The sequence below is a fragment of the Astatotilapia calliptera genome, chromosome 1, assembly GCF_964374335.1.
Source record: "Astatotilapia calliptera chromosome 1, fAstCal68.1, whole genome shotgun sequence".
Classification (NCBI taxonomy): Eukaryota; Metazoa; Chordata; class Actinopteri; order Cichliformes; family Cichlidae; genus Astatotilapia; species Astatotilapia calliptera.
In genome coordinates this window covers 19496495-19568583 of record NC_137422.1, presented here as the reverse complement: position 1 = coordinate 19568583, position 72089 = coordinate 19496495, and the positions used below count along the sequence as shown (strand labels likewise).

General features: G+C 39.6%; 3 protein-coding genes across 4 annotated transcripts; 1 reads left to right on the top strand and 2 right to left on the bottom strand.

The window, feature by feature from the left end:
* Window positions 1–13253: 13253 nt before the first annotated feature.
* On the top strand, window positions 13254–28736 carry gas2b (growth arrest-specific 2b). Its single transcript, XM_026166588.2, has 8 exons — window positions 13254–13377; window positions 17196–17465; window positions 19011–19120; window positions 19669–19810; window positions 21719–21782; window positions 22196–22760; window positions 22855–22962; window positions 27823–28736. The coding sequence occupies exons 2-8, from the start codon at window positions 17243–17245 to the stop codon at window positions 28042–28044; spliced, it is 1434 nt and encodes a 477-aa protein (XP_026022373.2). The 5' UTR covers window positions 13254–13377; window positions 17196–17242; the 3' UTR covers window positions 28045–28736.
* Window positions 28737–31437: 2701 nt separating this feature from the next.
* Window positions 31438–41463, bottom strand: tmem276b (transmembrane protein 276b). The gene is made up of 4 exons (XM_026166577.2): window positions 40813–41463; window positions 37862–37975; window positions 33127–33264; window positions 31438–32882 (listed from the first exon to the last, which is right to left on the bottom strand). The coding sequence occupies exons 1-4, from the start codon at window positions 41207–41209 to the stop codon at window positions 32632–32634; spliced, it is 900 nt and encodes a 299-aa protein (XP_026022362.1). The 5' UTR covers window positions 41210–41463; the 3' UTR covers window positions 31438–32631.
* A 2639-nt stretch (window positions 41464–44102) lies between these two features.
* slc39a13 (solute carrier family 39 member 13) lies at window positions 44103–63960 on the bottom strand. Of its 2 annotated transcripts, none has more exons than XM_026166556.2 (10): window positions 63697–63960; window positions 58550–58931; window positions 56144–56251; window positions 55800–55942; window positions 51775–51891; window positions 48696–48785; window positions 46572–46622; window positions 46302–46434; window positions 46097–46196; window positions 44103–45026 (listed from the first exon to the last, which is right to left on the bottom strand). In XM_026166556.2, exons 1-10 carry the CDS (start codon window positions 63736–63738, stop codon window positions 44948–44950), a joined length of 1245 nt encoding a protein of 414 aa, XP_026022341.1. In that variant the 5' UTR covers window positions 63739–63960; the 3' UTR covers window positions 44103–44947. The 2 variants fall into 2 exon arrangements, with proteins under 2 accessions (XP_026022341.1, XP_026022350.1); XM_026166565.2 differs by having other exon boundaries at window positions 58550–58915; window positions 63697–63922.
* Window positions 63961–72089: the final 8129 nt, after the last annotated feature.

The following is a 72089-nucleotide window of genomic DNA, read 5'->3' as shown; positions in this document are numbered from 1 at the left end:
CTGTCATGATGGACGTACCTGAGAATGCTTGTTTTCAGGCTCTGCTCTGCACCTACGCTCCACACTAAACAAACAATCTGATTTTAATGGTGTTTCCTTCACACCGCCCTGACCGCTGCTGCAGGAGCAGCATGCGCATAGTTGGTAAATCTGTCAATCCTCTGCTCCACAGAGGGGCAAGATTTCTGTTCATCCCTCGCTCTCTCTGTCCATCTGTCAGTCTTTCTCCCGTCTGCTCAAACAGTGAGTCGGCAGACTTGGCATTTAGGGTTTTAAACCACATACAGACTTTATTCTGTGCTCTGACACATTAAAAATAAGAAAGAAGTTTTTCGCTTCAGCCAGTCAGTGAAGTTCAAAAAACTCCCAGGAATCTGTCATGCAAAGTAGGGACACTTACCTACTGCACTTCTACTGGTCTCTTTAAGGGTCACCACAGTAGGTCGTCTGCCTCCATCTCACCCCATCTCTAACATCCTCCTCTGTCACGCCAAACCTCTACATATCCTCCTTCACTACATCCATAAATGTCGTCTGTTGTCTCCTTTGTCCAATATATCCACCGTCCTTCATTCAAGCTCATCCAAGCCATGTCAGAATTTTTTTCTTTGTATTATTGTAGGGTGTTGCCTTACAAAACAAAGCACCTTTAGGCACCTGTTGTTGTGATTTGATGGTATATAAATCAAAGTGAATTAAACTAACTTTGTCTCCAAACTGCTCAATCTGTGCTGTCCCTCTGATGTACTCGTCGGTTAAGCACTAAAGCTTCCAGCTCAGCTTCCCGTCATTTTGTCAGTGCCACCATCTCCAAACCATCCTCCATCATAGCAGGTCTCACTAGAATCTTGTAAATCTTCCCTTTCACTGTTGCTGTTATCCTTCTGTTACTGCTACTGTGTTCAAATTGAAGGTGTTTAACTTGAGTTTTTCCACTGAATCGCCTTGTGACCACTTTTGATAGTAAGGTAGTTGCACAGGTCACCTGGTGGAATGCATCCTGCCTCCAAAAAATCGGGGTCAAACTTAGACTGACTGGATTCACTCTCAGACAGACTGGCAACACGTTGCAATCAGTCGGACTCAGTGTGCACCGAACTTCAGTCACAATAATTTTGTTTGTTTTGCAGTCTCCAGAGATAATAATAATAATGGATTGGATTTATATAGCGCTTTTCAAGGCACCCAAAGCGCTTTACAATGCCACTATTAATTCACTCTCGCATTCACACACTGGTGGAGGCATGCTACGGTTGTAGCCACAGCTGCTCTGGGGCAGACTGACAGAAGCGAGGCTGCCATATCGCGCCATCGGCCCCTCTGGCCAACAGCAGGGTAAAGTGTCTTGCCCAAGGACACAACGACCAGGACAGAGAGCCCGGGGATCGAACCAGCGACCTTCCGGTTACAGATACGCTTCCTAACCCCCTGAGCCATGGTCGGGGATGTAGCATTGACCAAACAGTAAGTGAAATTCAAACTTAACAGCGCAGAAATAATACAAAAGTAGTTCCACTTGGGACTTTAACCCACGTCTCCTGGATCAAAATCCCTCACACCACAAATCGGAATGCAGGATTTAAATCATTGAGTAAACTTGTTAGATCACTGCTTGCACATAACCTCTGTTTGGGGCTAGCATCCACATCTACAAAAAAAGATCATATATTGTATCTGCTTCAGTGTAGCAAGTAATAAAGTAATATAGCAAGTAGTTCCTACTGCTGATAGAGACTGAAAGAGTTAAGTTGAAGAGTGATCACACTCTTCTGCAAGGGTGAACCTGGATGAATTCACAGAATTTAAGAGAAAGGCATGTTGAACTACTGAAATGGCTCATGGTCTTTTTTACAACAATAGAAGAAAATTCATTTTTTCAAGGCTAAGCTCCATAAGCCTCAAAGGCTGGAGTGATGTCCTACAGTGGGGCAAAAAAGTATTTAGTCAGCCACCGATTGTGCAAGTTCCCCCACTTAAAATGATGACAGAGGTCAGTAATTTGCACCAGAGGTACACTTCAACGGTGAGAGACAATGTGAAAAAAAAATCTATGAATTCACATGGTAGGATTTGTAAAGAATTTATTCGTAAATTAGGGTGGAAAATAAGTATTTGGTCACCTCAAACAAGGAAAATCTCTGGCTCTCACAGACCTGTAACGTCTTCTGTAAGAAGCTTTTCTGTCCCCCACTCGTTACCTGTATGAATGGCACCTGTTTGAACTCATCATCTGTATAAAAGACACCTGTCCACAGCCTCAAACAGTCAGACTCCAAACTCTGCCATGGCCAAGACCAAAGAGCTTTCGAAGGACACCAGGAAAAGTATTGTAGACCTGCACCAGACTGGGAAGAGTGAATCTACAATAGGCAAGCAGCTTGGTGTGAAAAAATCAACTGTGGGAGCAATCATCAGAAAATGGAAGACATACAAGACCACTGATAATCTCCCTCGATCTGGGGCTCCACGCAAGATCTCATCCCGTGGGGTCAAAATGATCATGAGAACGGTGAGCAAAGATCCCAGAACCACACGGGGGGACCTGGTGAATGACCTGCAGAGAGCTGGGACCAAAGTAACAAAGGTCACCATCAGTAACACACTACAACGGCAGGGAATCAAATCCCGCAGTGCCAGACGTGTTCCGCTGCTGAAGCCAGTGCATGTCCAGGCCCGTCTGAAGTTTGCCAGAGAGCACATGGATGATACAGCAGAGGATTGGGAGAATGTCATGTGGTCAGATGAAACCAAAGTAGAACTTTTTGGTATAAACTCAACTCGTCGTGTTTGGAGGAAGAAGAATACTGAGTTGCATCCCAAGAACACCATACCTACTGTGAAGCATGGGGGTGGAAACATCATGCTATGGGGCTGTTTTTCTGCCAAGGGGACAGGACGACTGATCCGTGTTAAGGACAGAATGAATGGGGCCATGTATCGTGAGATTTTGAGCCAAAACCTCCTTCCATCAGTGAGAACTTTGAAGATGAAACGAGGCTGGGTCTTCCAACATGACAATGATCCAAAACACACCGCCCGGGCAACAAAGGAGTGGCTCCGTAAGAAGCATTTGAAAGTCCTGGAGTGGCCTAGCCAGTCTCCAGACCTCAACCCCATAGAAAATCTGTGGCGGAGTTGAAAGTCCGTGTTGCTCGGCGACAGCCCCAAAACATCACTGCTCTCGAGAAGATCTGCATGGAGGAATGGGCCAAAATACCAGCTACTGTGTGTGCAAACCTGGTAAAGACCTATAGTAAACGTTTGACCTCTGTTATTGCCAACAAAGGTTATGTTACAAAGTATTGAGTTGTATTTTTGTTATTGACCAAATACTTATTTTCCACCCTGATTTACGAATAAATTCTTTACAAATCCTACCATGTGGATTCATGGATTTTTTTTTTTTCACATTCTGTCTCTCACAGTTGAAGTGTACCTCTGGTGCAAATTACTGACCTCTGTCATCATTTTAGGTGGGGGAACTTGCACAATCGGTGGCTGACTAAATACTTTTTTCCCCCACTGTATGTCAGTGACATACACGCCTCACTGATGCTGATATTAAATACGCTGGTGACAAAAGCATTGAATTATAATTTAAAGAAAAAACCCTGACACTGTGAAACTTTTTTTTTCTTATATCACAAAGAAACCATTTGTTAGAGCGGCTTTATGTTGGCTTTTGCAAAACCTGAATCATGTGGTGAAAAGCATCCTTGCATTTCTGTTCCTAGGTTGTATTGATTAGCGCGTCGCTACATGTATTATACCTGTATGTCCTTGCCTATTTTGATTTTTTTCCTTTCTGTTTCTTTTGTCCATGTTTCTAAAACTGAGATGAGTTGCTATGGAGACCAGGATACATGTGTAAAAGGGAAGAGGCAAAAAAGCGAAATGTAGTGTTCGGGAGACACTTGAAGGACCATTCAAACTGAAGCCGAAAGAGCAAGCGTACACTGTACGTCACTCACATTTCTTTTTCTTCTTTTTGACTCAATATGCTTCAAAAACACAAAGGCACAATTTCGTAAAGGTGCAAATGATAATGAACAAATCAGCATCTCTCCTCACGCACCTCTGAGTGTGAGTGACGGTCTGATCTTTCATGTGCTGACAGAGGTTAAGCGACTCGCCAGTGATAATACAGCCATTTCAGGCACTCCATCACTTGATAATTACATTACACCGGTACTCCATTGCTTCCACTCGCTTCCGGTAATCTTGTTAAGATCCCAGTGATTGGAATCGTGGTGACAGAGACAAATGACAGCGGGTTGGCCGCCAGTGGAGCCAAGCCCTCTCCATGTCTGACTGAAGGTTTTGAAGTGCATTAAGCCTTTGTCATGTAACTATGGAGCTGTAGAGGCACACAAGCACTGAAAAGCAAAGGCAGACTCTTTAAGTTCTCTATTAAAATAAGTCCATTTGCTAATTTGCACTTTTAGGAAGAACCATGTATCCGCATTTCTTAAATGCGGATACATGGGTTTCCTACACAATGGCTACAGACCATGTCATTAAAAGTAAACATGGCTTCCCCTTTTTTTCCTTTTCCCCCTACTAACAAGGGCTTGTGATTGAGTTGCTATGCTGCCCTCTGGTGTCCATTTGTTAACACTCCACTCAAACCACTGGTGTTTTAGGATCCTGTATGCTGGTTTGCTTCATATGGAGTACAGGCCTGTAAAAATGTACAGCTCTTTTTTTTTTTTAGGTTTCATTATTCCCCGCTGTAGACTCAGAGACAAAGTACAGTAATTTACCAGCCCTGCTTATAGACCAGCTTCACATTTAGATGCTCAGTGTGACAGGTAGCTTAATTAAAGTAAAGGTCTGCCCTGCAGCTATTGACCGCCTGGCCTGCCAGCCTGTGCTGAGTTAACCAGCATTCATCTGTCATCTGCAGCACTGGCTGACATATTTTTTATTAGTCCTTTAAATGAACGCCTCACAGCCTGATATCCACAGACAGGCTGTGACACTGAGACAGTATGAGGGTGATTGACATGATTTAAATCAGAGCAAATACCTGTGAGAGAGAAAAACAAGTGACAGACTTCAACATAAAACGTAACATTATGATGACACTAGATAAAAGGTGCATGGTCATTTAAAGGAGCTACATTTTCTTCTTAAAACATTTTATGACTTGACAGAGAGCAAATGAGGGGTTTAAAAATTAAACAAAGAAAAAAAAACAATAAGACAACAATAAAATTGATTTAAAGGCTACTTTAGTTTCAGGAGATTTTTAGGATTTATTTTTTTCAGGGGAATGTTAAGACCTCAAAACACAGCTATCCTTTAAATTATTCAAGGATGTAAATAACCACTATAAGGTGAATCCAACCATAGAAGACATCACAGAAATGCTTTCATTAGTTGAGAGTTTTACCACAACAAGTGTACTGACTCTCCTTTCTTTCAATTTAAATGGGCTATAAAAATATAAACAGGCAATGATTTGAATGGGAGGAAAACGGTGCATATGAAGTGAATAAAAAGCCAGTGTATTCTTCTCAAATCAGAACAGAAAAACACACACACACAGATGCATTGAGTTATATGAAGGAACCTCATTCCACCTTAAAATGAAATCTGCTTTAATCTGACAGAATGATAAAACACTTGTGAGTCTCTAATAAGTGTGGCCCCATCTGATGGACCCCAGGTCCTTTTGACCCAGGGGACCAATTTGAGTGGTACACAGCACATGGTGCCGGGCTGAATTGTCGACCCCCACCTCCACCACTAGCTCCACTAGCACCAAAATGGAGCAGGATTAGGGTTCAGTTGTCTTGGCAACCTAAGATGCCATCTGTCATGTGTGTGCTGATCCACGTCGTGTAGCTGAGACATTGTTTTAATTCAATCATTTTTTCATTGCCAGGCAGACTTGTGTCTGTGTGTATTTAACTAGGGCGGAGTTAAAAGACAGGGTCTGTGTGGAAATCTCAAATGTGAAGCTTTAAGAAAAGCAATCCAGCAAACGGCCAAGAAAACAAAGAAAGATGTAGAAGAACACGAGGCCAGTTTCGGTTAGGGGGTCTTAAGAGAGGAAACAAAAACATGCTGTGAGTAGCTATGTTGTCTGGCTTTGTTTAACAGTCCGGGCTGTGCTCCAGATGCTGATCAGGGGACTATTTATTAACTCTGTGGGTGCATCTGAGTCATTGTTAAATTGGCTTAACAGGTCTTTAAAATATCTCTACTATACAAGCCTCTGCAATTCACAGATTCACACAGCCTCTCTGAAAACAACTGTTGGCTGTTGTAAGAACTACAAAATGGTTTTATATCTAATCTCATATGGGTGTAGCATGAAGTGAGACTAATGCACACCGTACACACATTAAAATTCAATACAGCAAAGGTCAGCGAATGCTAACCAGTGCAAATGAGCAGGAGGGCAGCAGGGAGGTATACTTATCGAGGGAAGGGGGAGTGTCTGATAGACGTAGGAACATGAGGGGGTTGTCCCCCTTGGGGCAGACTGCAAATGAACCAGCAGCCACACCTGAGACACACACACACACACGCACGTACACACACACACACACGGACAGACACCAAACACACAAAGTGGTGTTAGCTTGTAGCTACCTCCGCCACCTACCTGACTGATTGACGCCCCGGAGCTACAACTATTAAAACAAAACATCATCATCTGAGGAAGTGTAATTAACATCCATGCTGTCTCGGCAGCGTTAATTAACATATTATAATGAGAAAAAAATGTGTTACCACTACAGAGTCCTTAGCAGAAACACTGCTGATGTTCATCTTCTTAACCCTGAAGGGGCACAGGTACAGAGCGGGAGGGAAAGAGAGAGAAAGAGAGCCAGGGACAACAACAAGAGACAACATCGTCACATTACAAAGGTATAGTAATCATCCACAACTATTTTCAGTTGCGGATGATAAAAGTTTATTCATCCCGTGAATCCTATGTATGCAATTCAAAAGCAGGAAAACACTCTCCCAAAAAATCACCCCAGTCGTATATGACAGAGAATGTGCATCTGCTTTTTTGAAATGTAATTAGTTGCTTTTTGTATTTTATAATTTATTTATTACATTTTATGTGGAGTGAATAAATAAAAGTATATTTACGGTGGCCCCTAGAGACAAAGCACGTCCAAACTCTGAACATGTACAAACTCCAAAGCATGTACAGCATGGAGTTTGTACATGCTTCGGAGTTTGTACATGTTTTGTTAGTCCAAGGATCACTGGACTAAATGACTACAGACCTGTGGCTCTGACATCTGTGGTCATGAAGTAATTTGAACACCTGGTCCTCTCCTACCTCAAGACCCTCACGGCCCCCCTCCGAGACCCCCTGCAGTTTGCATACAGAGCCAACAGGTCTGTAGACGATGCTATCAACATGGCTCTACACTTCATCCTGCAGCATCTGGACTCCCCAGGAACCTACGCCAGGATCCTGTTTGTGGACTTCAGCACTGCCTTCAACACCATCCTTCCAGACCATCTCCAAGGCAAGCTTTCCCAGATGAATGTGCCTGATCCCATATGCCGGTGGATCACTGACTTCCTGACAGACAGGAAGCAGCACGTGGGGCTGGGAAAGACTCCCGGACCATCAGCACCGGGTCCCCCCAGGGCTGTGTTCTTTCTCCTCTGCTCTTCTTCCTGTACACTAACTGCTGCATCTCAGCTAATCAAGTTTGCAGATGACACCACCGTTATTGGACTCATCGTGGACGGGGATGAGTCTGCATACAGGAGAGAGGTTGAACGTCTGGTGTCCTGGTGCAGCCACAACAACCTGGTGCTGAATGCCCAGAAGACAGCGGAGATTATTGTGGACTTCAGGAAGCACACAGCCCCACTCCCCCCCATCATCCTGACTGACACCCATATCACCACTTCAGACTCATTCCACTTCCTGCGTACCGCCATCACCCAGGACCTCAAGTGGGAGCCCACCATCACCTCCGTCATAAAGAAGGCCCAGCAGAGGATGTACTTCCTGAGGCAGCTGAATTCAACCTGCCAACACGAACGATGATGCAGTTCTACACTGCAATCATCGAGTCCATCCTCACCTCCTCCATCACCGTGTGGTATGCTGGAGCTACTATCAGGGACAAACAGAGACTGCAGCGTGTTGTGCGCTTTGCTGAGAAGGTGACTGGCTGCAGACTCCCATCTGTGCAGGACCTGTACAGGAGGCTCCGGTCCATTCGGACCAAAACCTCTCGCCATAAGAACAGTTTCTTCCCCTCTGCTGTTGGACTCATGAACAATAACCATATGACTATACTGTGTTCTCTGCATCTGTTCCATTTTTGCACTGATCATCAACTGCATTCATGTATATATCGATCTGCTTAGCACTTTTAATTTTAATTTTTATGTTTATTTAACTGTTGTATTACAGTGTGTTTTGTACTAAGTACCGCAGCAATTTCCCAATGTTGTAAACCTGCTCAACATTTGGCAATAGAACCCTTTCTGATTTCTGAATCTCCAAAACACATTTAAATTCCAAAACACATGAAACCTCCAAAACAAATACAAACTCCAAAACACAACGAAAGTGAAACAAGGTAATTGCAGTTTGTGTTTTGAAGTTTGTACGTGCCCAGCATTATGGACCATTCTGGGCATCCTCTGCATCCTCTGCACACGGCCATAAACAACCAGAGGAGCCTGTTCAGTGAGAGATTGCTTCTCCCAAAGTCAAGGACCACCAGACTTAAAAAGTCCTTTGTCCCACACGCCATTAAACTGTTTAACTCCTGGCTGGAGGGGAGAGGGAGGGGAAACGGGGACAAAGGAGGGGGGAACAAGTAAGCTGTAGTGCCTTTTCACTGTGGAATAGTTTTTGTTAATATCCAACGGTGTAATAGACTCACAATACTAGAAATGTGCGGTTCCCTTGTATTCTTATTCCTATTTATCCCTTTTGTATACTCTGTATTTATATATGTGTATATATGGTACACTTCTGTCGGTGCTGTGCTACTGGAAACCCACCCGAGGGATAAATAAAGTTTCATCTAATCTAATGTAATCTATAGGGCAGTACAGGGCTTTGTATCTACCACTCCACTGTGATATAACGAGCGGTCACAGTCACGTGGCTTTCCGTTGCCCTGGAGGTCCACCCATTTGTAGTTAGGGCAACAGAAGATGCCTGGGACAGTTCACCCATAACTTTAAACTTTTCCTGCTCATACATGCTTGGAACGATCTTGTCACACTGAAGTGGACACGCAACGAGATATCATAGCGTGGCTCATGCACGTTTATCACAGTTTAAACCCCTTGTTTTGCACAACGGAGTACGGCCTCCCGTCTGCAGCTAAACACCCCAGTAGCTTTTGTAATAGCTTTAGCCCGGTCGGATTGGGCAGCAAAGGGCTGCTTAAATGCCGCAAACTCCTCTGCTCCGCCACTTGGATCGCAAGCGCTGACCATAACTATCGCTTGACAGACCCACCACGCGCACCACACACATACTTTTTTTTTCTCTTTCAAATCTTCGGATCACGTGCGTGCCGAACCGTGGAGTGGGATCGGTTCGGATTTCGGATCAACCGTGATCCGTTGCACCACTAGTGACCACAGTGCACACGTCTAATGTTGCTCACAGTGGTTCAAGGGACCGCTCAGGGAGTTTGTGTGTTTGCTCAGACACATGAAAAATTAGAGGGAACATTGACCGTATGTATTTATATATAAACATATATAAATAAAACCACCGTTTTTTTACATTAGTAATTCCTTTTGTGCATAATTTTATATTGTTGTTGATAATAAATTAATTAAAGCAAGAAAACAACCTGAAGAGCCGGTTGAGGGCCGGTTAGGAGCTGAAAGAGCCGGCTCTTTTTAGTGAGCCGAGCCGAAAGAGCCGGTTCTCTAAAAAGAGCCCGAATTCCCATCACTACTCACCATGCTGATGGTATTTTATGGCTGTCAAATGCTATTGTATGGTTTTTGGTAAATTCAGCTAAAGAAATGGAAGGAAAGTATTTGTTTTTGCAACTGGCTTCTAGTAACAAAGTAAAATTGCTTCTTTGGTAATATTCTTGTTATGTGCACATATCACGAAAAAGTCTGGCTCCTTGGAAGAAAAATATAAAAAAAATGAAAGGTGGCTCAGACTTGTGCTGTACACATCTTTATTCATCTATTTCTGGGTTTTAATTTTTTAAAAAACCTAAGTCCTGTTGATATACAAACCATTCAAAAGTACAAAAGGTGGATATTGTGATACCATGATATCTGAATGAAAGCGTGAATTTATCAGCTAATGTTAGCTAACTTAGTTAGCAAGCTGCTTTCCTAACTAGGTGTAAGATACAATGCAAAAACACACATATAAGCTAAGTAGTGCTATTTAATGACTAATAAAACACTACAATTTCACTTACCAAATCCAAAGCGTAAAGTTCTTGAATTGTGAAATTTTCTTAGTGCAAAAGAAGATGCAAATATGTCTACAGTGTTGGGAAGGTTACTTTTAAAGTGTATTCCACTACAGATTACAGAATACAAAATGGCCCAAAATGTAGTTTGTAACGTATTCCATCACGTTACTCAATGTGACTAACGTATTCTGATTACTTTGGATTACTTGATATATTGTCATGCTTTTTACAACTACATGAATGTACTATTGCTGTGTGATTTATTACTATTAATGAAGGCTAGTCGCTACCAATCTAACATTGTTAGCTGGCGTTAGTTGAGGTTAGTTCATAGACTGCAGACTGTTAGACTTGATAGATAGCATTAACAACCTGCTAGCTGCAAATAATCATGTGCAGTTCTGAAAGCAATACCAACTAGATTTTTAAATCTTAATATAAAATGAGTAAGATTAGGGTGGACATTAGATAAGGCTGCACTTTTTGCAGCAATCTCTTATATAAAACTATTTCTGTATCAGTAATGTTTTTTTTTCTGTCTGCTTTCAGAAACTGCACATGATTATTTGTAGCTAGTAGGTTGTAATGTAGCCTTCATTAATAGTAATAAAACAAACAGCAATAGTTCATCGAAGATACTGTAGTGGCACACAACCCAGGTAGCTACCACAACTAAAACAAGGTAGTTGCAGTAGGCGAACTTTAGTTTTTAAAAAAGAACTTACTTCCAGATGTTTCTTTAGGTTGGAGGTGGAGTCTTTTGATGCTGAGAGCAGCTTGGTTGCTGGCAAACAGAGTTTACATTGCACATCAGATTTCACCCATCCCATTCTTCTTTAAATGTGAAGTGGTGTCAGAATTTCCAAGTAAGAAATGCATTCCTGCCCGTGCACTGCTGGCTCTGTTGTGCTGGCTCCGGGTCCATTGTGTAACTGACACCACCAATATTAACAGGATGCTTACATTAGCGCTTCTTATTCCGTGTTTTGTTTGGGTTTCTGGCAATGTGTGGAATTACCAAAATAGAGAAGGGATAGCCTAACATATGAAACAGGAAGAGACCACCCTGGAATCCATTTATTTCAACAAAGTAACTGTATTCTAATTATCACCTACTTAAGCGGTTACAATTACTCATATTTTGTATTTTAAATACGTAATGCCGTTACTCCCCAACACTGTATGTCTTTAACATACAGTTTTGTTTTGTTTTTTTTGTTTTTTTTTTCTGCTCATTCTGTTGGTTTTTGTCTTTTGCCCTTCTCCCCCGTCCCTCTTCTCAGCTGTTTCTCTTTCCCTCTTTCTTTCTCCCCTTCTTTCCCCCAGTCAAGTCTGTCCCGTATTCAGTAAGTGAAAATAAAATAAACAACAAAAGGTGAATCAAATGGACCATTACGGCAAGGCTGGGACGGTCAATTTGGTAAAGTAAATCCGTTGGGCATCTTTCTTTGCCTTTAGACAACAATTCTGATGGCAAAAGAGCCAAACGGGACAGGCAAAGAAAAAACAACAAAAAAAACCAAACAAACAAAAAAAAACAAAAAAACAAAGTAACTGTATTCTAATTATCACCTACGGTACTTAAGTGGTTACAGTTACTCATATTTTGTATTTTAAATACGTAATGCCGGTACATGTATTCCATTACTCCCCAACACTGTATGTCTTTAACAACAAACAGTTGATTGCTTGCAGAGTGATTGCATAGGCAAAAACTTTACCCTCATATCCCAGTCAGAGGTATTCTTTACGCCCCTTGGTATCACCTCCATGAAACTACTAAGATATTTTTATCTTATTAGTATCTAAGTATCATTGAGATTTTATGTTCCCTGGTTGCTCCATTGCTGCTAGTTGTGTTTGGATGCCTAATAAGAATAAATAATTTAATTAATTAATCTTTAATTAGTTAGCCAATGAACATACATGATCCTTTTCTGAAACACAGCATGACCAAAATTTACAAAATTACACATTTTTGTTGTGAATATGACCAAAAATGAGTGACTGAGTCCATAAAGTCAACAGGAAAGTATTTTCTGAGATGAGAAGACTTATCCATGGACTTATGGAAGCCTTTTTGCAAACACAGGGACATTAAAAACACTACAGATTCAAGTCACTTCCTCACATGGCTCAACATTTAACATACCTGGAAGATACATCCATATTTTATACTGTAGGGGTGCCTAAAACTAGGACAGCTAACCATTTAGCTAACTTGCATCAGACCAGTCATAAGCAAACGTAAGACTGTCCTCAAACTACAGAGCAGTCTGTAATCTCCACTCAAGACATTTTTTTAAATTCCTTAATTTCACTGATTGTTTTAAGCATCCATATCTGCAAGCACACATAATTAAAACTAATAGAGAAAACAAAACTCCAAACTCTGAGGCATTGAAAGAACCATCTAAATGTAGATGGCAACTTCATGATTCCTTACCCATAGTGTCATTTTTTAAAAAGTTTTTGTTATATTAAAACACTGCAAACAGTCATGCAAACTAGATTTTTTTTAAAGGATCTTTGTTTTAAACATTTTTAATATTCAGTAGCTATTCGACTGTAATTGTAAATGTGTTGCTATGGGAACCAAGTTTACTTTCTATTAACAGCAGGAGAAGGAGAAAAATGTAATTTAATTAAGATATCCTGTTTAAATATATTTATTTAAATATGGAGGGGGGAAAAAATCCCCGACAAAAACGAGGGAACAACAGATATGTATTTCCTTCTTTTCTCCCACGGTCTAACCTGTCTTCAGCGGTTGTAAGCTGACACCACAAACTTGCAGGCATTTAAAAGTGACGGCCCCCTTTACATACTTTAGTGTACTCACATGTGGTGGACCTGAGGGCGCTGAACATCTGGTCGTGAGTGATGTGTGTACCAGACGAAAAACACGTAAGAAGAAGACTGTGAATAAGAGACATCTGTGGAAGAATCCTACAGTTACTGTGAGCGTTTTGTAAGTATATTTTATATTTATGTGGAATTATTATTATTATTATTATTATTATTATTATTATTATCATTATTATTATCATAGCTGTGGTCATAACAATTTATTTCAAGAAATAGAAAATGGATCAAAATTTACTATTTCAGAGTTGCTTGTGTATTTTACAACAACTACCACTACATGTAGTTAACCATAACTAACCATAACTTACCTTTTTTCTGTCAGAAGAAAACGTGTCTTTAAATGTCAGCTTTGGAAACTTATTTTCACATAAGCACTCACAGAAGTTACTAAATGAAGAAACTGTTCTGAGGAGCTCATTGTTTGAACCAGTGGAAGATTGAAAAATGTATATCTTGGTACCAGAATTTGATTTGATAGGGTTTTACTGGAGCAAGAGCGTGTTTTATCGAAGGAGCATAAAGAGGTGCAGCAGGCGATAGACCTTCTCATCCTGTGTTGATATGGAGTTTATTTAGTCTAGAAGCAACGTAGGGTAGGTCGTGGAGTGAGAGCTGAAGCCTCTTCTTCATTCAGTAGTTTTACATTACCTCTTCTACTTTCCAACAAGTCAAATGAGACGGACTCAAAACTGATGGAGTAAGATGCTGCCAGCAGCGCTACTGCCGTCCAATATTTTATTGATAGTAATTTCAAATAGTTGCCACACAGAAAGCATCAGATTTTGTTGGAAACTGAAGAAATGATTTCTACTTGTTTTAACCCCAAAGTAAACACCAAAGCTGTGCCTGCCATGTAGGAAAGGAATGTAGTTGTTTACCAGATGCTGCCAGGCTTTGATTTCATTTAATAGCAGAGCTGAGCCGAGGGTTGCAAGAATCCCATTCATAAATAACATCTTGTCTTACTTAGACACATTTAAATGAATGCTTTGGCTCAGGTCCGTAATAATTCAGGTAGTCAGGTGTGTAACTTTGCTAGTTTTCCTCTAATAGCTCATTTAGAAGTGAAGATTTAGGCTTTTATTTTGAAAACACATTAAAGGGTGTGAGATAACAGTGAAGCACATCTCTCTTTGGAAGCATTAAAGTTTGGGCAAAGTAAACAAGGTGTAAATCAGAGCTGCATGCACGGACCTGTGTGTTTGTTTATTCGGCATTGATGTGTGTGTCTTACAGCCTTTACACGCAGCTCTGCAGGAATATAAAGGCTGCTAGTGTCTGAGAGCTGGGCCAGTGGTTGACCTCTGCCTTCCCTTCCCAGCAGAGCTCTCCTGTAGCAGAGGTGTGAATATTGCACCTGGATGTTTTCTTAGAGACAGAGGCTCCCGTCTGTCAATCTGTAATCCAGCATCAGACTAGGCAGCCTGTGCCCTCCACATATAGCTTGCCTCCGTCCCACATCTGCATGAAATGTTTAAAAATGATATTTTACACTGTGTCTAGTCAGAGTGGTATTTTTACAAGTTTCCCACATTCATCTCACACAACCCAAGGCCAGAATTCAGTGCAGCTTTGCCTGACATCTTTTGTGAACATGCTACAAAGAGGTTTGCTGCCAAGAGAAGTCAGCTTTACAGCAAACTACACCTGAACTTGTAGTGCTTATCTGCAACGAGGAGCTACATGTACTTTGATAGATAAAACACAGGTGGTATCAAAAAGCCAGCTGCGATCCTGCTGATCTGGGTCCCTAACATCTATCTTCAGGTGTGCATTTACTTCACTATTCTACTAAAGGTAATAAATATTGGGAGTGGGATTTCCCAGAAACAGGATTTTTATCAGTTATGTTAGAAGCACAGCTCAAAGGACGCCAATATCATTTTGTTTTTGTCTGGTGTGAAACAAGAGTAAAATATTATTATTATTTTTATTATTAAAAATCTGACACGTTGTCTAAGCAACACACCAATTTCCCTTGTTGGATGGCTACCACAGCATTTATGAGGGTCTCAGGATCACATACTGTATATAATAGATTGACATGGCCAATGTGACGTTACCTACCTACTAGTTGACTGGTTTTGAACTCTGCATTTTGAAGCTTCAATAGTACTGAAGCATAAATGTGTGAACAAGCGGATGGTTTGGTAAATTCTTAAAATGCCAGCAATCTTTGTCATCAAGCTCAAACCATTTAGGTGCAACACACAGAAATACATATTTGTCTAATATTGGCAGATAGCTGAATAATAAAATCCTAGCTTCAGTCATCATAAGCATGAGTACAAACTTCTTGAATGGGCTGCAACACACAGCAGGCATATTTGTAAGGTAACAATGGGAACCAATCTCTCATTTGGCTCCTGTGTGACTGGTTTTAGTGGAAGTGAAAACTAGCAGACAGCAATCAACTACAGCTCTAGGTAAAGTCTTGATGGTTGAGTCAGTCAAAATCACCCGCCCTACACTGGTTATGAAGAGCCACCGGGAGCAAAACAATTTTTTTGTCAGGCTTTTAATCCTGTAAAACTGTCTACCTTTAATATACAGGCCTACTGTTAGCCTCAGATGGCCACCACATGAGCAGCAGTTTTTGGTATTTCGGCGTTGGCTTAATTTTGTTGCTGCTGTGTCGTGACTTGTAGACTACGCTCAGAGAACGCACACATAAGCATCAATGAGGCTTGTTTCCTGGTGCAGCTGAGGTTGCTGTAGGAATGTGTAGTAAAAAAGATTAAACTTGTCTCTGCTTTTAATTAATGGCAATATATCAGGTTCTGCATTGGGTCAAAGAACTACAAGAAGCATATCCTTATTCCAACTGTAATATTTCCACCCTCTGTGAAGTGTTTTGCCATTTGACAAGCCTTAAAATTAATTGATTTTTTTGCCTATGCTGGACTGCTCAGATCTTATTTTACATCTCACCGGTAGCTTAGAAAAACACCCCCAACATCCAGAATGTTTTCTTGCCTTGTTACTTTATAGTAACACATTAAAGTCAGTCAACTGGCTCGAAGTAATCATATCTCTACTATATATCAGTCAGCACACCCACTGACCCACTGTACATGTTGTCATCTTAATTCTAGCTGATTAGAGAGAGCAAGCCTTTGCATGGTGCTGAGCTTTACGATCGTGACTGCTCTGGGAACAGGACAAATGAGCCATGCAGCAGCACCAGGAGACTGGCTCGGGGCTGTGGCTGTACATCTTATTAAACACAAGCTGCCTGCAGTCAGTTTAATCCCTTTGATTAATGATTGTGTGGATTGTTTGGTTGTGAAAACAGGGTTTGCACATGAAAACCAGTGCTGCAGCTTTGGGAGAAGGTTTCAACATGTTTTGTTGTTTTTGTACATTCACTTTAAAGGACTTACAAATATTACCCTTGAAAAACCATTATATTTTAAATTATGTATTTGGCTTTAGATGTATTATAATCTAATTAGATGTAGATGCACCTTTACAACATTTAGCATATAGGTATATGAGTTATTTTAACTGCTATTCATAGTTTGAATATGTCTGATCTATTTTAACTTTCTTCATGGGTAACAGATATAAAATTAAGGCCCACAGTTATAGGAGGGATAGTGTACATATAGGACAAAGGATGGTGAATATGACAGGAGGGAAAGAGAAAGAATAAGATTCATTGATGTAGTGAAGGAGGACATGCAGAGGGTTGGTGTGACAGAAGAGGAGTGAGATGGAACTCATCCGTAAAGGGAGCAGAGGAAGTCAGGAGGTCAGCTGTGTGAATGTCATACCCTAATTTGAGACAACACTACTCTGCACATTACTGATGAAGAGCAGGTGTGCTTGAAATTACTTACTATTGAGATGCAATAAATGAATAAAAATTGGAGGACCGGAGTCATGTGCGGTCTTAAATGGTCTTCTTTTTAAATCCAGTTTCTCTGGACTAGTGGGATTCATCAAAGATCATTTGGTGCTGAAACATGGACAGTGAAGTTGGAGCAACGAAAGCCACTCTTGGCAGTCCCATCACCCCGAGGCAGTTGACTGGATTGGGGATGAATGGCTGTCTCTCACTAAGGTACAGACACTCTGGACCAGGCCTGGCCTGTCCCCAGGAGTACCACCAGTGGCTCCCCTACCGCCATGACTCCAGCCTTCTGCCCATGAAAGAAGACCTGGCCTTCTGGCTCAACACCATGATGGGTGAGACAACTTTTTATTTTGTAATAAACTGTATTGAATAATACTGTTTTTCGCCAATGATGATCAGATCTTGCGGACCTTAGAGGCCTACTAGGTTTTTATCCATTAAACACCTAAGTTATATATTTAGGCCCAACGCTATTAAACAATTTCTAAACAATAACCAATACTTTTTATTCTGTATTTGATTGGAAGCCAAAACAAGTAGCTGAGGATTAGAGTAATATGCTCGTTTTCCCTGTTTCTTGCAGCAGAATTCTTAACTAACTGTAATAAAAAGCATTGCAAAAAAATATTGCAGTATTGCACTGCAGTACTCAACTGGATGATCCATAGATAACCTTTAGATTTTGCTGGGACTCAGTCTAGCTATAATACTATACTTTCAAAACAAAACATGGCTACAAAATCTTGAATTTAGTTTGGATTTTTTTTCTAATCCACACAGTCACACGCCCAATAAATGTTAAATGCAAGTTGCGCCTCAATCAGCCATCAACAAGCTTCTGGCTTAATTCTGGTTCAATATTTGATATTTGGTCGATATTACACAAATTTTCAATAAGACTGAGGTCTATTGATTTGAGGTGAAGTTGAAGAATTTGGAAGTCATCCTACAGTCCTTGACAGCTGGTACAGTGTTCCAGAAGGTATTTGGCTTATCCAAATGTCAGACAAGCTTCAGTTCTGAGCAGATGCTTCTTTCTTGGTCTTTGCTCTCTTAGTCCATTTCAGTGTAAAACTTGCTTCACTGTGGAAAATAATTCTGGTGTTCCTGCAGTTCCCAGTTCATTGCAGGGTTGAACCTTGGTGTTCCTGAACATCCAAACCAATTTCCTTTCATCTGAAAGTGACAGTTTTGGCAGAGTGGTGACACATCTGAATAAATTTTACTTAAATGCATTGAAATGCAGTAGTTTAGAAATGTCTCCAAGAGACCTTCCTATTATGTGTAAATCCATAATCCTTTTAGCTCTTCGCTGAGTTTCTTGGACTTTCCAATTGCTCTGAGTCAATCCAATAAGTGCTGTCAAACAAATCCTTTTATGCTGACAACAAGAAACTGACGGTTGTAGTCAATCATGATAGCAAGGTGTTACTAGATCTTTGTGTTGCCAACTTAAAAGAAATGTGTGGATTAGAGAAAACTCAATCTGAATTCAAAGTATTAAAATATATTATTAACACTATTTACAATGTGTGAATATATGAGTCATTATGTTTGGAATCAAACATAATGACTGAAAAAAATTGATGTAATCATGTCATTATTATTTCAAACTTTGGTTCACCCATGTTCACTTTCACTCAGCTACAGTATAATCCAGAATTACTGATTTCATATTGGATTATTCTGAGTGCATCTGATTGTTAAAGAATCCTTCTTATGAAAGCAAATGGATAAGATCCTCTTGGAAAAACCAATAGAGGAACATATTTGATCGACTTCTAAGATCTTTTTTTGAGTAAAGCAAAATGCAAAAAGCAAACAATCCTGAGTTACAGTTGTGACATTTCTGTGTGTCATGTGTGAATTCTGCCCAGGAGTGGACCTCACAGCAGATAATCTGATGGAGAGTTTGGATAATGGCGTTCTGCTCTGTGAGCTGGCTCAGCTGCTGCAGGACAAGATGATACACAACAACAATGGCAAGGTGATGTGACAACACAAAGTAATGTGCACAATTATTTGCACACCAAACGGAAAAGAAGATAAGGCTAATGTAAAAACACGTAATGTGAGTCATTTTAATAACAACAAAATAAAAACAAAACAAATGAAATCTAACTTAAGAACAGTCAGAGTTCAGGTAGAAACTAGGTCAGGTCCGACGTTGGCAGTGATAATGTCTGGCATTTCATTCAGTGCTTGTCTATGTCTTTTATGTCTATTCATGTTTTCTTTCAGTAAGCCTCTCCTTACTACAGTCGTGTTTTGTAAAGATCTTACCCCTGATATGCCCTCCTTGCACACCAAATGCTGGCATAATGCAATTGGAGAGGAAGTTGTCTCTTCCACTCAGTGTGTTTATGCTCAAACTCACTAAAGAAGGCTTTTCTATTGTTGATCATTGGACAGGATCCATTGTGTACCCTGAAACACTGATCCGGGATAAAGCCAGTCAGTGTGCTTCTTAGAAATGAGAGCTTATGTTTCCACTGCTTCTCTGTGAATGTGCTTGTTGAAAACAATCAATCACAGGTCTTCACAAGAAGAGTGATCCACTGGCGAGCTGATGCAACTTCTGGATCATTTTTCGCCAGGGACAACACGGCCAACTTCCTCTACTGGTGTCGAAAGATTGGTGTTGATGAGGCTTACCTTTTCGAGTCTGAGGATTTGGGTGAGTTAAGACCTAATGAAGCAGAGAAATTCAGACCTTTGTTTCTTTTAACAATACAAGGCTCAAGTGAATCATGCCTCACAGCACTTACAGCACATTACTGATTAACATGAACATGTTGTATCTCAGCATGGTGCGCAGTGTGTCCTTAAAGAAACTGGACAATTGGAGAACAAAAGAAGAAGCGGTAGGCCTAAAAAAACAAAACTGTACAGCAGATGAACAGTATCTGAAAGTCATGTCCTGACCTTGATCTGACACAGGACCTAAGAGATACATCTGGACCTTTAGTTCCATCTACTGTTCACTGAAGTCATTCTTAAGAAAGGGAAACAGAAGGAAAAGGCTGATGCATGCCAAATTACACAAGAACGGGACTGAAAATCAAGTATAACAGGTCCTACGGAATAACAAATCCAAATTTGAAATATTTAGCATTTGAGAGAGAGTTACGACACTGAGACATGATGGAGGCCCAGTGATACTTTGAGGCTTCATTTTAGCCAGCCATGTCAGAGATCTTGTCAAAATTGATAGAATTATAACCACAAAAAAGTCAAATCATCCATCCACTATGCACTGAAAAGGTGTCTGACTGGCAATGGCTTCATTTTTCGGTAGTGATCCAAAACACACTGCCAGTGCAGTAAAAGCATACCTCAATACAGGTGCACACAGTGGAACACTGTCAGCCATGGACTGGCCTCCTCAGAGCCCAGACGTCAACATTATTGAAGCAGCGTTTGATCAGCTTGACAGAGAACTGAACAAAAAGCTTCTATCATCCAAAGAAGAGCTTTGAATTTCCTTCAAGAAGCCAGGAGAACTATTCATGAAGACGACCTAAAGAAATTACAAAAAAGCTTGCTTGAGAGAGTTCAGGCTGTATTGAAGTGGTCATACCAAATATTGACTTTCAAACAAGTCCAAATCCTTTTTTGCCCTTATATACTGTGTTGCCGTGTATGTTTTCCCATGATAGGTGACTATAAACATTTGCACAATACTATAGTAACAGTTGCAAAACTACTACCAATTGTTTCAAATAAAACATTAACAGTCCAGTGAGTCGGTGATACAATGTTTGTGACTCAGAAAAAGTGAAGTATACATATCTCACATCTCACCCCAGTCAAGTCCAATTGAAGTACCGGTTTTAATCAAGTTAAATGCAGTAAGTAAGTCTAAGAAAGAACATTTTGCACTTCTTAGATGGGCATGTCTCTGCAAGGTGGCAGATGCGTAGGAATGATAATGTACAGGCTAATCCCCACCAGCAACAATGAGTCTCCCCTGCAGGCAAAGTTACCCACTTCACTTGATTAATTGAAGGAAGTGGGAAAATACAGTTACCACAATTTGACAGACTTAAGTTTACTTCATCAGTGACACAAAGGGGGGATGATATAAACTTCTTTCTTTTGTCAAAACAGATGAGTCAATAGAAACGCAGCTGTTTGCTGATTGTATAACTTTTTTTTTTTTGCCATAAGTGAATGCTGTGGCTAATGTGATGTCTTTGGACTCAAACGTTTGTCATCTTGACAAATAACAAATTAATAATAATGTTTTCTGACACAAACTGAGTTATTTTTATTTCATAAACCATAATGGACTGAAGTGGCTTACTTGTTGATGACTTCATGCCTTCATGCCATCAGCAGCACATCCAGGGCCCTGAGGAATTCCTGGTTCAAAGAGAGAGATGCACAATAGAGACAGAATACCTCCTGAAACATATCCTCTATGTTCAGGCTGCAGGCCCCGCTTTTTTTTTTTTCTTTTTTCTTTTTTTTACAAAAACAGAAGCTTATCTCTGGAAAGATCTTTCCTTTCAGATAAGTGACCTTTTTTTATTTGTACCCCTGTATCCTCTTTGTCTGTACGTCACGCATGTGCTGCCTGAAGTCCTCCACAAGCAGCCTCGGGAGGTGTGCCTGTGCCTGATGGAGCTGGGACGGATTGCAGCCAGGTAACTAGGAATAACCAACTGTCCATCCACAGAGCAGCTCCAAAAATAAAACTGTGATTGCATTACACTTAAATGAAATGTATTCTTTTTATATCATTGTTTTCATTCTACTGCCAATAGCTGCATGTTTTCCTGTTTAATTTTCTTTTCTATATTTAATTTTCTTGTCATCTCATTTTCTGTTTATCCTTCATGATGATTTTCACTGCTATAGCAACTCATTCATTACTTTTCACCTCTTAAGTTTTCATTTCTAGCTGCATTAGGTGCTCACTTTAAAAAAAAAAACTAAGTGATAACTGCTGAAGTATCTCCAAGAGTTTAAGCACCTTGATGTGAAAATCACTATGTTCTCTCTCCTGTGTTGATTTGTTTGTGCAAATGCAAATTTTTTTGTTAAATTTCACTTTCAGGTACGGCGTGGAGCCACCGGGGTTGGTTAAGTTGGAGAGCGAGATGCAGAGGGAGGAGGCAGGGAGCTTATCTCCATCATCCCCTATTTTCATTTTTCCTCCTCTCTCATTGTATTCACCATCCCAGCCATCCCTACCACCTGCCCCTTCTCCCCCTCTCCCTGCACCCGCTCCCCTCACTCCAAGGGCAACCAGTCCATCTGAACCCCTCGCTGCTTCGCTTGCCTCTGATCTTCCATCAGCCACAACAAACCCAGTAACTATGTTTTCATCCCCTCCTCAGTCCCCCCTCTCATCCTGTACTCCTTATACAACCACAGTCTCGACACAAACACCTTTGTTCCCTTCATCCTGCACCACTAACACATCTGCCTCAACTCCGCTGTCAGCGCCTTCACCAGGCCAAACCCTGGAATCCACCACCAAAGTCTGCCTTACCGCAATAAACGCCCGCCGTGCGACAGCTACACCTCCCACTAATTCCCCACCTGCAGCCTTGACTCCTCGCTCATCAAACAGGTCAACCATCAGGAGGAGCTCCTGCACCAGCATTTTGGATGACTTTGTGCGTATTTTGTTTCCAGTGAAATTAATCTCAGTGGTACACTGTTTAAAATACACTCTTTTTGAGTTTGTTTTCTCTGTGGAATCTGTAATAGGTAAGAAACATTATTGAAAATCCACCCTGCAGTTGTCCCATCACCTTCCTGGTTGAGAAACAACCAAAGGGCTGTTACCGTGTTGGGGACAAAGTTCTTTATATACGAGTAAGTATGTTTCCGTTATCCCTTTCTCCTAAAAATTACTTGTATTTTGCAGTAACTTTGAGATCCTCCATACAACTCTTTAGATAATTTAGCCAACATAATAGAAGCAGTAAATACACTCTCTGACCCTTTGTTATGTACACTTTGCCAGTACTGAGTTGGACCCCCTTTAGCCTCCACAGTTATATTAATTATTCATGATATAGATTTAACAAGGTGCTGGAAACATTCCTGAAAAATTGTGGTCCAAATTGACGCGATAGCTTCATGCAGTTGCTGCAGATTTATCAGATCCATGATATGAATCTCCTGTTCCACGACATCTCAATGGATTGAGATCCAGTGGCTATGGAGGCCATTTGAGGACAGTGGTTTTTGGTGACCTTGTGCAAAATATAGCCGCAATTTCCTGTTCTTGGCTGACCACATAGCAGTGCCGTGGTACCCTATGTAGTTCCACTTCTGTACCTCATCTGCTTCAAGGTTCATTGTGTTGCTTGTTCAGAGATGTTCTTCTGCATACCTTGGTTGTAACAAGTGGCTGTTTGAGTTACTGCTGCATTCCTTTCAGGTCAAAGTCTGGTCATTCTCCTCTGACCTCTAACATTAACAAGACTTCTCTGACTTTCACCCAGAGAACTGCTGGTCTCTGAATATTTTGTCTTCTCTGTAAAGATTGTGTGGGAAAATTCTAGTAAATCAACAGTTCCTGAAACACCCAGAGCACCCAGTCTAGCACCAACAACAACACCACCTTCAAAATCACTTAAATCACCTTTCTATCTCATTCTGCTGCTCAGTGTGAACTCAGTAGGCTGTCTTGACCAAGTCTACATTCCTAAATACACTGAGTTTCTGCCATTTGATTGGCTGATATGTATTAGTGAGCAGGTGAATAGCTGGACCTAATAAAGTGGCTGGTAAGGGTATAAAAACATAATAAACAAATAAGTAGTATGTAAATATATATTTTTAATAGAAGTTCGGTTTACATTGCATTAGTTTGATGACAATGCTTTTAACTTGTTGTTTTTTTAAATAAAATATTAAAGTATGTTTGCTAATAGGACAGGAGGCTTTGTGATACCAAAAGACAAATAATAAACCACACCTAATGGGAGCATTTGTCACAGATAACACATAATCACATATGAGGTGTGAACGTTTAATCAAGAGTTGAGTCAGCAACAAGTGCAATGTGTCAGAGGGACTGATTTGCATCACTTGGGATGGAGACCCTGATGTCTTTCAGCCTCCCTGAAACATCCTCCATCTGTATGCATGTGTTATGAAGGCTCAAGGATGGGGAGGCAGGGTTGCTTGGCAACCAGTGGTCAGGATACGAATGGGCTCACAATGATTGTATTCAGTACATAGACCTTCAGTGAAGAGTTCAAACCTGGAAGAAAAATAAACATGTTTCTTTCAGGGTGATTCTGCAAAGATATGACCCTGGTGCGCATTTTAAATGGCAGCCCACTCGGGAGTGCATGTATGTGGGTACGGTTTTGAATACAAAGATGTACTTCAGTGTCTTTCATACATCCCTCCATCTATAAAAACTGAAAATGTGACCTTGATGCTTGCTGTATGTTCTGAGTACACGATATATCATTTTAACATAAAAATAATCACTGGGAATCTAAAAGGTGAGATCTTGATAAGGTTTCTCACAGGTTGGATCACAGTGTTTGTTCAGGAGATGAAATTTATTAGATGCATAAGTTCTGTTGCAACAGCTACATTATGACATTAGTGTCAGAATGCATATTTCTTACTTCCTATTTAGAGAATCATATCTGTCATATCATAACAGATATAACATATGTTGGAACACCACTTCTTAGAAACCTGAGGAAGTACAGATGCATGATAGCCAAATCATGGGCTGGCTAAATGCATATGCATAAGCAAGATTAAAGCTTTTCTATGCTATCAAAACTGCCTTGTGTGCTCACATTCTTTATGCAGTCTTTCAGCTATAACGTCTGTCCTTGAACCTGCATCACGTCTTCATCCCTAATTATTAGTTTGTAGATAAATTGCACTGCTTCCTTTTTTCCCGGTTGCTGAAAAGCAGACAAACATGAGCTGTTTGAATAGAGTGATCAGTAAGCCATCCATTACCTTGAAACCCACAGCTGCCTACACGTGAGTGGGGAAACACACCATAAACCTCCATTTCCATATACCGTGATAACCCCCGTGTCGCTCCTAGGGGAGTGTACCCTTCAGTGTGTACAGACCTTTTTAAAGAGCAGATACTATTGATTACAAAGACAAAGTCATTAGCGATGGGTTTAATCAGACAGCTTGTTAATGAGCGGCTGAGCATGACCGCCCCTCCTCACGTGTAAACTTTCTACCCCGCCTCTCTCTCCCCTTCTCTCTCTATTCCCTTTGGACTCTATTCAATCACGCTGGCCCTGGAGTGCTTTGCTATTCTTTGGTGTTAAAAAAGAGGAAGGCTTCTCTTTCTTCTCTCTGCCCAATTAGGCTCTCGTTCAGCTTTGTAGCAGAGACCCCGTCTGGCTGTGCTGATGGAAGGAAAAGAGATTTATAGCACCTCACAATATTAAGACACATCATGCTAATATAGTGATGAACCTAAAAAGCACTCTTTTTTTTTTCATGATCACATATAGCTGATTAAAATCGTTTTCATAGAAACACTTCTTCATCTTCCTTTCTCAAGTGCTCTCGAGAAAGACGTTGACTCAACAGAAGCCATGTGGTCTTTTGTTCTATAGCCGACAGTGGAACGTGAAGAAATGATGAACAAGGAATGTGTGAAATATTTATGAAACCTGTACTCGGACCAAATCTACTGCCTTTGTTGTCATCGTTTTACCTGTTAGTAAGCTCAGATTTAGTAAACATTACAATGTAGCTGAGGCTTATGTGAGCGACGTTAGCTTTGTAGAGGTAAATTTAAGATTATGCAAATCTTCATCACCACAACTGTCCTCCAAATCATGAACGTGTGTCCAATCTGATGAACATCTTTACTGTAGTGGATTTGGGGATAACTAAAGTCACTAAGCTTTATCTTCTGGCGAATGAGGAGTTATTTTTAGCAAGATATCTCAATTTGACCTTTTAGTGCCATTCAGAATCTGCAATGGTCTAATCAATGTGCTGTCTTATAGGGTTTCTGTTATACTGTCTGCACCTAGACATACACCCTGTATTCAATAAGGAGGTCTCGCTGATGTGAGATCTCTAGTAAAGGGGAAACCGAGTACAACAGGCGAAACAGATTAATGGCATTAGAACCGGTATGGCTCATCAATTTGTGTGTTTGCTGTCAAATTTAAGAACTGAGCGCGCTCACAGCATCAAAATCAGCGCTTGTGGCTAAAGCCTGCCTCCTACTGGCATGTGTATAGAGGACTCCTTTTCCCTGAGTACACTAATGCATCTTTCAGGAGGAGAGGGGGAGAGAGGGAATCGATGGAGGACACAAGGGAATCCAGACGTTAGTTTATGGGCTGCAGACATAGCAGGGAGGGGGAGGAGGGCGGGGGTTACAGAGACAGAAATAAAGGAGCCTGAAATAACAAAGAGGGCTTTGGTAGATCATCTCCTTCAGAAAGATGCTGACTTGTTTCATTTTTTGTATTTTCTTCTTAGATGATTAAGTTGGTCTCTTATTTGACAACATTAGTCCATGTTTGAAAAATTACACCCAGAAAATAGTAGACTGCAGAAGCTATTTATAGTCTACATCAAATAACAAATCTAAGTTTATCTTTCACTTTATTTAATACGTTTAAGCTTAGACAGTCCATTGTTAAGAATCTGGACTGAAACACGAGGTTTGCCAGTGACAGTAAATGAAGACAAAGAAAAAAACAACTGTGTTTAGACAGTTTTTTTTTTAAATTTGTATTGTGACTGATGTTTTGAGAATGATAACCAGTCACACTGATATTTCCTGGAAGTGTGACAGGAGAGTGGTTTATTCAGGATGTCAGACTTGACCCCTGTCAACCTCAACAGTTTAATCTGCAGGATAACAGCTGAGACGCACCACGTCTGGAGTTTCCTCTAAAGCCGCCCGTGTCTCCCGCCTGCGTGTGTGCGTGTGTCTGTGCTTGTACCATTGATTTCTTTTTCATCCCATACACGTGACACACACACACTTCCATACATAAAGCGAGGAGATGTGCTTGTATTATCGCATTCTTAATGGCCCTGTAATGAAGGCTTTATTGCTGATAAGGCAGGGGGTGGGTGGGGGGGTTGCTGGCGCTGACAGAACAACGGATGGCTTTGCAGGGCCTCTTGGGAATGTTAATGTCTGCTGGGAGTTGAGGGACTGAGCTGAACTCATCTCAATTTCTCCTTCCATTGCTTTTTTTTCTCCAAGGCTCTATATTGTGGCATTAGTTGCCATGGCAGCAGTTGGTTTTCAGCTGTAAGGACGGCTGTCTGTGTACGATTTGTTGATTCAGACACGACTGACCTCACTGTAACTACTGTTAACAGACAGACTGGTAACGCTGCAATTATTATCATTTAAAATAGTTCTGCTAGGTGGCTTGTGCTTCAGATCTGTGCGGGTGCGCCATTGTGCGTCACGGTGTGTGTGTGTGCGTGCTCAGCTGGTTCCACGAGGAGCTGTTTCATTTGGCTTAATGAGATTTTGACAAAGCTTTCCAAGACATCATTTGCCTTTCATAGCCAGTGCTACACACACTCACGTGTATGTGATTATGTGTGTGTGTGTGTGTGTGTGTGTGTGTGAAGCACTGCTTAACATATATTTGAGAGTTCAAAAACATCCTGGAAATGCATCAGCCAGAAACTATATGGAAAGTTTATTACCCAGCATTCCCTCCCATGTCACCTTTGCAGATGCTGAATGAGCGTCACGTGATGGTACGAGTGGGTGGAGGATGGGAGACCTTTATGAGTTACCTGAAGAAACATGACCCCTGCAGAGGAGGAGAAGGAGGAGCAGTGCTGGCAGGTAAATCTGAGGTCAGGCTCTGTAAGGACAAACCAAAGCCACCCAACTTGAACATCTCACCTGACAGTTACATGGTGGTCGGAGCCCATTATCGTGGCAAGAAGTAACTGCCTCCGGCTTCAGGTGGCAGCGGGAACTCTCACCTAATCAGAGCAAAGTGTTCAAGGTCAGTGATTCAACACAGCTGACGTCCATTTTACCTCAAGTTAAAATACAATCCAACCTTTTCTCCTTATACACAGATGTGACTGTTCTTATAGCTGTGTGAAGTACGCAACTGACTGTGATTACAAGCTTACTTAACTCTGCGTATGCCACAGTGCGTTAGGAGGCAAATAAATGGCAACAATTTTATCAATTCACTCGCTTTCACCGCTTCCTGCTGCTGCAATTTGTGCTTCAGCAGCTTTATTTTGAGCTGTAAGAAATTGCAGCGCAGATATTTTTGTCAGCGCACCATCTTTTGGATGTACATCATTACTTCCATATATACTTCATTGTGAAACACTCTTTCAGGAAAAGGTTTTTTTTGGTACTCTGCAATAATGTGTCTGGTGTAAAGTCATGTTTAGATTTGTGCAGTTTCTCAAGCTCACAATGTGTTTATGTTTGTTTGAACTTTTTTTATTTTAGACATCCACATTCCTTAATCATCTGTGTATTTGAGTTTCATTGGATGTTTGCCTGTAATTAAACCTTTTTTCTAAAAAAAATATGTGTTTAAAATAATTGTAACTTTTAAAAAAAATATAGACTTGATTGCTATTGCAAGAACTAAATAAAATATTTCTTAATGCTGCTTCATATTTACTTACTTCTCACGTTATTTGTATGTTTTGGGCCTTTTAACACAGATTTACTCATCCAAGTCTCTTTTAAAAAAAAAAAAAAAAAGCAAAAAGCAAAGACACAAAATGTTAAGTTCTCCCTCTAGGTGGCACCATGTCCTCAGTGACAAAAGGCCAACTGCCGCCGTGGTGATTAGTTGGGGAAGTAATGTGTCAACACTGGCGCTATGATGGTGTCCTACCTTCCTGGACATTCATCTCTTAGCTGGACCATCTGTTTTCAGTTCAGCTCCAGAAAGCACCTCTACCCTACAGATTTAACAGTACAAAACATCTTGCTGCCTCAGACAGACGAGGATCGTCACATATTAAAACTTTCAAGATAAAGGTGCTTTTTTTGTCTTGTTTTTTTTTTTAAAACAGAGTGATTCACATATAGCTCTGCAACTTTGGAGGGCAGAACTGCAGAGTCCCGGCACAAACACAAAGACAGAAAGCAACAACATGTTAATAATTACATGTTTTATTTCAGTAAAATAAACTAATTAAAAATGGACACACTTTTTCATATATTGAAAGAAACTAACTGTAATGAGATCATGCAAGGCTGTAATGTCTGGCTTTTGTTTTTTGTTTTTTTTTTATCCCCACGTAACATCTGCAGTGGATGGAACCAGTATAAATGTAGAAAATAATAGCTGTGCTACTGAAATGAGAGCCACTCTTAATGGTGGCATTTTCATGGGTCATCTCTCATTGCACAGAGTACTTCTCTAAGTTTCTCATGAAAGTTGGATTATACAACAATTTCCAGTATCTTGTTACACGGTGCTCATCCGTCCTCTAACGTTCGTTGTTTTTTGTTTTTTTGTAATGCTTTGTAAATCTTGCTACTGTGTGCTACTGTTCTTTTGTTTTGAGTTGATGACAAAACTTCAGCTTCAAAACACAGACACTGCTTTGTGTTGGTGTTCATTGAAATTTACTATTTGAGACATGGGGGGCTGGGGGCTGGGGGGTAGCTGTGTGCTTTCAAAATGGATCATGTGTTATGTTTTGACTGCACACATGCAGTGGTGGCAAAAGTCTAATTCCTTCCCCACCCCCATAATACGCAAAAAAGAGTTGTGTGCAGTTGTGCTTCAGTCAGAACAACACATTGTACTTTCACCATGTACATATACATTACACTTCACTGCTTACAGTATATTACTGTGTTTCAGTTTAAGTGCAAACTTAAAACTTCATTAAAACACCACACAGCGTCGCATTCTGTCAGTTAGCAGTGTAGCGAGCATAGATATAAAAAATTTCCATATTTATAGTATGCCCTACTTTCAGGTGGAAACATTTCCACATTAAGAGCCTCGGCCGATTGACCCTGACCTCACAACACTGTATAAACGCGGACTCACAACAGGGTGCTTGTTACATGCTCTGATCATCTTTTGCTCCCTTGTGTGACCTTGCAAACAAATATAGTGCCACCAGCTTAAGACTTCAGGTTCACTAAATCATGAAACGCAGCAAAGTGCAAAGATTCAACAAGACACTGGCGATACAGTTTTCTATCATGCCTCAGTTCATTTCCTCATTGATGGTGATGGTGAAATGACCAAACGTCACACACAGTGTTGTTAAGACACTATAACACCTTTTTTTTTTCTAAGAGAGTTAATTGACATAGCTGATAGAATATCTCATGATTCATCTCAGGCAATCAACACTTATAAAAACATCATGGCTGTAATATTCTTGTATCATGTAGTCATGGATCGTGGAGGTGGTGAGTTTTGTCCTTTTAAAATATATTACCTCTAGTGACTCGGGAACAAAAAATTACAGCGTTACAAAAAAACAAAACAAAAACCAAATGGCTTTTGTGGGTTATTCTCGCCCAGTAGTGTTAACAGGGTGATAGTTTTTCCTTTTATATTTAACAGCTTTAAGTCCTACACTTTATTTTCAGACATTTTTACATTGTCCAAACCATGTTGCACACTATGGAATATGTCATTTTCCAACTTAATACAGAAAACCTGGTGTATTTCAAATCAAAAATAAGTTTCCAAGAACGCATTCATTAAATTTGACTTATTATGGATACTTGTCATTTCAAGTTTTCTCAGTCTAGTTATTTTCGATGTGTAAATTAAATAATTCAAACTGAATGTGTATTTGCAGTACAGCTCGAGACACATGTCTAGGCATATGTTGCTGTAGGTGCTTTGTTTCGACCTCGGATTTGGAGGTGTAAGACAAAAATGAAGAATTCCTCTGTTCCTCTCACACACAACAATGTGTAGTGTACTGTTTTGTTAGCTAGTACACAGTACATTTGCATTTTACTGGTACAAAATATATTTTTACTAAAATGATCAGTCATTGTGTGAATTCCAAGCATCACAGCCTTCAACAGGATTTTTTCTACTTATAATTTTGTTCTTGTTGTTGTTTTCTAAAGATTAACATCCATATAAAAAAAATTGTAAACAACTCTTAAATTCACAATATGCATTTGATTGCTGGACAATGAGGTCCATCACAGAAATGATCTTTTATTGTGCTCCTTTCCTTATATTAAAACTAACATTGCAGGATATTAAATGATGATAGTTTGGCCTTCCACTAATGTTTGATATAGTCTGTTATTGTACTTAGTACAGATGAGAATTCTGTGTGCAGATTGTGCTTGTATTTTTAGTGGCATCACTGAAGTTGCATTTCTTTCTCTTCTAAAATTGCTTAATTCGCTTCTATTCAGAGAAAAGAAGGACTGGCCAATATGAGGTTAAACAGCGGAGCAATCAAATACCTCCTCCATAGTTTGGTTTAATTTTTCTTGCTGTCAGGTTATGATTCAGCCTTCAGCAAACACACCGGTCTGTCAGATCCATGACAGTGCAGCAGATGCTGTGTTTCTTTTACTCAGATTTACCTGCTTACTTGCATTACTTTCACTTGGTAATCGACTGAACTCTGCCGGCCATCACTGCCTCTGAGCAAACAGAAAACAAATATTCAAAATCTACTTTACACAAACAATGATCTGGATCTACACTGAGATGCATTTGTACATATATAATTGTCAAAGAAGCGTCAAACAATTTGCTCTGGAAGGCAAAAATTTTACTTCTGTGTATTTTATCATACTGACCGCACTGCTAGACCCAGTATAGGCTGTAGACGTGTGCCCTGGGGCTCATGTTTGATATCAGTTAGTGTGCTATACTAAAGATAGGCAATGGGCAGTCAGTGCCAAATTTTTTTCTTCTTCTTTTTTTTTTTCCATTACGAACAGTAACACAGCACACTTCACTCGACTGACAGAGGAATGCTGACAGGATGTTCTGGCCTGATGTTTGTTCCTTTTGCTGGATATCTCTCATGATTCATCCATAGTAATTGAGCATGTGTGGAAAGGCTGGTGTGTGTCTGTGTTTGTGTGTGTGTGTGTGTGTATGTGTGTGTTTGTGTGTAAATGTGTCTCTTGTGTGGGATTGTGTGTGGCTTTATGTATTTAAGAGAGCACCATTTTATGACAATTTCTCTTCAGAGAAAACAGTCACCATTAGATCATCATAAAGTCAGCATTTCAAAAATCAAAACCAAAAGAAAAAAAGTCTTATTTGTGCTATTAGAGCCATGTCCCAGTCAAACATTGCTGTGGGTGTCACTCTTGGCCTTTACGGAGGTCCCTCGGGGATTTTCAAGATTAGGTGTGTGAAATTTGCCGTTACTTTGTTCCTTCTGTCACAACTCAGGCACACTGAACACTGAAGGGGGATGGCGATGCTGAGGGTGTTGTGAGATGGTGATCAGACAAAAACTGTTTCAGAGTTAAACATCAAGGTTGGAAGGGTGTGTTTGTGCGTTCGGTGGTTCAATCGCTTCACAACGCCCCTGTCACACGGTTCCGTTCTCCTGCCTCGGCTTGTGGATGGTTGTGCGAGTGGCAGGCGTACTCAGGGATGGAGCCAAGGTGCAGAGGAAGCCAGCCAGCAATGTGAGACCGAGGCCCCCCCAGGCACAAAACATGGACCAGCCATAGCCATGGCTAATGTCTTCAGGGAGGCCATACATGTAGCGAGGATAGCGGGATAACTCGAAGTTGATTCCTGCCACACATGTGCACAATGAGATGATGCAGCATGTTCCTGTGTGAGTGGAAGAGAACAGGACTGGTTTACATGGTTTTCAATCGATTATTGAATTTTTACATGTACTCTGCATCTTACTGCAGGATGAGAATCATGTTACTGCGGGACATTGAACTGTTATCTCATGTTAACACAAAGGTGCTCTCAGCTGTCATCAAATAAATAAATAAAGTGAATAAAATTGGATTTTGCATGCATGCATTCGTGTGTGTGGATGTGGGCATATGTGCTCTCACAGTACCTCCCATGAGAAAGAGTAGCCCAGCTACATATTGCATGAGGTCATGCTGCTGGCAGCATCCCAGCACTCCAATGATCCACCCGAAAAGAATGATGGACACAGCCATGCCCACAAAGCCAGCTGTCATTCTTCTTAGATCTGCAAGCAGAAACGAAAACTTCACCGAGGGAATCGTAACTTACAGACACTGAATACTAAAGCTAAAGGCTAAAGTATTATTATTACTATTATTGAATTCCTTATGTAAACACATTGCATCACTGAGAACAAGATCTCTTTTTCATGACACACCTGTGTGCAATAACATAAGTGTAGACAGACTGCTAGACAGGCAGAAACCTAATACAAAGAGACATTATACATGGTCATAAATTATGAAAAGTATTTCCCAGGGTAGATATAGACATGTAATGTTTTAAAATCATCCAATTAAATAAAAAACAACAACATTGCTTTAATTGTTTGGTTGTTGTTGATGGGGTTTTCCCTTTTTTAGTCTTTCAGTTTTTCCAAACTGTGTGAACAGGAAGTACAGCTAATATTAAAATGTCATCAGACATCGTGCAGTAGAGCCTTGTAAATAAACTTTATACATTGCTGCTCTATTTGCGAGGCAGGAAAATCGCACTGTGTTTCACAGTTAGAACAAAGATACAAGAAACACAGGAGAGTAGGACAGTAACAACTACTCTGTGATAATAGTTAAGATAAGCATGAGTCAAGAGGCAGGCATAGAAACAATATCACCATGATAGTGTAGACAAAACTATAGATTGTACAATGATGTTACTGGGAATACAAAAGTCAAATCCCTGGAGTTCCACAGCAGCCTTAAAAGTGAGGCTAGCACCTATCCAATCAACAATTTCATGTAAACTAGGCTACATGCTAACTTAGAAATAAAGTTACCAATGAATGTTTACTTCTAATTGTATTATCAATAGCAAAGTTGTGACGGAACCAACTGGCTGTCCAGTTTCGTCTTTCAGAGGAACTAATATTGTAGTATGCTATGATATACTTACTCGTGTGTCAAGGATTTAACTAATGCCAATAAAACAACTTAATATAGATCAATATAATATTCAAAAATCAGAAATCAGTGAATTCAAAGCTCTAACTGAACTTTATTTCGTGCTAAACTATCTGCTTTTAGACAGCTTTTTCTGCTTTTTCGTGTTGAAACAACCTGCTGTGTTAGAAGAGGAAGTGTTTTAAGACATCATTACGTAGTTTCAATACACAGTTCTTTCTAGGAAATAGTCTTATTTTCCTCATCTTCTAGATAGATCCACACAGTGAAATCAAATGAGGATCCCACTGTATACACAAATAAAACTAATTCAATCTGTTAGTAAAAATAATTACATATATAATTAAACAATTCAAAAAAACTGTAATGCATTAAAATGATATCACTTTTACAGAAAACCTTTTTAAGCCAGAACCATGAAACAGTTGCCAGAAAATTCTAAACTTTGATAAATGAAGTGTTCAGTGAGCCTTCTAATAGCTAATGTAAAAATGTAGTACTCGTGCAACAAAATACAACGAGAATAAAAATGGAAAAATATAGCAAGAACACAAATAACAAGAATAAATGCAAGGATGTATTTTTAACTCATCTTAACTGAACATCTCTGCATTACCAACGCACTGTATCACCCGTACTGAATATAAAACAACACACCTACAGGCAATAAGATAAAAGTAGTGGAACATGATACTGGAAATCACTACTGATGGAATCTAAGGTCTGGCAACTCACTATCTCATATTAACCTAAAGGTGCTCTCGGCTGTCATGAAGAACAGAAACTGAATAAAATTGTATTTCGTCTGCAGACTCATGTGAGGATGTGCTTTTCACAGTACCGTGATACAAGGATGCCAAGAAGTACAGGTCTACTCAAGGGTTTAAAGGGGAGGTTTAAGAAAAGAAGCCCCTGTGTTAATAACCCTGATAACCGTGAGGTCAGTATAAGGTCAGCAACACATTTACTATTGATAGGCAGCTATGTGTTAAAAGTGGTAAATATAGGTATTTTAATTATTCAGAAATGGATAAGTATCCACTGCGACGAAGCGAGCGTCTTGCTAAGGCTTATAGGTTTATAAAAGACTGCAGGGAATGACAGCACAAGGAGATTATTTCACATAAACGTTTCCAGCAAGACTGAAAAAGACGTGGCTTTTGCAAATGCATTTGAAATAGTGAGGGGGGAAAAAGACAAAAAAAACATATTTATGTTTAATATTTCCACACTTATATCATCATATCTGTACTGTAAGTCAGCGGTCCCCAACCCCTGGGCCTCGGACCGGTACCGGTCCGTGAGTCATTTGGTACCGGGCCGCGAGAGTTGAGGCTCAGGTGTGAAATGCATGGTTTTCAGGGCTTTTATTGGTTTTCAGCGTTATTTTGTTATCGTTTTTATCGTTAACTCGGTTTTCCTGGGTCTTTTCACCTGTTATGAATAAATCTTCTTTTTTTCGGTACCGGTACTAGTTTTATTTTGTTGTATTTATCCGCAACACCTTAAAGGCCGGTCTGTGAAAATATTGTCGGGCATAAACCGGTCCGTGGCGCAAAAAAGGTTGGGGACCGCTGCTGTAAGGTATAAGAACAGTATTTTGATTTTGGTGTTATACGCAGTTGTACATTTTTGCCATTATTTAAATTGCATTTATACAGTATGGGTACTTGTATGTATAGTTGTATCTTTTAATATTTGATGACATCTAGAAGGCAAATAAAAATTACAATAAAATGTATTGACAGAAACAAAAATGTCTATTTGAATTTGTTGTTGAATGTGTTTTCACATAATTTTTTAATAAAAAATCAGCAATCCATCCATCCATGCGCTTCCGCTTATCCTTTTCAGTGTCACGGGGGGCGCTGGAGTCTATTAAAATCAGCAATGATTTAATAAAAGTTTATAAATAAAATTCACATTAGCCTCTGGAAGTGCTCAAGTTACCTTCATTTGCTGAAACTAATTCATTTTGTCACTGCCTCTCACATAAAAATAGTTTCGGACATGTTTGAGGCTGACAAGAACTGACAGGATGAAAACACTGTTATGTGAACATGGCATCTTTCATCTAGTGGATCAATTTTAGTTTAACAAGCAGAGCTAATGGTAGTTACAGTAAAACTGTCTGTCGGTACAAAGAATAAATAAGAGCACAATACAAAATGTGTTTGTCTGTGTCCACCTGCCAAACTTATGTTCAACTTTTACTTCTGGTTTGGGTCTCCTCCACCTCCAGAGGGAAATATCTAGCTGATAAGCTGCTATATGTTCCACTGCCTGTTCCTATTTTTGTCTGCTATTCAGTGCTGTGCAAGCAAGTCTAAAGTGAGTTCCTTTTTCTCTGAAAACAGTGACACTAAATAAGAGAAGAAATGCGTGTTGATTCAAGTAGCAAAACAACGACTAAAACAGGGATAACTTTCATAACTAGCGTGGTTAGTGGTAGCAGGTGTGCTGCTGTTTCTCTTTTTTTTAATTAAATGTGCAAACATCCTTTACTTTCTCATGCAGCTCTGATTTTTCATTGGTGTTTCACAGGTCAACAGTTTCAGGACTTAGTAATAAATATTGCATGCTTGAGCTGTTTTTATGGATTGTATGATTAAGAGCCTGTATGTGATAGTTATGTAGATGCTAAGAGCAGTATGATAAATCCAGAGCACTAATAGTAAGACTAAAGCAATCCTGTTGTACAAACAATAAAAAAAACACCACTTTCCCTTCGACTACACATCATGTTGAGTATTGATATTCATTAAACAGAAGCAAATGTGATTTAATGTGAGAAAAAAGTGAGAAAGACTTCCAGCAGTTCTTTAGCTGGCAACATGGTGTTATTTTGATTTGGTAATAATAGAGACATTTGTTTGACGAAAAAAAGACATAGGACCCAACACAGTGCCTTGGTGCACACCAATGTCACTCAAAAACAAAGCCCATTACTAAAAAAAGATTGTTATTTAATTTTCTCTTTTTATTTTTTTAATTATCATTAAGCTAGTCTAGTAATGCTATGATCACACTAGGAAAAACAGTGGCTGGAAACTGTGTGAAATAAACTTCTAATCTTCATGCTTCAAAGATGTAGATTACATGAGCAAACCACTTGCAGTCACTTGCTGTGTGACTTTGACTTTGAACAGCAGTACGATGGAATTAGCCTGCTATCAGATTGTGATTGAATGGGTTCAAACTGGCAACGACATGCAATCTGTTTGTGATAATGCAGCAAATAATTGTGATAAATCAGTTAAAATAACAAATCTGTTCGCATCTACATAAACAGAAATCCACATTAACTTCAGAGTCCAGCCAGAACCTCAGAGATTTAAAACAGAAATTTAGATTCCCTCCAAATAGTGAAATTGTTGCTGTAGATCAGCAATTTCAAGATAATATCAAGAATGCCACCAAATGACAACCAGCTGAGTCGAGTATCCAATACAAAAAGAAACGTCACAGATGAGATGCACTTATCAGACTTGCTGAGTTAGACTGTAATGTTTTGGCAATCAGTCTGCTTGTATTGATCAGACAGCAATTATTTACAATGCCAAACCCTTTCGAGTCTGACCGAAATTCTTTGTAGAAAAAATACATGTGTATTAATGAATAACTCCAAAAACCAGATAGTCAATCACCAAACACAAACACAGCCAACACCAGCTCCATAAAGACAAAAACTTTAATACTTACGGAGTGCATGCCACTCATCCTGCCGTATAGTCTTTGTGATGTTGATGGGTAAATTTCGCGGTAAGATGGACGAAGAATAGTGATACTTGACTGGGATACATCTCTGAATTATGCCTGGCAGAAGAAAATGGAAACAGTTGTAACTGGAGGACAAATTCCTTTAATTCAAGTAAGTAAGAGGGTAACAAGCAAGGAAATTAAGTAAGAATTGCATTCTGAACCTTCGCCCTACTTCTGGGATTGTAAGATAATGTGTGTATGCAAACATGGTAGAAAAGCTTCTTATTTATTTTCCACCCTCACTGGGTTTTAATTTTCTGAGCTGGCCTTATTAACCTTGTTTTCCCAACCACTCCTACATTGTTATTAAGGGAGGGGATTAGGGAAACAATATGGAATATGGATTATTCCACCGACAGCCACAACTGTTAACTGTTCTGCCTTTAAAGTGAATCTATTTTGATTTTTGCATTTGGTTTTGGGAACCAAAGTCTATAATCCAGATCCTGCTTTTCATATCAGATCTCATATTAAGGAAAATTGTGGATACTTGGCAAGCCATTAAATGTCCCACACACCTATTGAAGATTAACATAAATTAATTTAGCTTCATGACTGGAGCTGTGATCAGTGAACCGACTGACGCCTCCCTGAGTCTCCTTTTTGCTTTGTTGTGAGTTCAAATGGGACAAATCAGACATTTATCACAGCTACGGTACAATGAGTTTGATTATTACTCGTAAGCATATCGGTGCCCAGCTTTAATCTGATAACGCAAGTGAAGGAATCTTTGAAGGTGTCACATATTGTGAAAGTCTAAGTCCAAACATCTATAGGGGTAAACTCTGTTCCACATATGCTGAAAAACTATGTGAACAAATTAAGATTTTGAACTCCTAATACTCTGTATAGATCTGGAAATGCATTCAGAAATGTTTGCATTAATTAAGAAAATAATCTCCCAGATGAGACACAATCAACTATTAAAATGCTTTGCAGCTTTGACCTTTCTTTTCATCTGATTCCGAGTGCAGTTCTGTAAACTGTCTCACTTAAAATTTGTGTTATTATCATTTATTGTTTGCCTTCAAGCAGGATGACAGAGTTTAATTAAGGTCACTTTAAATCTGACAGACTGGTTGACGTCTGATTGCACAGTAATCACATTTTGGCTGCTTGAGCAGGAAGTAACAACGTTAGCACAATTCTGATGTTCAATTACATACATTTGTGAGATCTAAATGTAATAACAGCGGACGAATCTGCGTAATGCTTCTGGTGTATATTCATTGTCACTGTAGTGAACATGCCAATGGCAAAGCAGAGCTACTGCAGCGAAGAAAGATATAGTTTGGTTTACATGTTATTATTCTCCACATAATGCTGGTGCTTTATAGCCAGTGACCATTATAAATAATCAGTTTTCTTCTATGCCATCTGTACCACTCTTTGCACAAAACATGATAAATGAATGTGAAGCTATAAAACCTGAAGTTAAAGATGATCCTAAGACTCAGGCAGGGCTATCTAAATCGAGTAATAAAATCTATTTACTTAGACTGCATACAGTATTTACTTCTGCAGGCACTTATAGTAAATACTGTAAGTTCTATTATGCTTGAAATTGAGCCAATTCTAATCTGCACCTCCGTTCTTGCTGATAAGAGCTCAGTATGGTAAATATCCCAAAGGCATGGAGGCTAGTAGCAGCAAGAACTTTTAACATAAGTTAAATGTGTTGTAGTCTGTCAACACGCATAGTGCAAGATGTGGACATGGTCTCATGAACACAGCTCATAACCAACATAGTAGTGCTCGTTTAAAACTCAAATGTTTTAAAAAGAAACACAGTCCAGTTAAATAATAATACAAAGTACAGCCTGAAATAACCAGAACACTGAATCACAACCATTCAGAGACAAAATCTGAATAAGCTTCATCAGAGTTACTTGCTGCTGCAAAAACTACATCGCACTAATGTGTTTATGCCATAAAGTCAGCCTTTACAGGACAATGGGGCAATCAGTGAAACATTAACAGAACACTGAAATGATGTAAGTGCACTGCTCTTACAATATGATGATTTTTGAGAGCAGAAAAGAAAATGCACTGTAAATTATTCATTGGAGAGCCTGAAATCTTGTGTTATTCGTGCAATTAAATGGTTTTTAATTGTAAAATGAGTGGCAGTAGTTATAGTAGTTGGGGGGGAGGAAAGTGGGAAGTATTATGTAACAGAATTACTGCAAGGTATCTAAAAGGCTGCTAGATTTGGTGTGAATTGGTTTCAGTACAGCATGCTGTGGCTAAATGAATGTTATTTACTGGTCTGTTTTAGCCATGCTGATCTACTTTTATTGTGACACTAACCAACAACAACAACAACAAGGACCACAAAAAGTCCCCCAGTTTCAGGACCTTACTCTTTTCCAGGTATGACATCAGGCCTGATACAAAGGTTTTCATTGTTGTTCACTGAAGGATGGCTGTGCACTGAGTTGTCTCTACTGTAGCCTAATATTTAAAGCACTTGCATTAAAGATTCAGCTTCTGGTGCACACTGAAATTGTTTTATTTATCATATTGACTATTACTAGACCGCTTAGGCTCTTATAGACAAGACTATCCTCTTGTTATAATAATATTATAGAGAGAGAGAGAAAGAGAGAGACTTAGCACCATGGACAGCGAAATTACCCGCTAAATTAAAAGACACAATAGATTCCAAAAGGCCATCCTCATGTTTTATAAAATGTCAAAGCAGAGACATGCTGATGTGAGAGGCCTCTGGATGAGTGTGTGTGTGTGTGTGTGTGTGTGTGTGTGTGTGTGTGTGTGTGTGTGTGTGTGTGTGTGTGTGTGTGTGTGTCAGGCTAGGTGAGCTCATCGCTGAGCATCACGGCCTGGTGGTGCACACAAGAAAAACCAGGCTCCAGACTGCTCGTGTTTACCTTTGTAAATGAGGTCCTCGGTCTCCGGGTCGAATCCTTCCCGGTGACATTTCCTCCAGAGACCAGAGATGGTGGAGTTAAACTGCCGGCTACAGTGAGACTCCATGGCAGACGCCCCGGCCAGAAAGTGCCGCTTCCTCCTGAAGACAGGAGCAGCATCTGGGCCGTTACCTTCCCTCTCCAGGCTCTTTGGAGGCATCTGGAGGGGGAGGTTGTGGCTCGAAATGTAGATGTAACCCGGGTCGTTTCGCTTACTGGCATAGTTTTTACACCTCTCTCGATGTCTCCTCGCGTCCGTCTCGTACCAATAATCGGTGCAAATCGCCATGGCGAGCAGCCCCAGCGCGCAGAGAGCCAAGAAGAGCCCCGTGCCCGTTAATATTTTCATAGCGGCCATCTTCCCCACTCGACGGAGAGCCCAAACAGTCGCAAGAAGGTTCCTCCGTGGCCGTGGTGATACCGCGTGAAATAAATCACGACGGCACTCACAACCTCGCGCAGTCCCGCGCTGGGAGCATGGTGCTGAAAGGCCAGTGATGTCCGGACTAGATGCTGCGGTCTATTGTTGTGGTACCCGGTGAATGCAATGTTGTTCCCACCATCTGTTATGGTACAGGAGGAGAGGGGATGGATGGCGACCAACGCTGTGAGGAGGAGGCAGGGGCAGTGATGTAGTTGCGCTCTCTCTCCTCCAGGTTGTTGCGGGATGGGGGAGCAGACAGAAAGCAGCTCTGTTGTGGGGGAGTGCTGGTTTTTAATGCTCGGATAGTCACCTTTTGCACTAAACGTGTAAAAGACAGGTGCTGTGGAGTCACAGCTGAGCAGTGTGCAACCGATCCTTCAGATTAAGAATCATCTACTTTTTTTTTTATGTGTGTATTTATTGTTATTTATCTCCCACAACTGCGTTCCTGCACAGCAGCAGAAACGATGCACAGTGTAGAAATGATGTGACATGCTTTAAGTGATAATTGTTCTATACTGGGCTTCATAACTCAGCCATCCAGGCAATGTTCACGAGATGGCTGCCAGCTGATACACAATCACATGTGTTTCAGAAGCGAGTTCCAACACAATTACATTTGTTTCAATAAAGGTACAAATAGAGCTATATATATTCGTGTGTCTGTGTGTGTGTATATATATATATATATATATATATATATATATATATATATATATATATATATATATATATATATATATATATATATATATATATATATACTTGTGTGTATTGCACGTATGTATTAGATAATGGTCCAGCAAGAGTAAATCTGTTAAAGATTCATTTACTCTATATTGGGCCTCTGCTTTGTTACAGAATAGTTTACAATCCCAAAACATTACTTTCCAGGACAAGCACATATTTTAATCTGGGCACCCCAGGAGAAAACATGTCTTGATGACATGATGACTTTAGTAGATTGAACATAGACTGAATTCCCTTAAGGCCTTTATGAATTAATATATATAATTTAAGTTGTAAGGCTCATTTTTTTCCCCCGTAAGCAGAAACGTCACTTTACATTTTACTACCCAACTACCTATAATGTCGCATGTGCATGCCTCTTTCCCCTTCAGAATTCTCTTAATACTTCATGACATAGATTCAGCAAGATGTTGGATGCATACCTCAGAAAGTTTGGCCCACATCAACATGATAGTATGACCCAGTTGCTGCACATCCACGGGGCGAATCTCCAGTTCCACCAGGAGGCCATTTGAGTAAAGTCATTGTGTTCAAGAAGCTAGTTTGAGATGATTTGAGCTTTGTGACATGTGACTGGAAGCAACCATCAGAAGATGGATGTGGTCATAAAGGCATGGACATGATCAGCAACAGTATTCAAGTAGGCTGTGGAGTTACTCAGTTGGTACCAAGGGGCCGAAAGCGCGCCATGAAATTATCCCCGACACCATTACATCCCCAACGACCTGAATTAGGCAGGATGGATTAGTGCTTCCACGTTGTTTACACTAAATTAAATTCTAAACCTGATTTCTAAATGTCACAGCACAGAAATTGGGACTTACCATCATCACCATCAACATTGTCCAATTTGGCGAACCTGTGTGAACTTCCTGTTCTTAGCTGACAGGTGTGGAATCTGCAATGGGTTTCTGCTGCTCTAGCTCATCTGCCTCAAGGTTTGATGTGCATTCACAGATGCTCTCACACATGAAACCCTTGGTTCACTGGTTATTTCAGTTACTGCTGCCTTCCCATCACTTCGAGGAAGCCTTGACCATTCTCATCTGACCTCTGACATCAACAAGGCATTTTCACACAGAGAAACTGCTGCTCACTGGATATTTTCTCTTTTTCAGAGATGTCCCCAGAGACGTTCATGTGGGAAAATTCAAGCAGATCAGCAGTTTATGAAACACTCGGACCAGCCCCTCTGTCACTACCAAACATGCCAAGTTCAAAGTCACTTCATTCATTCCTCTGATGCACATCTTGAACTTAAGCAGGGCATCCTGACCATGTCTTTTCCTAAATTCTTTGAGTTGCTGCCATGTGACTGTCTAACTGGATACTGCATTAACAAGTAGAACAAAGTGGCGGGTGAGTGGATGCAGAAAAAAAAATTTCAGTGTAAAGTTATGAAACACAAAAGCTTTTGCAAAGCTTCATGTTTTGATTTGTTTTTTGTTGTTGTTTTTTTTAACACTAAACAGTTAAATCCACTCTGAAAAGTGAAGTTATTAAGAGGACGGTGTAAACATCATCAAAATATTATGATTAACATCCATCTGTCACATATTCCAACCCCCCGACTCCAGGAAATAAACTCTTGGGCTAAACTACGCAAGGATGAGAATAAGAATGAAAGATTTGTTTGTACCATTTGCCAGTGAAACCTCTTCCACTACAGAGTAAATAGTGGTTGCTGGTTGTCCTTCTGTGCTGTGACTTAGGAAGGCTCCCACAGACAATAAGCTGCTCACAGGCTGATGACTAAGGAAGGCAACCCGTGGAGGAGTCGTTATGGCAACAGAAGCTTGCCAAATAGACTGTGTTGAAATTGGACAAGTGTGAACACACAATCAATACCCCCCCACACTGCCATATGACATTTTAGGCAAAGGACCTTTTGCAGTAAAATTATGCTCACGGTGGACAACAAGGTCAGCTGAACACATCGCACTGTCTCAGCACCCGCGCACAACTCTATCAGTCAAAATATCCCCAAATCCACTGAATCATGTGTCCCAGTGCTTCCTCTTGTCTGCTAAACCATGGTGCTTAAAGTTAAAAATAAAATGGCTTCTTTAAACAGAGATGCTGGAAATTTACTGGTGATTTTATTCAGTGGTGGAAACTTTATATTAACAACATGACATGAACATCTGCATGGTTAACTTTCTAAAAATGTGTCTTAAGCATTACAAAACTGTTAGTGAAAACTAAATATGAAACCATACCAATCATCTTCTTCCTCGTGAACTAATTTCAACTTTGTCAGAGTCAAGTATACGGCGCCGGCACAGCTTTGTAACGAGCCCCGACTTCTGCTCGACAAAAGGTGCAGCCTGTGTTATGTTAGGGAGATAAAAGCATATCGAGTGTACTTTGGTGAGGAGCCGACTCTAAAGCGTTAAACCGTCCTGATTTCTTGGCACTTATTTCTGAACAAGGCAAAATGACAATGTGGTGCACGTCTGATGAATCCGTTTTCTCGTTTTCAATAAATACGCAGCAGCTACATGAGAAACAGAAGATGGGCAGCAGTAACAACACACAAAAGATTTAAACAATGTAGCTCTGAATACACTATAAAGAGGGAGGTCCTTGTACAGGGCCGGTAATACTTGTTCTGACCAGGTACGTCAGGCGTACCCGTGTAAAGATACATGTGCAAAACATCATGATTATCTGTTCAACAAAAGACAACTTGGTAACAGAACTCCAAACGATCCAAGTTTGGCACATTTTGAAGTGTCCACATCATTTGTTCCGTCGACAGTCGTCCATCCGTAAGGTGCCAATGCTCTGTCAGACGTTTTTTTAAGCATCACACAAAAGTTTCTATGAACATATATGACGGGTAAAAGATATGAGGAGAACAGGATGTTGCTCCGCTATTAAGTTTTAGTTTTTGGTAAGGCAAAAAGGGTGTTTCCGCCATTAGCAGTCGAGAATGGCAGAGAGCAGAGCCATGACAGCCACGCCACAGAAAATGAGCAGTACCTGCATCAGGGAGTGTCTGGAAAAGCAAACAAAAAGATAATAAAACTTTAGACATTGAGACTAATTTGAGCACATTAAAGGAAACCATCTGCCCTTTTTGAAACCACAGAGCCAGTTTTCCATTCCTTGCTAAGTTTTATTCTACTAAACGATCGGTCACAAACTACACACTGGCTCTTTCAGCCATCTCCAATGTCTCCCCCTGTGGCCTCGAGCAAAAACTAGATTAATATGGAGCATGGGAATAAAAAAATGGCCATTTGTTTTAAGGGTGTGCAACCAAAGGACTGATAAGCTCATGCCATGGCAAGGAGTCCATTACCCATCATAAGAATGACTACCACTCCTACAATCCTCTATTCTGATTCCTTTGCACAAACACAGGTAGGACTGAAACTGTCCTGCAGAGCTTTAAATAGCTGCTTTGTTACAAAGCTAGCCTAACCCCCCCCCCCCCCCCCCCTCCCATAAAAAGGCTAATATATGCTTTCCTTTTACTTCACACTTATAAAAAAAATAAAGTAATTTGTTATTTCAGTTCTATAATTTCATATACGCATCAAAATCAAGATGTTGCTATAATAAAATGCTACTGCAACTAAAAGCAGTTAGGTGTGTCAAAAGATTTCAATATTTAAACCTATTTGTGATGTTGATAGGCTTCTTTATATTAGGCTGAAGCATGTTTTCCATGCAGATTTATTTTAGGTTAAACAACAAATAAACAAACAAAACCCCACTCTGGCTGTTTTGATAGTAAATGCTGGTGTCCCATGTATTAATCCATCTTGGCTCACATTATTGCCAAAGAACACATAAAGATGTGTATAAATATACATGTGGTGTGAGTCAAAGCCGGACGTTCGGTTTCCGGCAATACCAATCACAGATGAACATCTGTTTGTGAAAACATGCAAATTATTAAAACAGATAAAAACAAACAAACAAACATGTGATTTAAAATAATTCTTCTTGTTTGAAATCCATTCGACATGCTGGTTAGACCCCGAGAATAATGCTGTTGATTTCCTCAGTAGCAGTAAAAGCACTTTAATAAAGGACTTCTTTAATAAACATCCATCATACCTGAAACTGGATTCCTCGAGAAGGTCGGGCACTACATTCACCAGGGCTATATAGAGGAAGCCTCCAGAAGTGAAAGGCAATATCCAGCTACTGGCATTTTCTAGGCACAATATGAAAGTCTTCTTACTGAACATGGCGACTGTAAAATGCACTCCAGTTATTAATAATGTGTTTGCTTGTGTGTTGTGTATTGGCCCCATCCTACCTGTGCCTTTTGGTGACTGAGCGCACAGAGCGAAGAAAGCTCCGAGGACCCCAACCAGTGCTGTAGACAGCTGCATGCGAGCAGCACTCCATCTGTCAAACCCGGCCCTCAGCAGAATGGCAAAGTCCCCCACCTGCAGATGATGATGTTACCCACATAAAAAAAATGGGTAAACATTCAGCGTGTTTACAAACACTAGAGCACTTCCATTCTTCCGATACGCCTTAAGCAAAGTAAACTGTACAATTTAGCAGCAACTCTGATCCTCACCTCGTGTGGGATTTCATGGAGCAGGATTGCGAAGGTGGTGAGGAACCCAACCTGCAAGAAATGTATCATTAGTGCTGCTTTGTCCTACACAAAGAGCCTAAAGAAAACCACAACTGAGTCAGGTATGCGTCAATTATTTCTTGTTTTGTTTTTAGCATGAATTAGGGAAGACAAAATCTCAGCAGATCACTATAAGTGAGCTTAAATTTTTTTAGCCACAGTCAAGGAAAAATGAAAATCTCATGAAACAAAAAATGTAGTTCATACATCAGTAAGGTCAAGTGACAGTGAAGGTAACTTAAGCTGGTTTAGGCTTTAAAAAGCTAGAGTAATAGCAGCAATGACCACCTGCTTTTGAAACAAGACCTCATTGATCTGAGGGAAGTTGACAAATTTATAAAGTCCTGATTATTTCATTCTCAAAATAAATATGTTGAAAGCACGATCATAGACCAGTGTGAATGAAAAAAATTGCTAATTTTACACTGTGCTAAATGCACAACGAGTAAACAGAAGACACTGGTGAGATGTCTTGTATGTGCATGTTTGAGACATTGAGTTAACTTCCTCTCTGGCACACGGATCCATAGTTCACGCTGCTTGCCTTATGTCTCTCCAGCTGGACTCCCATCCCACTGCTACAAATATACAATAACTTACTGAAGCGATACAAATTCATGTTACTGCAGTTTGGAGTGCAGATTTTTTCAATAAGACCGTAATGCACCAACTCAAAGGCTGCTCCCACAAGCCGAGGCCGTATATTTCTTCAATTTCAGACACTGTTTCGTCGTTTGGAATAATTATTATTGTATTTTGTATTAAAGTATTTATTATTCAACCTTTTGAAGTGCAAACAACCAACTTTGTATTCACACTTACCCACACTCAGTGGACATTATGTTACTGAGTCTGATGTTTCCTCCTCTGAGGTTCCAATAACAAACCACTGACATGTATTTATAACGCTGTGAAAAAGTATTTGCCCCTTTCTGACTTCTTTTTTTTTGGTGCATTTTTGTCACACTTACACGTTTGACATCAGATAACCTGAGTAAAAACAAAACACTTTTTAGACGATGATTTTATTTATGCAAGTGGGGGAAAAAGCTACGAGGTGGTTGAATTATTTGTGATTAACCACTCAGTTTCACTTGCCATACCTGCAAAGTGAAGCAGGTTAAAAGATCACCAAAAGTAACATATCATACCTCAATCATGTAAGTGTGACAAATTAAAAAATCGTGAAGGGGAAAATATTTCGGTGCATTGTATAGTTTGTATAGTATACATTATACTTGTATAGTGTAAAACATAAGGCCCGAGGGCCAGAATCAGCCCAACAAAGGCTCCAATCTGGCCCACTGGAAGGAGTGAATAGACTATGATGTTTAAGCTTTCCCCCCCTACTTATATTAAAATCACTCAGGAATTAAATGTTTAGTTAAATGTTTTTACACTGACAGAAACGGCACTTTCACTTGTCAGGGCCAGTTCGATGAAAACAGAGTAAAATGTGTGTCTTCAGACAAATATTGCTTCTTGTTCAAGAAACAGAATTTGAGGGGCTGCTACTCGACAGTCAACATTCAAATACAGTATCTGAAAAGCTTCCATTATAATTATAAAAGAGTCCAGCATCAGCTACTGCACTGTATTTACAGTAACCAACTGTCAGTATGTGACTGCAACTTCAGGGAACATCGGCAATTATATTGTAAAACCAGGAGTTCTTTCATGAATATGCATGCAGGAGACTAATTGTGAATAATCACATTCTCACAAAACTACTTTGCTGAATCAGTGTGGTTTTGAATTTGCATATTTTCAGCACAAAACTATCCAGATAAACTAAAACAAGGCGCCGCCACTGTTTTAAAGCACACTTTCGAGACTGTCACAGCTCTGTTGCCATATTGGTTAGCTGGCATAAAGCACACATAGAGCTTGAGTTATTGCTGGACCCAAAATAATAACTGCATCTGAAACCAAGAGCAAAATAAAGAGCAAGCACCTGAGCTTGAAAAAGCAAAGCTGCTAATATTACATGCAGAGTACTTTAGATGTAGGACAAGCTGTTGGCTTTTGTGTGTAAACTACAAAAGAGGTGTCACCTTATCTTACCTTTTTGCTAACCAGGAAGCTCCCAGATACTGCCAGCCCATGGGTGAAGTTGTCAATGCAATTGGCGAGTAGGTTTAGGTATCCACTCATCTGTGACACAGAACACATGACACATATGTCACTGTTAGTCACATTACTGCATATTAGTCAGAACTGAGAAAACAGCAGGAATGGATCACTTCTGTTACAGCACAGCCTCGGCAGAACTCCACTGCAACATTACATCCATGACGTAAAGTGTAGATGTTTACAAAGTTTACTTTGTGGACCACATACAACTAAAAAAAAAACTATTCTGGAAAATAAAAATAGTTTCTAGTTGACTAAATGCTCGAGACATCTAGAAAATAATTAGCGCAATTTCAGTGTCTTTAGTGTCTCAGTGTTTTTCCACATTTAGTCAGTCTAATCTCACCATAAACAAACACATGAACAGGCCTTGGGTTATGTCCAGATGTCTCCAAATTTGACTTTGGTGAAATTTTTCCATGATGTGACTTATTCTTGCAACACATTTTTTTTAATGGTGCAATAAAGCAGATTTTTTTTGTTTTTTAAATTTCTTCTCTGGAGCTCTGGCCGACCAAAGTTCAGTCTTATCTAACACATGTTTGACACCCACGCCACTGCGAACGAATAAACTAAGCATAATAACACATAAAAAGATTTTGGTGATTAACTCTTGACTTTCTCTGCCAACTTTCTTGTTACCGTCTCCAAAAATAAATTGTTTATTATGCTGTCACTAAACACTCCCTGGTTCAAAAAACTCAGTGCTCCAAGCATGATATGTGGGGAAAGTGAAACAGCTTTGTTTTTCAGTAAGCTCCTGCTTTGTCTTTTCAAGGATCCCAGTATTTATTTGCACATACACAAATTGCATGTAAATGCAAAAGCAATGTGGTCCAATTCCCGGCTTGTATACCGCCACCAAACAAACTTTATACACAAAATGGAAAACAAAATTTAAAAAAAAATTAGTTACAAAAAGTTATGACTTTATACTTTTAGCTCAGTTGTGATCTACCCATTTTCACAAATCAAGGTAGGTTAAATATACACACAAAAACACATAAAGACAGACAGACACCTCCCCAGTGTATTCATCAGACTGGTCATATACTGGTGGAAACCCTTATGTATGGGATCACATTTGATCAGATATTAAATTGGTATCACTAACCTTTAAAATCTTTAATACATACGCTATATGTGTAAACAGCAGCACAATCTGTTTGGTGCAAGTATACAAGCTGCGAATGGCACCCCATTGCTTTTGCATTTACGCACGATTTAAGTATGTGCAAATAAATATTTACATACTTGAAAAAGGTAAAGAAGAAGCTTATTGAAAAGGGAAAGAAAAAAAAGAAAACTGGTCCACTTTCACTACATATCATTCTTGTTGCAGTCAGTTTTTAAACGACAGAATTGGATAGGGCGCACCATGTCCAATACAGGGTTGTGACTGAGGGTGAAGTCATATCCCAGCTGTCACAGGATAGGGCAAGGTACACTCTAGGTACACATAGGTCACCTGTCTATCACAAAGCTAACAAAGAAAGACTGACAACCTTGCACACTCCACCTACAGCCAATTTAGAATCATCACCTGGCTGAATATTAGTAGTTATACCTAAATTATTACAATTAGCAAATTAATAAGAAAACACAGCCCAAGCCATCCTAAGAATTCCTCTATAGACACCTCGTGAGGTGAGGACAACCATGTAATTTAAGACACTTTCACTGCAATTTCAATAGGTGTTACAAGGGGCCATAACACCCCCTTAAAAGGGTTTATTTAGGAGAAAAATACATTTTGTAATAATTATACCTGTTATAATAGTTGCTGCTGGTGCATTACTGAGGACCAGCTTTGAGGCAACTATGAATGCTATAGCCATGAGCAGGGATATGGTCCACTCAGCAAACCCCAGCTGGGAAACCCACCCAAAACTAACTTGTATTAGCTACACTTCATTGCCCCCTTCTTAAATAAGGATCTGAAACCTAAATAACCAAGTCCCATCATACTTCACACACCTCAAAGTAGGGCAGGGCAATATGGCCAAAAATATTTATCACAATATATATTTGAAAATTTGCGATAATGATATAACTGATGTGAGACAAAATACTTCACAACTCCACAACTTTATAAGTGCAAAAAATCCCCATCACTTTATTTTCACTTAAACAAACAGCTGTTTTTAACAGTGCAAATGCAAATTTTTCGCTGACAGCTTAACCAAAAGGCACTTTTGGTTAAACATGCAAGCGGACCGGAAATAACGACGGTCTGCTTGCATGTTCTACAAAAAAAAGAAAAAAAATTGCTTTGGTTGCCATCTGACAGACAAAAACGAAACCAGTTCCACATCACTGAAGTGCACGTTTTTAAAAAACAATTCTGGTTAATCTGTTTCATTCAACGATCCGCTTTTGCCCTTCTCATTCTCCTTCGCCGCTATGCTTTTTCCGCCATGTGTGTATGAAAACAAAGGCACTGCGCAGATAAGACTGTGAACTTTCCTTTGTGTCCTCTCTCACCCTTAGAATGACCCTCACTCAGCCTGGCTCTGGCTGAGATCTCAAAAAAGGAGTTCTTCATCCCCACTGTCGCCATGTGTTTTGCTCATAAGGAATCGTTGTACGCTTGAGGTTGTGCATCTTTACAATCCATTGCACGATGAGATAACTATTGTTGTGAACGGGCACTATATGAACATTTTTATATTGAATTAACCCATTATTTATGTTACCAACCAGCTTATGAGACATTTTAAAATGTAGCTTATACCCTAAAAAATAAAATTGTTAGAGAAAAAGGCATTGCAAAGGACCCACAACAGAGTCGTTCTACAGCAGAACTGATTATGCAAGTCTCTCTTCCTGGTTTCACTGAACCAACTACGTTGCTATTTATTACTCAGTTGGAGAAAGTAAATTTTTTTTTCTTTAAATATATTTCTTACATAAGCAAACCATGTCAAATTCTTACCCCAAGTGATGCCCCCATCTTTCATCATTTTCTGTCTTTTTGTTAACCGGGATATGTTTTGGTTGTCAGCCTTACCTTGATTTTCTCTGATCCTTCCTGCAAACTCTGCTTGGAGGATTTCCATGACTCAGCATGGTGCCTGTTACTGAGTGATACCACTGCTTTTCCACTGAAAACTGAATTAGGCTGTGTCTGTGGAGGAAAAAAACGGAAGGGGGGGAGAAGGCACAAATGAACACATCTTCTCAACAAGAACTTTAAAAAAAAAAAAAAAAAAAAAACCTCATTTAAAATACAGTTATGGTCAAAACAGTAAGGAAATGGTAATGCCTGAATCCCACAGTGCAGTAAACAGTCATGTTACTGCTGCTCCTGCCGTGTGTCAAACAGTTCACCCACAGGCAGCTTAACAGCTGGTAAAACATTCTCATTATATTTTGACCTTCTTACATTTGCGCTAATAAGCAGTCGTTTGTACTTTTCATTTGTTTTCTCAGAAACAACGAAATCTCCTTTAAATTCGACTGCCGCTCCATCATGTTTACATTTTCATATTATAAACAAAACAGAACGAGAGAGCGAGAACCATTCATCTTAGGCTATAGGGTTTGTTTTCCGAGAACAGCCAGCTTCCTTGTCCCATTATTCAGAAACCACTTACGCTGCCATTTAAACTGATAGTCAAATTAAATGAGAGGGAAATAGGTTGCTGACTGCTGGTCGCCGAAAGGAAATTTTTGCTCCATGTGTACGATTGAAGCATGAGGAAGTAATAAAGCGTGATGAATTTTGGGGGGTTATCAATCTCCTCCAACAGATTGGAGCTAAACTGTCGGTGCCAAATAGTCTGAGTTTTGCCTAATGAGAAATTCAAAATGACCTAAGAAGCCAGAAAGTGATAAAAATCCTATCTTGACATTTTCCATTTGACTCTGAGGCTCTCCACGCGTTTGTTCGTTCTTCTTAAACACTGACCCAATTAGAGTAAAGAAATTTAATTCAGCTTGTTATACTTTTTGCTTCCTATGGAAAGATTTGCCACACAATATTATCAGAGAAAACACCTATAACCACCTTCTCGTTCTCTCATTTCCCGTCTCTTGCTGCCTGTGTCTATAAGTTGAGTATTATCCTTTGGACACTCAAATGGCTAAAGCAGCTGCTACACCCCAGCGCTATAAATAGACACCAGTGGAGGAGCTGAGCCATGGACTCCAATCTTCTCCCTCAATAGCAATAGAAAGATAAGAAAGGGAATGAGGCTGCCTTTACAAACGTACTGCTATCAGCCAGTGTGTTTGTCACTTTATATTATCTCCATCAACCCCTAAACAATAAACTTAAACAACTAAGAATGCTACAGTATTTAAAGTTAATAGTTCATTTATAGATATTTAAATAATAACTATAAATAGTTGTTTTTTAAACCAGTGCACATAAATGCCACGTCTCATGTAGGTGAGGTTGTTCATGAGTAAACATATATGTTTACCTACAGGGGATGGTAAAGGCAGAATTCAGATGAATACACATATAAGGTGTTGTGAAAATGTGTTTGCCTCCTTCCTGATTTCCTATTTTGTTGTATATTTGTCACACTTAAATGTTTTAGATCATCAAAAAAATGTAAATATTAGACAAAGATAACACAAGTAAACACAAAGTGCAGTTTCTAAATAATGTTGTTTACTATAAAAGGGGAAAAAAATCCAAAGCTACCTTTTCCCCCCACAAAGACAGAGCAGACACTCACTTTGCTTTCATGCACATATGCCCAAATTTATCACCCCAGATACATCGGTATCTGTATTGTCTGATTTCTGCAAATGATTTCTGATTTCTGATCAGATGACTCAGGAGGGGTGGGTTATTTTTATCCTCCCATGAGGCTCTGTGGAATCACCAACGGCCAACAGTGTTGTGGAAAAAGTATTTGCCCCTTCCTCATTTCTTGTTTTTGCACATTTGTCATGCTTACATATTTAAGATCATTACATTACAATAATGCGGTTTTAAAATTACTATTTCATTTATTAGGGGAAAAAGCTATCCAAACCTGATCTCCCTTGTTAAATTATTAATTCTGACTAACCACATTTTGTGGAAAATTGATTTCAACTCCACTAGGCCCCACCCAGCCCAGATTAATGCCAGAACTGTTGAATCACTTGTATAGATGCTGTGTGACAAAATAGCTCAGAAAGCAGCTTAGAAAGAAAATCATTGACATCTTTCAGTCTGGAAAGAGTTACAAAGCCACAATAACTAGAGAACTGCAGTTAAGATCAGAGGTCATGACTGAACAATAAGAAAGAGACTGAGCAAAAATGGCATCCACAGGAAAGTTCTAAGCCAAAAAAAACCCTGCTGGGCAAAAAGAACACAAAGGCTCGTGTCACATTTGAAGCTGGAATAACTTTGGAATAACCTGGATGACTTGTCATAAATGCTGGAACCATGAATTCTGCTCTCCACCTGAACATCCTGAAGGAGACTCTCCGAACATCAGTTCATCCCCTGAAGCTCAAGCACTTGGGTTATGCTGCAGTACAATGATCTGAAACACACTAGCAAGTTTACCTCTGTATAGTTAAAAAAAAGTGACCTAGTCAAAATCTTGGACTTAAATCCAATTGAGATGCTTTGGTGTGACCTTAAAAATGCCGTTCATGGTCGAATACCCTCCAGTGTGGCTGAAATAAAACAATTCTGTAGAGTGAGCTACAATTCCTCATTGCTATTTACCACAAACACTTGATTGCAGTTCTTGTTGCCAAGGGTGGCACAACCAGTTATCAGGAGCACATACTTTTTCACAGCACTGTTTGGCATTGCAGCCAGACACCAGAGGAACGTATCATTATAGTAGTGCTATCCAACCTCTGAAAAAATGTGCGGCCCAGACGTGCAAATAAAGAAGTGCACGGATGAAAAAGGGACGCACACACAACGGGAGTTTATTTCTCACGTCCAGCGTGAAGAAATGTTTGCACACTGATATAAGCTGAGGGATTTACCCAACCATAATAATAAATGCTAATTAGTGAACATAAGTAGCTGGATATCAGATAAAGAGCTACAACGTTGAGTCACGATATTTTTCGGCTCTTTAATTAGGGGTCCAGATACACAAGTGTATGTGCAAGTACAACCTTATGCTCTAATTTTAAAATCAGTCCAAAAGTCAGTTTTATCCTCCTGTTGTCTCTCATTTGATGATAGGTATGAGGGATCAGTGTAGCTGCACCACATACACACCAATTTCAAAGTGCGCAGAAGTCCAGACCCAGTCACATCTGCTGGGAACGTCACTTACATGTAAAAGTGCAGCACGAAAGCATAGCTTGGCAGATTAAATTGATCATGAATCTCAGAATAATCACAATATTAATATGAAGCATCAATTTGGAAATGAGATAAAAATTGACCTGACTGTCAAGCTACCCCAAATCACTTTGATCATCATAACCCTATTACTCAGCTGTACGACACGTAGCTGTCCTCCCCTCTGTGCTGATAGTAGTGCGGACATGAGCAGTGTTTGTGTAATTTGTTAGCCTGTTAAATACAACGCTGGAAAACTGGCAACAATGACCCTGTCCAATATACAAATCCTTACAAATGAGCAAATTAAAGAGAAGACATAAAAATCCATCTCTGACAGCACAGTGATGCTGTTAGCATCGTTAGCTTTCTGTGTGGACTTTGCTTGCTCTTTCTGTGCCTATTGGGGTTCTTCCCAGATCCTCCAGGGTGAACTGATGCTTCTAAATTGGCTATAGATGTGAATTTGAATTCTGTCCAGTATCTGTCCCCGATTTGGTCAAATAGCTCACAAAATGGATAGATGGCTATTTCTCTCTCACTGAACAAGAATGCCGATGTGCATATTTCCCAAAATCTCAAGCTGTTGGTGAAAGCGTCATGTGATGTTTCAGTCATAGAAAAAAACTGGCAGAATTATGCTGACTGAACACAAATGCATTCTGCACCAAGCATACCAATGAAAAGATAAATATGTGAAGGCTTGTATTGACATGTGTGTGCGCAGCACTGAGCATATTCTTCTGAAAACGCAGCATTTCAGCAGAAATACTTACAGTCGAGTTAAAATTCAGGTCAGAAACTGAAGTGGAGTTCTTGGGGCTGTCTTGGTCTGGGAACATTTTCTCCAGGAGCAGGAAGGCCAGCAGACCGATGATTACCCACAAGCCTTGTGTCATGTAGTGGTTTTGTTTACCAGCTGGAAGGGTAGCAAACAGACTGCAAATAAGGCTGAGAGAGCAAATACACTTCATAAGATGCTTCAGGAGAAGCAGACTGTTAACAGTGAAAGCAAGCTGGTGTCTAAATATTACAATGATAGTAAACATTATTAGCAATTATAGAAGAATAGGTCAAATTGAATAGAGGTGGTGAAGGTACTGGTGGAAAGGAGACCCACCTGAAGAGCCAGAGAGCTCCCAAGCCTCGGGAAGTAGGTGGAGGAATACATCACCCAGGAGACCACCAATAGCAAAGCTCAAGAGCTGTTTCAGCTTATGGCATCCAGCTGACAAAACACACACACACAAAATATCAAGGTAACAATTATTTTGCAGAGTAAAAGTTATAAATAATTTTATACAATTTTCATGTTTTTGGTTTACAATTACAAGCACAAACTGATTCCACTTTCCACTAATCATTTTGTCACAAGAGACATTAATACACAAGAGAATCTCTGGCTCACCTTACTAATATTAACCATGCTTACTCACACGCCCTGTTTTTATTCCTGAGGAGTTTCCTTGGTAATGACTAATGTCTCACAGCCTAAAATACACATTTGGCCTGCCACGTTCTTTAGGGTGGGGCACCTGAAAGAGGCCTCAGACTGACCTACAATAACATGTCTAGTTACTGAAGCTCAACAGTAAAAACCTCTCTCACTCTTCAACCATATGTTAACTGGTTAAAATTACAGGCAGGTATTGTAAGGGTACATTACTGCCTGCCAGGGATGGGTACTAATGCCTGGTACTAAACAGGCAATGGGGTGAAATGTTAAATAATGAATAAGCTCTGACGTAATTGGTTCTGCTCTCAGGACTGGGGGAGGATGTAATGCATTTTCACCATTTCCAATCTAGAAACTTCTCTTGTAGACTGCGTGCGAGGCCCACTGGCACAATGCTGCACATGTATCGAGACCCTTCGTTTAATAACAACCACAAACGAGAATGCAACATACAAAAATGTGTCTAGAATTCAACACCACTCACTGCCACAAGCGCTGCAAGTCTTTTCTTGTCAGGGCAGAAATGACTAATATCTTGAAATATCTAGCGGACATCACTTACTGATAATGTCGTTTTCCACTGCCATGTCCAAAACAAGGAAAATACTGCATGTGACTGCACAACTCAGTATTTCTCATTGAAAATCCACTGCACAAGTAGTGCCAGATCTATTAGTCTCAGATGTACAAAATTTTGGTTCCAATTAGAAAATGTCGGTACGTGAATAAGTTACGACTAAGGTGCTAAACATCACAGTGCCTCAGTGCAGCCTCACAGAGCTGTTGGTCCGGCTTCCATTTTCCCGCCTATCGGGCATTTCTCCTTTCATTTTTATTTGGTGTGGACCTGGGTGACCTTTAGACTGACAGTTTGAGAGTCTTTCTGTTCAGTATGGTATTTTAATGCCTCGTGGCAGGGGGGTGGAATCATTATCATGAGGTCACCACAGGAGACGATCTGTTTACCAGGAAGCAGCAGTTTTCCAAAAGGTTTGAGTACCCTTCACATTAAACCATGAGGAATGTGCAGCTGGGTTTAGGAGAGGCTGACCAGAACTACTTGTTGATCATACCGGGATTTATTATTCAACAGCTGGAAATCTGGAGATTTTAGCTATATCGTTGTAAGAAGCTTTGAGAATCAGCGATGCCAGGTCAGACTTCTGTAACTGTAACATACTTCCTTGATTCACTACAAGCATTTGAAGTCTGAACTCTTGTCCTTTAAAACACTGCCATCTCGGTTTATGTTGACTATTGACTATACTATTGTCAAATGTATTTTTGAGCAAGTAAAAAGGATTATAAATCTAAAAGTTTTGGCCAATTGGTGACAACTAGGGACAAATAACCCTCTAGGGAATGCCCAGACTGGTCGGCGAACTTTTATGAGAATACACATATTTTTGGTTGGCAGATGGTCACCAAGCAGTCTCTACACCCATGTGACTGAGGTCTTCCATATTTACATCACCAAGTAACAATGCAATGCCATAAAGCCCCGCAGAGCAATTATTTAGTGTGCCCTCAAAGAAAGAATGATAAGACGAAATGTTCTCTTGTTGGCTGCAAGACCAAACACAAGACTGCTCATGCATTCCTCGACATCAGAGCAACTGAAGACTCAGTGGGCGACCTTTACTGTAATAGCTATGTTAGCTCAAGAGAAATCTTTTTATGTTTAAGGTTAACAACATCCAGCGTGACAAGGGTTACCATCTGTTGTCTTCATTCTGTGTGCATGTTGATTATATTTAATACAATTACAGTCCCGCCAACTGTGTTATTGTTTACATGTGTGTTTTGTTTGTTTTCACTGTCAGATGCATGAACATGAAACAGTGACACAAACGCAGCCCATTAAAACAGGTGCACCCTAGCTTTTGTTATGCCAAATGACCCTCACAGCATTGTCTATTGTTTCACCTACACAAATATGTGTGATCGGCTTCTCTTGCATAGCGTCACATATGGTAAATGTCTATGCAGGTTTATCATTGCAGTTATAAAATACATGTTATAATATAAATAATGCACAGGCATACTGATGTTGCACATCGTCTCTCTCACCTTCTGTTTTGAGGGCTGCTCCAGCTTCAATGGGAATGACAAGAAGGGGGAAAATCCCACTGAGGCCTACAGCAACAGAGCCCACGAGAGACAGGAGCCAAATATGAGCACGCTCACTGGCTAAGAAGTCTGCTACTGCCTGGAGGCCTGGGAGGTCATCTGTCAGGCTGGGGCCTGGTCCTGCAGCTGTGGCCGTCGCATGAGCCATAACTGTTTGTGTCATCTTCTGGTTGCTCGATGCCCCCCTGGAGGTCAGCATCAGCAGGGCAACCGGGATAAACAGAGCCGCTACAGCCCAGCTGGGCCTCCAGTAACGTCCACCTTTCATCCGTTCCAAGGTCCGAAAAATACTTGCAACCAGTAATTCTGTAAAGGAAGGAAACTATAACAAAAACAGGTCTTCTCTGTAGCTTATAAATGTACTTTTAAAAAAACAACAACAAAAAAAACATATAATTAAACTGAAAACTTCTAAAACCTTTCAAAACGGTTAATCTTTGCAGCTGAGTAGATGGAATTGGTGTTTCTGCTGCAGTTTTTTTTTAATTTTTATAATAAAATAAAATGAAAAATGAACAGAAAGATTGAAACACAATCTACAAACATCCTTCTGAAGAACAGCGATTATTTCCATGGAACAATTTCTTAAAAGTTATAAATCACACACAGTACTGTGAAAAAAATCTTGAGTCACCCCTCATTTCTTTTTATTTCGCTCAAAGGAAGCCAGGCTCTCTCAAGCTATTTCAAAATGTGTCCACTCATTTTTTCAGCCCAGTTCTTGACCCTTAACATTTTCATAGGACTTTTTTTTTGGAGCCAATTAACACTGACCTATGAAGCATAAAAAGAGATTAACAAGTGTTCTGTTTACACATATCGGACAACTTTTAACCAGAAGTAATTTCAAATTATGTCTTTAGTCAGTTCCAAAAAAACAAAATTTTATTCCAGTTTCTTTAACAGAATCTAAAAACAACAAAGATTTCACAGTTTGCCAAGCATAAAAAGTTTGTTTGGTTTTTTTTGCACTAGGAAGGGGATTCCCACAGACCTAATACCGTAAAACTTCACATATCTCAGTATGGTATGAAGAGAATCCTTAACAATTTGAGAAAACTGGACAAGTGGAGGACAAAAGAAGAAGTGGGAGGCCTAAAAACTGTCTATAACGGATGGAACAGTATCTAAAAATCATGTCCTCAGAAAGAAAGAAAGAAAGAAAGAAAGAAAGAAAGAAAGAAAGAAAGAAAGAAAGAAAGAAAGAAAGAAAGAAAGAAATTATTCCCAAAGAGTAATGTCTTTAAGACATATATAAAAAAAAGAAAGAAAAAAAAACACACACACACCAAAGACCTGACACAGGACCTAAGATGATCCCGGTACTGTTCACTGAAGGCTCACCAGAAATGACCTCAGTGTAAAGGAAACGGAAAAGCTGAAGTATGTAATTACACATTAACTGGCTGGACAAGTAGTGACAGTAAAATATAGCGATGAATCCAGATATTTAAGTTTTGGTTCAAATCCTCATCAGAACAGAGTGTGACACTAAACAGAGAGTGTCTATATCCAGCTGTAAAACACTGTCATGGTTTGGAACTGCGTTTCAGTGGTGTTGGGAGTCAAAATTGATGGGATTATGAACGCAGAGAAGTACCATCTGATTTTGATCCATCACGCAATGTAGGGCTGCTCGATTATGGCAAAAATGATAATCACGATTATTTTCACTGAAATTGAGATCTCGATTATTTGACGATATTTATTTAACCCTTTAAGATCTAGCATAGAACCAAGTCCGCCAGAGCTTATATTATTTTTTTACATGTTGTAGTGCCATTTGTGGGAGCATTTCAAGTTGCTATACAACTATTATAGCCCATATTTTAATAATATGTATGCATTAAGTCAATAGTAACTACATTAATTGCAAAAAAGTGCAATAAACTACAAAAAAAATTGAAAATCATTTTTGTTTTTTTTACATATATTTCTACTTGGAGAAATTTAAGAGGCTTATCCCTCAAAACTTTAAATACAAAAAAGTTGCAAAAAATAGTTTACAACAACAGGAAATTTATTTTGAGTGTCTTCATAGTTTTATTTTGGAGATACACCAATTTTTATATACTGCAGGAAAAACGAAAAAACAATCCTATGATGCAAATTTGCAAAGAAAACAGCAGGTGCATCAAAATAAACTATTTCCAGCAGTGCAATTTGAGTTCTAAGCATCACAGAAACTATTCAGAAAAGTCACACATGACCAGTAGAGGTTTTTAAGGCCTACAAGTAAAAAACTACAATTTCCGCGAAAATGACGTCACTTCCGGTTTCGGCCAGGAAATGGCGGACATGCGACAGTTATATTATACTGAATATTATACTGCAAATTTGCAAAAAAGCAGCATATGCATCAAAATAAACTATTTCCAGCAGTGCAATATGAGTCCTAAGCATCCCAGAAACGACACAGAAAGTCATAAAGTCAAAGATAACTTTTAAAAAGACGAGTATAGGCCCTGAGGCCCTGATAGTAAAAAAGACTACATTTTATGTATGTATGTATGGCAAACTACATACACAAAAGACTACAAATGCAAAAGTTCGCGCTGACGTCTATTCCAACGTAGGAAGTGTTATGAACAGCTGATCGGATCGGTAAAGCGTGTTTCTGGAATATTATGTTTTTGTTCCTGCAAGCGCTTTTTATGCAGTTTTTGCAAAGCTTTATGTGGAAGGAAACCGTGACCGAGGACAAGCTGATGACATCAGATGTAAGTACAACTCCTCCGGTTTCATATGCAAAACAAATTATTGCGCTAGCTTACGCGGTTCAGGTTCTACAGGGATTTAAAAATAGTTACACAAAACGGAGCGTGCTGCTCTGACCGGCTTTAAAGGGTTAACAATGACTTTAAAAAATAATATAAAATAGTGTGCAACACCACTGAAGTTTTTTTAACCTCTCTTTTCAACCAACGGCAGTCACTCTCCAAATAACTTCTGCTTAGTTTTCCGAGCTTCCTTCGGGTCCTCTTAATCAGCGGTCTCCAACCTTTTTTGCGCCACGGACGGTTTATGCCCGACAATATTTTCACGGACCGGCCTTTAAGGGGTCGCGGATAAATGAGGGAGGGGCTAATAATCGGCTCAGTCATTTTTAATGATCGTTGAAAGCCCAGATCGTAATCGTGATTAAAATTCGATTAATTGAGCAGCCCTAACGCAATGCCACCTGGAAAGTGTCTGTTTTGCAACACCTTCCATTTCTTTCAGCATGACAATGATGTCAAACACACTGCCAATGAAGTAACAGCATACCTGGATAGAAAAAAAGCACACAAACACAAACAGAACAAATAGCAGCAACATTCAAAGAAGAGCTTTGAATGTCTTTCAGGAAGCCTGGAGAACTATTCCTATATTTCCATTTGTGTTAGTATTTAAGTGGAAAAATATTTAGAAATGAAAGGTGACTTTAGACATTTGCCCAGCACTGTAAACCAGGACCAGTATACACTATATACTGTGTATGTAAGTACTGGGGGATGACACAGTTTTATTACTGGCGCTGTACGCCACCACAAGAGATCTGAAATTAGACATGTCAAGACGAAACTCAAGTGCAGGTTTTCAGAGTTAAATCCACGGTTTCATGAAAACTATCATACTAACTATAGATATTAAGATATTACTGCCATTTTTTATTGCCTCAAAAAAAAAAAACTTAAATAAAATCATTCTAAATAATACAAGCTGCTTTTACCTCTTGTTGTTGGTTTACTAGAACTGGGAGCACTGATCCAAATATCAATAGTATCAATAGCAATGGTGGTTAACACCTCAAACATGCACTATGAAAAATGTCTGAAACTTTTGTGTTGACTGCCACGTCCATTGTATTTATAACCTATTGAACTTTTAAACACAAGAAGCTGACCTGCTTTAGAGCATTTACAAAAAAACTCCACTTTTAATATGCATGAAAAGATGAAAGGTGTGTTTTGTTACCAAATTATTGTGAAAAGTGAGAAAAAAAATCAAGTGCTTCAATTTGCTATGATGATACTTAACTCATAAGTCATAACACACTGAGGTCCACTCCATAAGCTGCCTTGTAGGCTAAAAATATCAGTATTGATATTTCCAATACCTGCACTGTATTTACTTGATATTTGATTGATACCAAAATTTGCAATCTGGCCGAGCACTACTATTTACAGCATTTACAGCCTGTATCTGTCCACAGCTTTTGTCCACTAACAAAAACGAGACTATAAATTATAGAGCTGTAATTCATAAACCCTTCCTATAATTTGTATATACAAGAATACCCTCAAACATAAGCCAAGAGTATCCCTGTATTTATTAGGATAAACTGTAACTTAAATACGGTGTTAGGTAACAGTAGCACTACACATACTGGTCCCATTAAAACATCTGTGGATTTGATTTTTACTCAACTTCCATCAATAAATAGAAACTTTTTAAACTCTCGGTAAACACTGGAGGCATTAAAAAGACTTTGGCATACATGTGACAAAAGTTCAGCTATGCTGGAGGAAGAAAGTTCCAGAAATAGCAGACAGACTTCCTCCTGGCAGGAGCCTATTGATATTTTTGTACAAGCCTTTTTTTTAACAGTGACTGCGAAAAGTTTAAGTGCCTTTAATTTATTATCGATTAATCACATTTTTGCAAGGGGGAAATGTATAACACGTTTACGTCGCTGTTAAACATCCAGTTTGACACTTCCCTGCTTGGGATTTCCCTGGAATTGCAGATTTAAGCAGCACGGAACATACGCAGTTGCGCTGTGATATTAACCGCAGAGAAGATGCAAGGACGGTGGTGAAAAAAGTCGCAAGCAGTGCGGCAACTTAAAAAAAAGCGGTTAACTCAAAGTTGTGTCAGCCAAGTTTACACTTGGGGTCTGGTTAGCAGGCTAACGTTAGCCCGTAAACGTGCAGACGGGCACAGCTACAGAGATTAGCCTCGCTGACACGCAGCCACTTCACATTAAAGCTAACCCTGCTATAGCTAGCACCAATTTCACAAACTTACAGATGGCGTCAGTGGTCAGGAAACCAAAACAAATAGCAGTCAGCATGTGGCTTTTTTTTTATTTTTATCTCTAATACCTTGTGATTTCGGCAATCTTTGCACCAGTGTGTCCCTGCCATCCAGGCCGGCTTGATAAAATGCAGGCTGAGTTCCTCCAGACTCCAGCTGCTGCTGCTCCTGCAGACAGGGATCCGTTAGCTGCAGCGCACCAGAGACTGCGGGTCACCGCGGCTTCCCCAGTCTCCGAACCATACGCTGCTCCAGACAGCCACGTATCAGGATCATGGAGGGAAAACATAAACAACAGAGGAGAGGCACAGCATGGATCCCGCCCCACCAAAACGCTCCAGGAAGTAACTTTATTGCCCCCCTCCCTTCTTTCACTCGGGACCCTTAAGCTCTCTAAATCAAGGCCAAATATCAGCATACTTTTCTTGCTCGGGTAATTTTTATTTTTACTTCAGTGAAATGGCGGGATGTAACTAGATACCACTAGCACAAAAAAATCAAATCCTAACCCAAAAGAATTGTATAATTGGTAAGAGTGTTTGAAACAGATTTCAGAATCGACTGATCCGATTAGTCGAACAAAAAAAAGATTATTTGCATCAAATATAAAAAAAACATGCCTCCCATGTTTTTCTTTTTTTAATGAGAGTAAACTGAATAAGCATTTGTTTGTTCTGCAAAGTAAGACAAATAACTATTATTGTGCTTTAACAGTTTACACTTTAAGTATATATAATAATAATTTTAATTAGTCTATAACAGAACAGATAATTCATGTTATCTATAAAGAAAAGTTTGGCTACCATCAGTATAGTCCATCACAGGTGTAAAATGTAGAAGAAACAGCTATATACAGTTGTGGTCAAAAATTTACATACACTTGTAAAGAATATAATATAATGGCTCTACCGAGTGTCCCGTTATTTCTAAAACTCTGATTTTTCTCTGATAGAGTGATTGGAACAGATGCTTCGTTGTCACAAAAACATTCATGAAGTTTGGTTCTTTAATGACTTTATTATGGGTTAACAGAAAAAAGTGATCACATCTGCTGGGTCAGAAATATACATACAGCAGTGCTAATATTTGGTTACATGTCCCTTAGCCATTTTCACTTCAATTAGGCGCTTTTGGTAGCCATCCACAAGCTTCTTGTTGAATCTTTGACCACTCCTCTTGACAGAATTGGTGCAGTTCAGTTAAATTTGATGGCTTTCTTGCATTCCAAAGGTTTCTCCATGTAATGATCTGCTAGGGAGTGTGGCATGCTGATCCACACAGGTATGCACACATGGGTATTCACAGACACGGACTAAAGCTTTCTTGGCTGCTGCCTCAAAGCACACTGTGCGCTGTCTATCTTGCGTGCTGCACAATATCGTTTATTATTTAGTAAATATTGATATCTATGACTAGCTAGTTTATTGTGATGGTGCTTTGTTTTCTCTATTATTATGTTGCTCTTTGTTGTTTGCTGTCTCCTCTGTTTGTTTTTTTTTGTTTGTTTTTGTTTTTTTTTTTCTCCATACAGGTGACCCAGGAGTTCTTTTTTTTTTTCTCTCTCTTCCCCCCCCCTTCTCACCGTCTCTTCTCCTCTTTGGTTTTCTTTCTTTCTCTCCCCCTCTCTCTCTCATTCATTCCCCCTGTCCTATTTATTGAAAAAAAAAAAAAAAAAAAAAAAAATGACAAAGGATGAACTGAAGCTCTGCCATCACGTAATGTCGCATACTGCTGTTTCTGATGTCATTTAAAAAAAAAAGAAAAAAAAAAATTTGATGGCTTTCTGACGTGGACTTGTTTCTTCAGCATTGTCCACATGTTTTCAATGGGGTTTAAGTCAGGACTTTGGGAAGGCCATTCTAAAACCCTTATTCTAGCCTGACTTAGCCATTCCTTTACCACTTTTGATGTGTGTTTGGGGTCATTGTCCTGTTGGAACACCCAACTGCGCCCAAGACCCAACCTTCATGTTGATGATTTTAGGTTATGTTGAAGAATGTGAAGGTAATCCTCCTTCTTCATTGTCCCATTTACTCTCTGTAAAGCACCAGTTCCATTGGCAGCAAAACAGCCCCACAGCATAATACTCCCACCACCATGCTTGATTGTAGGCATGGTATTCTTGGGGTCAAAGGCCTCACCTTTTCTCCTCCAAACATATTGCTGGCATTGTGGCCAAAAAACTCGATTTTTGTTTTGTCTGACCACAGAACTTTCCTCCAGAAGGTCTTATCTTTGTCCATGTGATCAGCAGCAAACTTCAGTCGAGCCTTAAGGTGCCGCTTTTGGAGCAAGGGCTTCCTTCTTGCACGGCAGCCTCTCAGTCCATGGAGATGCAAAACACGTATGACTGTGGACAATGACACCTGTGTTCCAGCAGCTTCTAATTCTTGGCAGATCTGCTTTTTGGTGATTCTTGGTTGACTCTTCACCCTCCTGACCAATTTTCTCTCAGCAGCAGGTGATAGCTTGCGTTTTCTTCCTGATCTTGGCAGTGACGAAACAGTGCCATGCACTTTATACTTACAAACAATTGTTTGCACTGTTGCTCTTGGGACATGCAGCTGCTTTGCCCCAAGTGACTTTCCTGACTTGTTCAAGTCAATAATTCGCTTTTTCAGATCCATGCTGAGCTCCTTTGACTTTCCCATTGTAGCGTTTGTGGGCGTTTGTATCCAATGAGCCCTATTTAACTGGCCTAAGAGAAGTCACCAGCTGTCGTCACTCATAATCACTCACAAGCAGTTAAGAGGCTATGCTATGAAGCTCAGTTCACTGACAACTTTCTAAGTCACCAAAATTGCTAATTCATGTTGCTGTATGTATATTTTTGACCCAGAAAATGTGATCACCTTTTTCTGTTAACCCATAATAAAGTCATTGAACAACCAAACTCCATGAATGTTTTTTGTGACAAAGAAGTATCTGTTCCAATCACTCTATCAGAGAAAAATCAGAGTTTTAGAAATAACAGGACACTCAGTAGAGCCATTATATTATATTCTTTACAAGTGTATGTAAACTTTTGACCACAACTGTATATAGTCATTGTGGCTTACGATAATTAGATATATGGATTAATCTTACTGCCTTCATGTGGAATATTTTTAGTATCTGAGGGATTTTTTGGCCTAATATCACTGCAAAACTAAACAAACCAGAGTGTGAAAAAAAACCCCAAAACAAAATAGAATAATGGTCAAAAAGAGAGATGCATACTGTCATTATCATCCTCATCGGTCCCATTATTGTTGCTGTTAGATACAGTATGACTGTAAGTGTCATTACACAATGCAGGTCTTATTGCAGACAGTGTTACTTAATATAAATAAGGAAGAGAGTGTAAACTACAAGCAAGTTACTCCTTTGCTGCTTTCGTTGTATTTATTTACAGGAATCAAAAACACTTAAGTTCTGGCTTGTCTTCATATTTAAAAGCTGGTACAATTTTATCTTTAAATTCAGTTAATAAAAGTTTTAGAAAATGAACGTGGTATACTGTTAACCTTTATGTCCATTATGTGTTTTATTATGAAATCAAAGCTAAGTAGGCAAACAGGTCTTATTATCACTATTACAGGTTCCCTGTGCAGTTTCCTGCTTCTATTAATGCAATAGAGGAACATTTTAATGTGTGGGTTCCTGTTTTGTTTGTTCATGGACACATCTAGGTGGTCATGACTTATCAGCAACTGTGGGTAGGCCTATGTTTTTACTTTTGTCCACTATAATAAGGGAGGAACTAAAGTTTTTAATTGCAGTGGGTCACAAATGAATAAGTTACTTGTTGTTGTTCTGGATATTATTAAAACTTAAAACCAGTTTGAGAAGATTATAAAATATGTTGTTAACAATTAAACCAATGCTTTGCAATTTTCTAGCTTTATGACCTCTTAAAAAATAACTGGTCAAGTTTCAGAAGTTTTGCAGTAGCCAGCAGCTCCTGAAAGACAGAGTTCCCCTATGATGTTTAAATAATATGTGATTCAGTTAACTGTCTGAGAACTAAAGAGGTAAAATTGGGCTTCACAATATCACACACAAAAGGCAAAGATAATAGAAAAGTGAGTGTTTGAAAGAAGACCTGACAGACCTGAGTTTGGGAGACACTGAGCTACATCTCTGTAACGAAATATATATAGTTAAAACTGGATGCAGCTCAATCAGTAGCTAAAACAAAATTCGGCTTAACGAGGTTTGGTGTCTTCTTTATGTTTTTTAGTGTTTCGTTTATTTTAAATGTGCACATTAGAGTTGTTTCTACCATATATGGATCTGTAAGAGGGTCCACTTCCTCATCTTTCCTTCAGTGGAGCTGTTCAAGAAGTGCTCTTTATAAACTGCCTGACCACCAGGTGGTGCATGTGACAGGAGTTTTAAATTACAGTGTGACATTTGCCCTGACAGTCAAGAAAATGGCCATTGTATGCCGACAAGATTTTAACTTAAGACTGGACGCATGTGGAAACTACTTTTAAAAAACTATAAGAAGTCCTCATTCCCCCCCCAACTTTAGCATTTTTGCAATGCAGCATCATTGATTCATTCTTAAATCTTTTGATTCTGTAGGATTAGAAAATGTGGAAGAAGCCAGTCTCATGAGTAATGCGTACTATTTATGACAAATCAGTCTTATGAGACATACAATCCATAAAACACCTTGAACATAAACACATGCTTTTCTTTTCCTATTTCTTTTTGTGTGCAATGACTTTACACTTGTTTTTCAAAGGTAAAAACATTTCAGTGGGCCAGCTTATCCACCACTATTTCCCACATTCTTTGTTTCGATCAATTCCTAAAAAAGTAAGACTTTTTTAGTCCTTTAAAAGCAGAATATGGACAAGCTGCAGAATGAGCGCTAATATACGTAAATAAAAGGATTGCGCAAACAGTCTTAGCCCCTCTCAAGGGCATGTTGTTGAAGTCAAATTGACAACATGCTCTGAGGTTGTTTTTAACATTTGAAGTCTAACCAGAGTTTAAGTTCTCAGATTTTTAAAAATAACTGTGGCTCTGACAGGCGGACTTAGCAGAGTGAGATGTGAAGATAACAAAAAAAAAACATGATTAATGTCCGCACTGAGTCATCCTTGTCTGACTTGAGCAATACATTAAGAAAGAGGAACTTGGTTTTTTGGTGGGATAGAGGACCACAACCTTATATGGTTATCTATGGGTTTCTGTGCTTGTATAGCAATGAAGAGTTTCAAAAAGAAGTTAAATTTAAAAGCTGTTAAACTGACCGTGATGATAGATTATTCTTGTTGTGCTAAATAGAAAAAGGGCGAAACAGGGGAAAAAAGTAACTTTCCACTGTGAACGGTTGCGTGTGTTCGTTTGCGTGCATCTGGGTGCGTGTGCGCATGTCCGCTTGCCTTGTGATTCACCCTTGTCTAATAATACCCACAGCCAAGTCTAATAGCTGATGCTTGTGGAGTCCAGAGAAAATGAGGAATCAGGAATAAGAAGTGAGAGGGCTGGATGTCCCCTTACACGCTTGTCAAGCGACCGTTCCATGTCATTGTGAAACACATGATGGCCACTGAAACCTCTGGGGACTGTCAGCCAGGAAATGTAGGCCTTCGTTGTGGAGTGTCCACCCACAGAACTGAAATATTCTGTGTGTGTTTTTCCACAATTCTTGAGAAAATTGCAAGTGAAACAGAATGCATTTTGTCCAAAACCCACCCGCTGACACGAATCACAAACCGGAGGGCCCAGTTTTCTGTAGGCTAATACAACCCTTGCACATAAATGCTGGATTGCTTGCCACTCAGTGATGATGTTTTGTCGGGTGTGGGCTCAGATCACATTGTGCAAAACTGCATTGCACGACAAAGTGACAGTATCTGATCGTAAATTGTGGCTGTAATTAGCCCTGCAAGAGTGTCAGTATACAAAAAAAATGTCTCACGCGTATATTTCTATTCTTGTAAATAAATATACTTTGCTGTTTTTGCAGATAGCAGGCCATGATGCATGTGCATACACGATAGATCTTTACACGTTGTCACACCATTAATCGAATTTTGCCAAATTTAACATGCATGCAACAAACACACTTCAGTGTTTAAAAAGTTGCTTTGTCTTGTTTACATGGTGACTTCTTCATTGCAATTTGTTTTATGTTAGACATGTGAAATAATGTGTTTAGCCCTTGGTATAACCTGGCAACAGCCTGGTAACAGATGCTTTAAATGCTTCTTGCAATCATTCTGTGAGAACAAGTACAAATCAAAATGCATCCATCTAACTTCACGCTGTCTTTTTTCCTCCTGCCACCCTGCTTTGCCACTGATTTAATTCAAAGGGGAAGCATCTATTGTTTTAGCCATGCCAATTACCATTCAGTTCATATTGTCACAACACTTCTGTTTAAGCTGTTTTTGTGCTTACATGTATTGCAACCCTTGTCACAGAAGTGTAGTGGATAAAATAGACTAAGCTTAAAGCAAAATTGCTTAAAACGCCAATCAAAGGTCACTTCTCTTGTGCCACCTTTCTTTCATTCTTTGCAACAAATGCGCATCAAACTGATAAGAAATAATAATAAGAGGTTTGAAACTAGACTGCTGATGTGGCCGAATGAGTTGAACTCATCAACATTAGGAGTTCGCGCTGGATTCACAGCTGTAACAACTTGTCTTGTAGGAAGTTTGTCACCTTCTTGTTTTAATAGGGAAGAAGAAGAAGGAGAAGAAGAAGAAGCCTTATGGTACCAACCTAAATTGGTAGATTTAAGGAAGTTTTTAGTTCCCCTGCTAATTCAGAGATATATAGAAAGCCTGCATTTTTCAGCCACCTTTGGCAATTTGCTTCCAGTAGTTCAGCAACTCCCGTGTAGAGAATTTACAGCTGGATGCTGTACATCAAGTGATGGTAAGACCCAAGCAGTATTTTTTTTTTTTTTTGTTCTCTCTGAGCGAGAATGTGGGCGTTTCTTAACTGATACGAGTTCGCTGTTAGTAATACTTTGTGTTTTTGTACAGGTTTTTAAAAGTGCAGTTTAGAACCAAATATATTCAAGCATTTAACCAACATAGTTCACATCTTTTATTTCAGTAATTTGGTTTTCTTTATTTGGATGTGTTTAATTTTCAGAAGATTTTAATTTGTTTTGTTAACATTAAATATAAGTGCAGATAGATATTCGTCTGTTTTACTGTTTGCCTTTTTGCATGTAACGTCACTGTATTTACTCAGAATGCACAATTTTGTGCAAGAAATGCATGTGACTGAGTTTGCTTATTTATTTTTATTTATTTTCTTTTTTTTGTAAGTTGGTTAGTGTTAGAGTGTTAATCTTTAATAAAAGCCCGCAGAATATGTTTATATACAAATATTTGTGCTTTACTTTCATAGCTTTAATATTTTCTGCTGCACAGAGTTAACCAAAGTTTATATCTACAAGCATCTGCTGTGAAGAAAGTGTAGTCTGCCTGGGGACTTTCTTTTAAGGGTGGGGGTTATAACCTTTTTTTTTTAACTGAATTACTCAACTCTCTCAGAGAAATGGTGAGCGAAGACGATTACGAAATTCGAATACTGCCACAGGAGTTACAGAGTGTGGACATCAACCTGCAGTCATTCTGGTCAAACTGATGTTCTGTGCAGGGGGAGTGCAACACTTCCTGTTGCGACGTACCCTGTATCCTGTTTTCCACAGTCAGTGGTCATGCATGTCATTCCCCTCAGCAAGGCTGTGTGGGCACAACCTCGTGACCATGCGTTGTGAATTTTCTGAGACTGAATCAAGGGAGACTCCACATGTCTAAGAAAAACTCTAAATGTCAGCAGAAAAAAAAATCTGCAGGCCTACGACGGCACGAAGAATTTATGCACGTCTGTTAAGAAAAGACTAAAAGTCTAAAATGTGTTTGACTTCAGTGAAGGACTGTATAATTCCTGTGTTTTGCAGTGTTAAGTAAGCTGTAACAGTACCATTTGATAAGCAGCAGATTACTTCCCTCAAAATATTAGTAATACCTTAAAATAAGCACATACAGGCAGTGATGAGAACACTAACACCTCCACACTGCTGGCCTTGACAAGACATGAGGGGCCACGCTATGCGACCGTGAATTAAGAGGTGGCAATTTAACTGTTTGCCTACATGTGTGGACTTGCAGATATGTATCTTGTGACTGTATTCAGACTGAAAACTGTGAAGTGCTCAGTTACACCCTGTATTGCGGCCAAACCAGAATGCAGTCCTTGGTCTGAGCTGCTGCAGGTCACAAGTATGTAATTTCACAGTGTGTCACTTACACTTACACTTAAATTTATCAACGCTGAGAGCCTTATTTTATATCTCACTGGACCTGTTTGCCTTAGAATAAGCAGCCTCTATTTAGGTACAAGACATCTCATGCTGCATGCCCTGTTACTGGGTGTACATTTTTAATGTGCAGCAGCAGGGACAGTGCAGGTATGTTAGCAGATGTCCTGCTGTTGTGTA

What these genes read in the sequence shown, in the direction of transcription:
- gas2b (XM_026166588.2), top strand. Translation starts at nt 17,243, where the DNA reads ATGGACAGTGAAGTTGGAGCAACGAAAGCCACTCTTGGCAGTCCCATC. An exon ending in TACACAACAACAATGGCAAG is followed by an intron (nt 19,121 to 19,668) that starts GTGATGTGACAA and finishes AATCAATCACAG; the next exon opens with GTCTTCACAAGAAGAGTGAT. An exon ending in TTTCGAGTCTGAGGATTTGG is followed by an intron (nt 19,811 to 21,718) that starts GTGAGTTAAGAC and finishes TGCTGCCTGAAG; the next exon opens with TCCTCCACAAGCAGCCTCGG.
- tmem276b (XM_026166577.2), bottom strand. Translation starts at nt 41,209, where the DNA reads ATGGCCGCTATGAAAATATTAACGGGCACGGGGCTCTTCTTGGCTCTC. An exon ending in CGAGGACCTCATTTACAAAG is followed by an intron (nt 37,976 to 40,812) that starts GTAAACACGAGC and finishes TTCTTCTGCCAG; the next exon opens with GCATAATTCAGAGATGTATC. An exon ending in GGATGAGTGGCATGCACTCC is followed by an intron (nt 33,265 to 37,861) that starts GTAAGTATTAAA and finishes TTCTGCTTGCAG; the next exon opens with ATCTAAGAAGAATGACAGCT.
- slc39a13 (XM_026166556.2), bottom strand. Translation starts at nt 63,738, where the DNA reads ATGGCAGGGACACACTGGTGCAAAGATTGCCGAAATCACAAG. An exon ending in AAGATTGCCGAAATCACAAG is followed by an intron (nt 58,932 to 63,696) that starts GTATTAGAGATA and finishes TTTTTGTTATAG; the next exon opens with TTTCCTTCCTTTACAGAATT. An exon ending in AGCAGCCCTCAAAACAGAAG is followed by an intron (nt 56,252 to 58,549) that starts GTGAGAGAGACG and finishes GTGTTTTGTCAG; the next exon opens with CTGGATGCCATAAGCTGAAA.